This window comes from Apodemus sylvaticus, chromosome 16 (genome assembly GCF_947179515.1).
Source record: "Apodemus sylvaticus chromosome 16, mApoSyl1.1, whole genome shotgun sequence".
Taxonomy (NCBI): domain Eukaryota; kingdom Metazoa; phylum Chordata; class Mammalia; order Rodentia; family Muridae; genus Apodemus; species Apodemus sylvaticus.
The window spans coordinates 62,795,067-62,866,612 of record NC_067487.1 but is presented as its reverse complement, the minus strand read 5'-3'; the positions used below and the strand labels follow the sequence as shown (position 1 = coordinate 62,866,612).

General features: G+C 43.6%; 2 protein-coding genes across 7 annotated transcripts; one reads left to right on the top strand and one right to left on the bottom strand.

Moving 5' to 3' along the window:
- Window positions 1-29,949: 29,949 nt before the first annotated feature.
- On the bottom strand, window positions 29,950-46,436 carry Utp15 (UTP15 small subunit processome component). 2 transcript variants are annotated; one of them, XM_052159730.1, is made up of 13 exons: window positions 46,284-46,436; window positions 44,704-44,874; window positions 43,129-43,221; window positions 42,860-43,044; window positions 41,575-41,753; window positions 40,850-40,975; window positions 39,105-39,240; window positions 37,420-37,504; window positions 36,478-36,627; window positions 35,664-35,765; window positions 34,604-34,737; window positions 34,383-34,441; window positions 29,950-33,138 (listed from the first exon to the last, which is right to left on the bottom strand). In XM_052159730.1, the coding sequence occupies exons 2-13, from the start codon at window positions 44,791-44,793 to the stop codon at window positions 32,891-32,893; spliced, it is 1,587 nt and encodes a 528-aa protein (XP_052015690.1). In that variant the 5' UTR covers window positions 44,794-44,874; window positions 46,284-46,436; the 3' UTR covers window positions 29,950-32,890. The 2 variants fall into 2 exon arrangements, with proteins under 2 accessions (XP_052015690.1, XP_052015691.1); XM_052159731.1 differs by lacking the exon at window positions 46,284-46,436 and adding an exon at window positions 45,945-46,276.
- Window positions 46,437-46,505: 69 nt separating this feature from the next.
- On the top strand, window positions 46,506-57,203 carry Ankra2 (ankyrin repeat family A member 2). 5 transcript variants are annotated; one of them, XM_052159722.1, is made up of 10 exons: window positions 46,506-46,862; window positions 47,901-48,108; window positions 49,349-49,731; window positions 50,450-50,608; window positions 52,524-52,589; window positions 54,392-54,489; window positions 54,957-55,082; window positions 55,513-55,579; window positions 56,088-56,168; window positions 56,673-57,203. In XM_052159722.1, exons 3-10 carry the CDS (start codon window positions 49,443-49,445, stop codon window positions 56,726-56,728), a joined length of 942 nt encoding a protein of 313 aa, XP_052015682.1. In that variant the 5' UTR covers window positions 46,506-46,862; window positions 47,901-48,108; window positions 49,349-49,442; the 3' UTR covers window positions 56,729-57,203. The 5 variants fall into 5 exon arrangements, with proteins under 5 accessions (XP_052015682.1, XP_052015684.1, XP_052015683.1 ...); XM_052159724.1 differs by lacking the exon at window positions 47,901-48,108 and having other exon boundaries at window positions 46,506-46,597; XM_052159723.1 differs by lacking the exon at window positions 47,901-48,108 and having other exon boundaries at window positions 49,372-49,731.
- The last annotated feature ends 14,343 nt before the right edge of the window (window positions 57,204-71,546 follow it).

The window sequence follows — 71,546 nt, the reverse complement described above, 5'->3', positions numbered from 1 at the left end:
CTTAGAAGCCATACAGATCTTCAGAGCTCACAGCTTAGTCCAGCATCGCTCTCTAACATGAAGAAAACTGTTTGGCTCTAGGGATGAAGTAGGAAAAATGCAAATTGGGCCAGGAGCACTGTGTGATACCAGCAGGAGAAGAAATGCGCAGAGAGAGGGGGGAGGGGAGAAAGGAAAGAAGGAAGGAAGGGAGGGAGGAAGAGAGGAAGGGAGAGAAGGAGGGAGGGAGGGAGGGAGGAAGAGAGGAAGGGAGAGAAGGAGAAAGGGAGGGAGGGAGGAAGGGACGGAGGGAGGGAGGGAGGAAGGGAGGAAAAGAGGATAAGAAAAGAAAAATGGATGGACAACATTATGGGGACACAGACTGTAACCTTAGGATAAACAAAGGATCTTTAACTCCAAGCTCAAGAGTGAGCAGAGCAAAGACAATGTCTCCCTAGAAAGAGCAATAATGAAGAAACGGAAACTTTAATTTGAACTCCACTATATGCATTGGTGCTGGCAAGCTCAGCAGGTGCTAAAAGTTGTGGGTGGAAATATAGTCATCGACAGGCTGTTCCTGCCAAAGACACATAACCGGAATCTAATGGAGAGGAAACATCAGACAAACCCAAACTGACAGACATTCTGCAAAATAATTGACCAGTATTCATCTCGTCACAAGCTCCTGAACACTGGGAACTAGGAAGCCACACATTTCAGAGGCACTAAGAAGACATCACAGCTACATGTAATGAAGGATGCTGGACTGGATCCTAGAACTGAGAAAGGATGCGGCAGAACAGACTAGAAAAACCAGTACTCTGACTGAACAGCCGCAGACCAAGGTTGATCCAGTTCTGAGCACCTTGGCGCCTTAACAGAAGTTGCTAACATCAGGGCGAGCTTCCTGAAACCTCACTCTTCTTGGTGTTTCTCCACCAGACAGAAATGGCATCGAAATAAAAATTAAAAATGAGTTGAAGGCGCTAAAGCCATCTGTCCTTGAAGTTTCCACTTTAATCTAGTTCTTCAGAGAGCAAAGCTGTCTCTTTGTCAGTCTGGACAGAGCAAGTGCTACCCCTCTACCATCGCTGCTAACCCCAAGTCAGATGCTTGCCCCTCAGAGTTCAACTTTGTGAATTCTAATTCCGAATTCCTACTTCTGTCCATTGTTAGAGCCATAGGGTAATTCATGATGCAGGAGCACACATTCATTTTGCCTGGTGCTGCACCCTGCCTGTGAGACTCCTCACACCCTCTTCCGTGCAACCCATGTCTACTATTGGTTAAATAAGTCCCAGCTCCCTTTCCCCTTAATCCAACTCTTCGTGGATAGATCCAAAACACCTACACCATCTCCTGCAGTATTCATAAAGAAATCCAGAGATAAGTACTCCATGTTACTATAATAAAATGGACATTGGTGACGCTGAACATTTAGTTATTGTCCCTCTATCAAGTGGATTTCACATTGCTAAGAGAAATTTGAAAGGATAATGTGGCGTACTCATGCAGCAGGGGAACAGTGTTTTAGCTATGAGCTCAGCCAGCCATCTGGGATCCTGTGGAAGACTTTAGATGTCCCTGAGACAACTTGGAAATCGTCCGTCAGCATGATTTAAAGGGGGAATGAGTGAGCCATCAGACAGTTCAGTGGGAAACATGTTTCCTGTGCAAGCCTGAGGAACTGGGTTCGAATCCCCAGTGCTCCTGTAAAAAGCCACTTGTTCATGCCTGTAATCCCAGCTCTGAGAGGTGGAGACTCTGAGAAGTGGAGGAGAGAGTTTCCTGGCCAGCAATTCTAGCCAATCAAGTGAGCTCCCAGGTTCAGAGAGAAACTGTGTCTCAAAATATAAGATGGAAATCAACAGAGGGGAGCCACCAACATCGATATCATATCTTCAAGCACACACAATACACACATACACACACATGCATACACTAAACACGCACAAACAATTAAGTGTTGTCACTAAGAACCCTGGGCAGCAGTAACAAAATGAGAAACCATTATGAAGCAGAACTGCATGTGAGTGTGGTGACTGAGATGTAAATCAGAGTTTGCCTGCTAAGCACCTGACTCCTACCTGTTGTGTTTAAGATATTAAATGCTCCCTGAAGACATTGTGCACAGAAGGCATCGTCCCCAGCTGGTGTGTCCAGTGACCACACCATGAGAGCTCTAACGTGACCAATGCAGTGACCTAATGACATAAGTGAAAGGTGTTAGAAACTTCTGGATGTACGAGGAGTCTAGTTGCAGCAAGCAGATCTGTTGACTGTATCTTGGGAGGATATTTTGTCCAGTGGCCCCACTCCGCTTCTTCTCTCTCCTTCTTGTCCACCAGGATGTGAGCTACTTTGCCCCAATACGTGTTTCCTACCAATGATGTTTTGCCCTCCTTCCACAGGCCCTGAAGCCATGAAACTCAGTGACCTTGCACTGAAACCTCTGAAGCCAAGAGCCACGTTAAACTTTTCCTCCTTTAAAGTGGAAGGAAGTTGGACCACGAGAAGTCCAACTGAGGCTTTCTCCTTGAAAAAAAAATCAAAAAGGAGAGTGTGATACCCATTTCTTTTGCCTCCAATGGGAAGCGTTATAATATCAAATTTTCTAACCAGTTTTTGTTTACCAGTTCTTTCCACGTCTCAGCACTGAGACCTGCTATTCCAGATGTGGCTACCTTTGATGGTAGAACGCCGTTAAATCCTTAGCTCATTTTTCTTAGGTAAGTTTTTGTTTCATTTTGAGATTTTTCTAAGTAGCCTGGGCTATTCTTAAACTTATGATCCTCCTGCCTCAACCTGCTGAGCTTAATTCCATTTTTACATATTGACACAGTGGATGGAAGGAAAGATCAGCATTACATAATTCACAAACTAGTGTATGTCACCTTCAGAGAGGAACAGAACAATTACGGTGGGGCTGGTGGCACATGAAGTCACTGTGCTCACTTGGGGCTTAGACGGGAACCCTAATGTCCTGTTTAGCAGAATTGAATCTTTCATAAAAATCTATATGGAAATGAGACAGTTGAAAAGGACTAAAGATTAAGGAACTGTGCAGACTGGATTCCTGGTACCTTGGGATGGCTTCCGTCTACTCGTAGCCTTAAGAAAAGGTTGCTAAGCACACAAAATAAGACCAGGAAGCTTCAGAAATTAATCTCCCTCCTGAAACTGACCAGAGAGAAATGATCCTGCTAAGAGAACCTCATGCCATAAACTAATTTCTGCATAGCACAATGAAGTCTGGGGACACTGAAGAAATGACCAATAACCGATTCATAGAGATGTGCTCTCCAGTTCGTTCAGCGTGTTCCAGACATCAAAGGCCACAAGAGGCATCACAAGAATGTCATTCCATCTTACTTATGACTGTAGATGTGTGTCTTAGTCAGGGTTTCTATTCCTGCACAAACATCATGACCAAGAAGCAAGTTGGGAAGGAAAGGGTTTATTCAGCTTACACTTCTGCATTGCTGTTCGTCACGAAAAGAAGTCAGGACTGGAACTCCAGCAGGTCAGGAAGCAGGAGCTGATGCAGAGGCCATGGAGAGATGTTCCTTACTGGCTTGCTTCCTCTGCCTTGCTCAGCCTGCTCTCTTATAGAACCCAAGAGCACCAGCCCAGAGATGGTACCACCCACAAGGGACCCTCCCACCTTGATCACTAATTGAGAAAATGCCCCACAGCTGGATCTCATGGAGGCACTTCCCCAACTGAAGCTCCTTTCTCTGTGATAACTCCAGCCTGTGTCAAGTTGACACACAAAACCAGCGAGTACAATGTGAAAATTCTCAGTTAAATTTCAGCAAAAAAAAAAAAAAAAAAAAAAAAAAGCCAGCAACATATACAAACCATGATATACTGTGGCCAAGAGGAGTTTATCCTGGGAATGCAGGGGCTGTCCACCATGAAATACTGACCAACCCTACATTACTAGAATAAGGAGAAACCTTACACAGCTGTCTCAACTGAAGGAGAAAAAGCATCTGACAGAAGCTAATGTCCTTTATATTACTAGGAAGAGAGGGAACATCTGTGAAAACCTCAAAGCCAATGTCACATTTAATGATAAAAGACTAAAGTCTTCTTTCCTTGATGTCAGGAACAAAATGAAATGTCTGTTCCTCCATTTCTATTTAATCCTGCATGGTTCTGGCCAGAGTTAGGCCAGGAAAGAAAATCAAAGATGCCTGTATTATAAAGGAGAAGGAAGGTCCCTCTAATTCCAACAATGCACTTTTGTACATAGAAAATCCTAAGCACTCAACTAAAAAACTATTCAAATCAGCAAGCAAATTTAACAGAATTGCAGGTTATAAATTCAATATAAAAGTCAGTTACATTTCCCTATACTAGAAAGCTTATAATCCTGGGATAAATCCCATTTTGTCACAGCCTTTTCCACATAAGACCAGTAAGAAAGGGATCAATAGGACAACCCAGCTGGTAACGGTGTTTGCTGCCAAACCTGGTGACCTGAGTTCAATCCCTGAAACCCACCTGATGGAAGGGAACTGACTCCTATAAGCTGCGCTCTGTCCTACACACACACACATGATCACACACTTGAGTGCACACACACAATAGAGACAAACAGACAGACAGATAGATAGACAGATGACAGAGATAGAAAATAGATTGATAGGTAGATGGATAGAAGATGATAGATAATAGAAGATAAGTAGATAGATGATAGATACATAGAGAGAAGAGAGATAATAGGTCATAGAGTTATACAGTAGATAGATATAGATGTATAGACAGATGTAAGGATAGATAGATAGATAGATAGATAGATAGAGATGGATAGATAGAGATGTATAGCTAGATGGATAGATAGACAGAGATGGATAGATAGATGATAGGTATAGGTAGATGGATAGATAGATAGATAGATAGATATGTATAGATAGATGTATAGACATATGTATAGACAGTCAGACAGACAGTCAGACAGACAGACAGACAGACAGAGATGAAAAGGTCCAGAAGGCTAAAATATTCTCTCTCACTGATCTTGCTCAGCATCTTATTAGAAGCTCTTGCATTAAGAAAAAGAAAACAAAAAGCATAAAGATTGGGAAAGAAAAAATAAAAAGATCTGTGCTTTCAGATCAGTCAAAATTCTGAGATTCCAGAGAAACACACACACACACATACACACACACACTCAGACACACCTACATGCACACACTTATACACACATACATTCACACCCACTCACACACTCAGACACACACAAACTCAGACACAACACACACACACACACACACACACACACCAGCTCCTAATTAGAGCAAGATTTCTGTGTACACACTTAGCTCAGCAAAGAGCAACTGGAATTTAAAACTTACACATTGCCTTTTACATTATCACAAAAATAAAATGTTTATGCATAAACGTACTTAATATCTTTAAGATCTTTATGAAGAAAGATACAAAACTTGGTGAAAGAAACCAAATAAATAAATGAGAATGTTCCATGCATGTAGGCAAAGTCAGTATTGTCAAGGGATCAATTTGTCCCAGCTTCAGCTACAGAGTCAATGAATACTAGTTAAAATAGCATGTTATGGGAACTGGAAAGGTTACTCAGTGTTTAAGAGCATGTTCTGTGCAGACAGAGGACCCAAGTTCAGTTCCCAGTAGCTCACAACTGCCTGTCACAGAGGACCCAACACCCTCTCCCAGACTCCACGAGCTCTGACACTCACACATGCACATACAAACGAAAACACACATGTATTCTCATTTAAAAAAAAAAACATCTTGTGTATAGTGATAAGCTTACTTCAAATTTCATCTGTAAGAAAGGAAAGGACCAGAAACAACCTACACAATAGTGAAGAAGAAAAAACCAGAGGACTGTCTGTGCTCCTCTGAGCTCACTGTGATGGAGCAGAATGGAAAACCCAGGAATAAACCCAACTGGACACAAGAATCTCAGCTTTGGCTGAGAGACAAAGGCAACGCAACAGAAACAAACTAGTGACAAAGTTATTTCAACAGATGGCCATGCTGAGGTGAATGGAATGTGCATTCGAGCATTTTAAAATGTAGACACAGACCTGACGCTGTTCAGAAAATGTAAAAGATGACTCATAGACCCAACGCTATAAATCAAAAATAGAAAGCAGTGGGAGGAATTCTAGGTGTCTGTGGTCACTGCTTAGATGTAATGTCATAAAGAATCCATGAAAGAAAGAAGAATTAGTGTGGGTTAGGACCTCATTAAATTTAAAAATCTGTATTCTTTGAAAGTAAATAAAAAGAAAAGCCACAGACATGAAGAACATCTTTCCAAAACACATATCCAGTGAAGGAACTGGTACCCAAGGCAAACAAAGAACACTTAAGAATTTAACCATGGGGCTGGAGAAAGGGTTCCATGCTCAAGAAAGAGCACTGGCCGCTTTTCCAGAGGACCTGGGTCAGCTTCGCAGCCAGCGCGTGGCAGCTCACAACCATCCTTAACTCCAGTTCTAAGGGATCCGATGCCCTCTTCTGGCCTCTGCACACACTGCACCCACGTGGTGCAAAGACATAAATGTGCACAGACAAAACACCCATACACATAAAATAAGAAAAAAAAATCAATTATTAAAAGCTCCCGGTTACTGTTGTAGGGCGGCGGTGATCTGACTACTTTGAATGACAGCTTAGCCCTTCTCTCATGGCGTTATTCAAATAAGTTGAAAACTTACACTCATAAAGAAACCTGTGCCAGATGCTGGAAAGAACCCAGGTATCCCTCAACAGAAGAGTGGATGCAAAAAATGTGGTATATCTACACAATGGAGTACTATTCAGCCATTAGAAACAATGAATTCATGAAATTCTTAGACAAATGGATGGAGCTAGAGAACATCATACTAAGTGAGGTAACCCAGACTCAAAAGGTGAATCATGGTATGCACTCACTAATAAGTGGTTATTAACCTAGAAAACTGGAATACCCAAAACATAATCCACACATCAAATGAGATACAAGAAGAAAGGAGGAGTCGCCCCTGGTTCTGGAAAGACTCAGTGAAACAGTATTTGGCAAAACCAGAACGGGGAAGTGGGAAGGGGTGGGAGGGAGGACAGGGGAAGAGAAGGGGGCTTACGGGACTTTCGGGGAGTGGGGGGGGGGGCTAGAAAAGGGGAAATCATTTGAAATGTAAATAAATTATATCGAATAAAAAAAATTTAAAAAAAAAAAGAAACCTGTACATAAGTCGCTAAAACGTGCAAGCCAGCAGAATGTCCTTCAAAGGGTGAATGAATAAACTGGCTTCAAGTAACATTTATGGTTTAAAATATGTTTGATGTTTTTTATGTTTTCTGGATTTCTGAGTGTTGCTATAATTTTGCTTTGAGTATTTTTAAAGCAACTTCCCAGCCAACACAAGGGGCACAACTTTGCTATACCATGTACCCAGAGACAAAAGGACCAAGCAGTGTGGACTGAAAAGATCTGAAATCATGAGACATTAATTTTGTATTACTCTTTTCTTATAATAAATTGATTTATCTTGGGAATTTGATATAGCCACAGGAAGCTTACCAGCACAAATTCTCAACATTTTAATAACTTAAAGCATCAAAGTTTTAATTCTTGCTCATATTATATATTCACCATGAATTTAATGTCTCTCCCTGTTCCCTGACACCTCCCCTCTGAGATGAGGTGATTATTTTATTTATTTATTTATTTATTTATTTATTTATTTATTTATTTTGGTTTTTTATTTGTTTGTTTGTGTTTTGTTTTGTTTTGTTTTGGATTTGGTTTTTTTGAGACAGGGTTTCTCTGTATAGCCCTGGCTGTCCTGGAACTCACTCTGTAGACCAGGCTGGCCTCAAACTCAGAAATCACCTGCCTCTGCCTCCCAAGTGCTGGGATTAGAGGTGTGCGCCACTACTGCTCCACCCGAGGGGGTTATTTTTTAAAAAGCAGTTTATCTAGCAAATGGCTTTGCTCACAGCAGAGATGAAATAACTTGGTTTAACACTTTTGGGGCGGTATGGGTGGCTTGCCCACATATATGACTGTGTACGGTGAACATGCCTAGCACTAGAGGGGGCCAAAGGGAGCTTAGATGCCACGGGACTGGAGCTACAAATGGCTGCGAGCCACCATGGAGCTGCTAGGAGGATCATCTGGAAGAGCAAGTGCTCTTAACCTCTGAGCCACTCTCCAACTCCAAGAACCTTTAACATCTGTTTATAAATCGCACTGCGTCATTCCTGCCCTCATTCCATGAAATAACTCAACTTGCATACCTCCTACTGACCTCAGACAAGTGGAAGATATGTTACCCTACCAGAAGGGAGAGACCCAAGGCCTGCCACCAATTCAGATCCAGTAAGGTGGAGATCTGGAATACAGACACGGACGGGGTTTGCAAATGCATGGGGGGAGGAGTAAGACCTGTGAACAAAGGTGTTTGCCAGGCTTGTCTTTATTTGGCTGACTTCATTTCTTCTTTAAGTTCTGACAGACATTTTCCCCTTTAAGTTCTAGAGCTGTCCAAATGGCATGAGACTTGAAAGGGTGAAATAATTCATTAGCACAATACTCGAATCTAGGACAGGTAAAATGGCCACGAAGCAAGATAACCTGAGCTTAATCCTGAGATTCCACATGGTAGAAAGGAGGGAACCAACTTCCAGAGTTGTCCTCTAACCTCCACACACATGCTGTAGCACTTGTGTGTGTGCATGCATATGTGCACATGTATGTGTGTGTGCATGCATATATGTGCATGCATATGTGTGTATGCATGGGTTTGCATGCACAGACATAGCATACCTTAAAGAAATAGATGTAATTATTTTAAAATTTTTCAACTTAAAACCAGTTACATTGTTGAAGATGTATCCCCTGAGACTGGTTATAGCGCAACACAGTTCCTGTACCCAAGGCTCAGGAAGCAACAAGGTGGAGGCAAGAACACTGTAAGAGCCCGGGGACAAGAAAGCCAACACCTTAAACTCATGAATAAAGATAATAATTCCAGGCAATGCCAGAGTCCTCACTGCTAATGTGAGAATTTTTGAGCAGGTAAATGTTGGCTGTTAAGGTGACCACCTACTTTACAGGACGCCTGGGTGAGGCGTATCTGCATGACCCCTTATTTTTTAAAAAAAAAAATGCTGGACAGGGAGAATGGACATTTAATCCCAGTGCTCGGGAGGCAGAGGCAGAGGCAGGTGAGATTGTGTCTCCTGGAAATGACAGAAAAGCTTCACCCATTGTCCTAGTTACTTTTTTATCGCTATAATAAAACACCTGATCAAGACAACTTGTAGAAAGAAATCATCTAATGAGCTCACAGCTCCAGAAGTTAGAGTTGATGTGGCGGAGCCATAGCAGAGACATGACAGCAGGAACAGCTGAGAGCGCACAGTTACAGGCAAGAAGGCAGAGAGTACTAACTGGGAAAGGTGTGCACTTCTGAAACCTCAAGCCCACCTCCAGTGACACACCTCCTCCAACAAGGCCACACCTCCTAATCCTCTGAGAACAGTGCAGCCCACTGGGGATCAAGCATTCAAATATGGGAGCCTATGGTAGCTATTCTCACTTAAACCACAGTACCTCTGATGACGATATTGCTGCTAACCAAGTCCACAACAATAGACATGTAATATGGAAGTGGGAAACCTCGCAGGGCACACCTTTAGACAAAATGTACAGGCAACTAAGTACCGCTGAGAGTAGGAGGATTCATTTTTCCCAGGGATGAGCTCCCTATCTATTTATCCAATACCAAGTGGTCGGCCCTGAAATCATGCCCATACAAGTAACGTAAGGAATGAGCAGGTTGTATTTATATACTTATATAAGAAAAAGAGGCTATGAAATTGAAGAGTGGACGGAGACGTAGGAGAGATTAGCAGAAGAAGACAGGAAAAAGGTTAGAGAGGGAAAAGGGGAAAGGGTAAATTATATAATTACATTTTAATTTTAAAAAACGTAATGACTCCTTCACCAGAAAATAAAAATCACTAATACTTATAGTTTCTCATATCACCTTCCAGAAACCTGCCCAGTCTATGATCTATTCTAATTTCCTATTTCTTTGACTCTAGTGGTTCAAATATATATGTATATGAAAACAATGAATAACTAGAATAATTTGTGTCTTCTAGACTACTCCTATATGTACTGTACTCCTAGACTACATATATGGATATATGGAGTCATATAGTAAATGTATATTATAAAAATATACATTAATATGTAGTGTTAAGATATATATTAAAATACTTGCCACACAGACAAGAAACTGAAGTTCCAGTTCCCAGAACAACATGAATACCAGATGGGCGTGTCAGCCCACCTATAATTCCATGCTGAGACAGGGAATGGGATTCCCCAGTGCAAGTTAACCAATGAAACTTGCCTTGCTCTGGGCAAGCTCTGGCTTTAATTGATAGACCATGCCTCAAAAGCTAAAGTAGAAGGGCTACGGAAGAAAATTCACTGTAGCAGCCTCCAGCATCTCCACGAATACACATACAAGTGCACTTGTACCCCCACACACATACACATGAGAAACATCCACGCTGTCTAGCCTCCTAGATAGATCTGCATAAAGTTTTTCCAAATATTCTTATAAATTGTTTAATTTTCCTGTGCACACAGTTATGACTTATCGTGTTTAATTTTTATTAGCCTATAAAGTATAGAATGCTGGTTGGCACAAACTGGGCTGTTTGTGAGCTGGGTCACACAGCCTTCCTGTGTTGCCTCTGTGATGATCAAACAGCTAACGTGTGCACTGCAGAGAGCAGGTCTTTCTGGCTCAGCTCAGGCAGAGTTTGATGCTCTTGTCATACTGTCTATAATTTTTCAGATTTGTTCCGCTGTTGTTGTTGTTGTTGTTGTTGTTGTTGTTGTTGTTGTTGTTGTTGAGAAAGGGTTTTGCTGTGTGCCCCTAGCTGTCCTGGAACTCGCTCTGTACACCAGGCTGACCTTGAACTCAGAGATCTGCCTGCCTCTGCCTCAGAGTGCTGGGATTAAAGGTGTATGCTATTAATCACCAGGCTCAGATCATCTCAGGTTTACACTTCATCTTATAGCAGAAGTATACACATTCTTCTCTTTGAGTTGGCCACAGAGTTTGTCATCGCTAATGATGACTGACTTATATTATGTAAATAACCTCATAATACATTCAGTATTTAAGTAAATTTACCACTGGACTCTGTTCAATAGTGACAACCTTACAATAACAAAGCACGTATATAACCTTAGAGTCTTTGTATACAATTAATAAGGAAATTAGCATGTGCTATTACATTCTACCACACGGTATCTATTTTATTCTTTCCTGATTCTTTGTCGGAGCTTACACCTACTTCCACCAAAATGGAAGACGCAGAGGAGCAGTTAGGTCTCTTAACTGGGCCTCAGTAAGAGGGGGAAAAAATCTGGCCCCTGTGTCTCCTTTGTTTCCTATGAGGAAATTGCTTTTAGCTAATGAACTTCTGATTTTTGTATTACGTCATCAAGATAATATCTCTTATTGTATAGGTCACAAAACTAGGAATGGGGCCTTGAAAGGGAAGGAAGAGTTCCTAAGTAACGTAGGAAGTAAAGAAAGAAATGGAATCGTATGAGATAGTTGATCACACTGTTAACCCTGAGATTGTGTTATTTACTGGAGAAAACCTGTTCTTAGTTGTGGTGTGGTTCAGCCTTAGTACACGCCCTTAATCCAAGAGCCTTCTGCCTGAACCTTGTAAAGAGGATTAAGTAAAGTCATCCATTGGTCAGGTGACAGGAACATAGGATTATTAAGAAAAAAAAAAAACCATAGAGAGTAAGAGGGAGGCAGGAAGATGGCTAGACAGACACAGGAAGTAGAAGGGAAGGACATGCAGTTTGAAGGCTTTCTGAGATGGTGTGAGGGAGGGCATTCCTTCTGAGACATCAGCCAAGGAGGAAGGTCATCTGGGGATTTCTCTGTCTCCTTGAGCTGGCAGGTTTTCACCCCAGCATCTGGATCTAGGGTTTTCATTGGTAAAATTGAACAATTTTGAGATTTTTTATTTATTTTTTTTTTTGGTTTTTTGGATTTTGTTTTTTTAAGACAGGGTTTCTCTATATAGCCCTGGCTGTCCTGGAACTCACTCTGTAGACCAGGCTGGCCTCGAATTCAGAAATCCACCTGCCTGTGCCACCCAGAGTGCTGGGATTACAGGCGTGTGCCACCACCGCCCGGCGAGATTTTATTTTAAAAACAATGAAATATAAGCAAATAGAAGAAGCAAGAATTAACTCAGGAAAGCAGACAGAGGCAGGGAAGGGAACAAAGGAGAGTGAAGGAGATCAGTATGTGCTTGAAGATGCCATGATAAACCCATTGCTGTGTGTGTGATAATCCAGAACATTGGTCTAGAAAAGACAGTGCCAAAGTCATTAAATTAGCATAGCTTATGCTTTTAACCTTTGGGACAATAAAGTTATCATATGTACCAAGCTAATATAATCGATTTGAATGGGGAAAATCTGAATTAATAAATGTTTGAAGATGACAACAGCATCTCTATGGTTTGAACCTGAAGCATCTCCCAGAGGCTCGTGAGTTTTGACACCTGGTCCCCAGTTACTAGCATGGCTGTGTAAGTATTATGGTGGCTGTTAAGGTAGAAAGAACCAATTGCTTTTAAAACCCACTCTTGCTAAGCTGTCACAGAAACTTCACCTTGACTGGGTGCAACTCCTACCTCTGGCTCTTTTCAGACGCCAAGCGCTCCCCCAGCGACCTCTCCTCCTCTCTCCCTTTGAACTCATGTATGGACGTCCGTTCCTAACTCCTGGTCTGTCACCTAAATTCTCTCCCCTCCCAGACCACCTACTCACCCCACTACTTTTCCCTCCGCTCTCTCCTATGGAACTTTGCTGACCACCATCTACCATGGCCACAGACTGTCTCCTGTCCACTGCCTGTCAACACTGGAGACCAAGTCCTTCTATCCACCCTCACCCGTATCATCGGTCCTCACCCCTCTGTCCCAAATGGCAGGGCCCTTTTAAGGTAATCCTTGTGACCCGTACAGATGCTAAACTCAAAGGACTCTCTCATTGGGTCCACCCATCTCACCTCAAACCTTTCATCACTCCACCTAAAAATGACTCTTCTTCATACATGTCGACCCTAACAGGACCGTGCTCTGCTAAACTCCAAAGGACATCGAGACCACCCACCTTGTCCCCAATCCCAGAACATGAGACTCTCCTTAGGCAGCTACCCTCAACCTCACTGGATTAGACATGGGTTTCTCTTCCCCCTGCTGTTCATTTCCATCCACAGCAGCCCTTTACATCTGGAGAGTTGAGGTTCGAGGAACCCCCACAGATAACAAACAGTCTTTCCAAATAGGGTCAGGAAACTGCTCCACAGCCGGATGCCAGAAACTGATCCAAATCGCTTTCATCCCTGTATCTGTTATCCCATCTAAATATTATGATCTCTATACTTGCCTTCTCTTTGATCAGACAATAGATTATTGTAGAAAATGGTCTGAGGGGGCTGGAGAGATGGCTCAGGGAGTTCAAATCCCAACAAACACATGGTTCACAACCATCTGTAATGAGATCTGATGCTCCTCTTCTGGAGTGTCTGAAGACAGCTGCAGTATATTTACATAAAATAAATAAATAAATAAATACATCTTAAAAAAGAAAAAAGCGCTGGGTGGTGGTGGCGCACGCCTGTAATCCCAGCACTCTGAGAGGCAGAGGCAGGTGGATTTCTGAGTTCGAAGCCAGCCTGGTCTACAGAGTGAGTTCCAGGACAGCCAGGGCTATACAAAGAAACCCTGTCTGGGAAGAAAAAAAGAAAGAAAATGGCCAGATGAATATGGGGGCTGCCCATATTGGTCTTGTCAGATACATATGCTAGGATCACAGACCAATCATTTCTTCTATCAACACTGCAGGACACTCTTTCTCTACATCCAAGAGCCATGGAATCCCAGGTGGGAGACAGGAGTTGTTGGTAAGCTCAACCCGGGTCCCCAGTGCGTACTATCTGCATCCAGAGAAAATATGTCTCAATTGTCCAACCTCTAGATATTAGAAAAGTAGGAGAAGAACCAGACACTCCTCCATGGTCCTTACCTCTCTGACGTCACCCCTCATCAATGGCACCAGCTTGTCATTTCGCCTCTAGCTTCAGACCTTGATCTCTATGACAACTCCTTAATGTCACCAGTCCTGGCCACTTTAAAGATTGCTGGCTATGCGTACCCCCTGGAACTGACTCACAGCTGTCACTTACAGCCTCTCTGATGATACTGCCAAGTAACCGTACCTCACCTTTTGTCAGCTGCCCTAACTCCAACGTTGCCATGACTCCGTACCTTAGCTCTAGCCCTCTCTTTGGCATGGCAAACTGTTTTAAGATCTCCAGGACATGTTCTATAGGAATGATAAGCTCCCTAGACTGTAACAGAACCATACCCCTTCATACATCCTCTCTGCCACAGTGCCCTGCAGTCCACAACACATCAGTTCTTTGTGGTGCTCAGGTATATCATCGCCTACCAGCCAGCCGGTCAGGAGTTTGCATGTTGGTCCTCCTTTTCCCTGAACTGGGAGTAATCCAGGGAAATGAGGCCCTGCCAATCCCAGTTGTAGATATGATAGCTGTCCAACATAAGGGTCAGGTTGTGCAACTCTTGGCTGCTGCGGGAACAACCGTAGGTGTTGGTACTGGAGTTGCAGGGATAACAACTTCCATGACCCAATATAATACATTCACTTGCCAGTTTAAAAGCGATCTTCAAGAAATGACTGAAACTGTGCTTACTATCCAGAAACAGATCAATTCTTTGGCAGCTGTGGTGCTTCGGAACAGATGGGGCCTAGATGTCCTGACAGCAAAAGAAGGTGGTCTTTGCCTGTTCCTTTAAGAAGAATGCTGTCTCTACGTCAACCAATCCGGGACAGTGAGAAATAAAATTCAGGAGCTACAATCAAACGTACAGAATTTCTGGGAACATGCGTGAGGCCTCTAGTTCTGGGATTGTCAAAAACCCTATATGGAAGTGGACACTCCCTTTTGTAACGCCTTTCCTAGCCATTCACTCCATGGCTCATTAATCTTGCATCTACATTCCTTCAACGACAAATACAAAAAAATTTCTAACCAAACTAGTAATCAGTTCCTGTTACAGGATTATCAGCTGCTGTCCACAAGGACCCTGATGTGAACCAAGTGGACCTCGATGGTGAAAATCAGATACACCCCAAAACTGACAATGCCGCCAGACAGCAGGAAGCAGTCCGAGAGACATGACCCCCTAATCTCTTTTCATCATTGGCTCCCACCTCCCCCTTTTTCCTTCTCTTTATGATAAAAAAAAGGGGGGAGGAATGTTGTCATCAAAAGACCAGGTCTACAGATGGCTCCAGTCTCAGGATGTCACATAGGTGACACCTGTCGCTATGACTACCACATACCTTCCCAGAGCCCACTTCCCACACTCACCTGTGCACAGGTTGTGTCACAGCATATATAAAGGACAGACCTCTCCATGCTTCCCCCCCCCTTCCCCCTGCCCCGTTTGTCTTTATCTCTTTCCCCTCTTTGTCCCCAGGAAACCTCTTACATGTGGAACTGCTTTGGCCTGGTGTGCTATGTCCAGACGCAAGCCACTATTCTAACGCATCATTTAGATATCATGATGACCCTATTCCTGCTTCGCCATCACCTTATTCTAATTTTTTTTCTTTTGTAAGTAAATCAAAATGGGGGAATGTTAGCATTTTGTCTAAACGCCAGCCGACAATTACCTGGCAATGGCCAGGTATGCCTGGCCCACTATAAAAGGGAATGCTTGCCCCTCCTGTCTCTGTCTGTCTCTCTCTCTCTTTCTCTCTTTCTTTCTCTCTCTCTCTCTCTCTCTCTCTCTCTCTCTCTCTCTCTCTCTCTCTCGCCTTCTTGCCTCTTGCTCCCTCTTACTCCCCTTCTCTCCCCATTCCCTTCCCCCCTTCTCTTCATGTGGTGATTGCTGGCCCCTACTTCTCTCTCTCTCTCCCTCTCTCTCTCTCTCCCTTTCTCTGCTTCTACTACCCCTCTTAACTCCCCTCCCCATGCCCTAAATAAACTCTATTGTATCCGATACCTTCCTGTGGCTGGTCCCTCGGGGGAAGGGATGCCTCGTCATGGGCCCGCTGAGGCACCCCTTCCCCCACACCTCACCACACCCCCATAGAACAGACTCCTAAATCTCTTTATCTTTTTATAAACACATCAGTGGGGCGGGGGATGGTAAAGGGATAGGTACCTGACAGGCCCATGCCAAAGTGTCCCCTGAGAAATCACACCTGGTATGAGAGGTTTATTACAGGGGAAAGGAAAGGAGTGGGGGTCTGGAGAAGAAGCAGAAGCAGACAGAGCCGTGAAGGCAAAGAAGTGTGGATAGAGAAGGACAGAAAGGTCAAAAAGAGAGAAAGAGAGGCTGGCCGGGAACATGTGGGGAACAGAGAGAGAAAAAGAGGGAGAGTGAGAAGGGAGGTGAGGAAGGGAGGGAAGGGGAGGGGAGGAGAGCAGAGGAGAGAAGAGAGGGGAGGAAGGGAGGGGAGGGGTGGGGCTGGGATAGCAAACAGTCCTCTTACACCTGACAGGCCGCCTGCACCTGTCAGCCGCACGGGTAGTAATGGCAGGTGGTGACATAACTGTTGCTAGGTCTGGGGCGGAGGGTAGGGGGTGGGGGGGTGGGGTGGGGGGGAGTCTAGCAGAAGTCTGTAAGCCAACAGTGAAGTTATGAGACAGAATAAGTTCTTCCTGCCTCCCGTACACTCCATCACCCAGATCAGAGTGCTGAGAAAAGGAACGGAGAAAACGCCATCAAATCTCCTACCATAGCTCTCTAGTGAGAACCACGCCCCTGCTTTCTTCTCATTTGAATAGACTGCGAACCGTAGCAGGCACTCGGTCCTTCAGTCAATCTCAAGTCAGTTATACACCTGGTTCGCCATTTTGTATACCTCATTTATTCAGGAATTATCCATAAGATCTGGGTAAACAGCTCGGTGTTAGAGTCCTTGCCTAGCATGTGTGATGCTCTGATTCAATACACATACAGTGTGCACGCATGCACACACACACACACACACACATGCCAGTATTATATAAGATATATAAAAGAAAACTTGAACTTAATTCTTACCTAAATGAACCAAATAATCTTAGTAATTAAATAAGCTCAAACAAAACAAACAAGCAAGCCAAATGAAAAAATAGTGCGGGCTTCTGTGTCACCACACCCTTTTTCCCAGAAAGCCTTCAGGGGAGGCCATGTTTGCCTCTTTAGGCCGATAGGGGAGCCGATCCTGTACGTTCCCAAGGTTAGCCGGCTCATGTTCTTCCCATTATTCTACGTAGTTGAGCAGCTTAATTTTTTAAATGGTGCCTTGGTTAGATTTGTTTCCATAACATGGTTATAATCTACTAATCGCTACATCTATTCTTTAAATCTACTTGGGCAGCATAGCAATAAGCAAAAGGCTTGCATTCCTTCTGATTCGGTCAGAGCAGGCGCTGAGCCCTTTCCTCACGCTTTTCTAAGTAACGCCGCCCTCTTGTGGAACAATGGTGGATTGCGGCACCATTTCAATGTCTCCTGATTAGCAGGCAGATTCCATAAAAACAAAAAAACATAAAAACAGATTCCATAAAGGTTTTCTATTTAAGTCAGATCTCAGAGAAATGAAAGCTATCTCATGTTACATTGTAAGCTCCAAATATAATGTTTCTCTTCAAAGCAGCACCAAGGGACCATTCACTCAGCACATGGCTATTAAGCACCAGAGATGTATTGGGCAAGAAATAAAGAATACAAATTATGCAAGGATATTCTCCCTCCGTGTTTGTAGAATTTAAGACATTACTCCTGCACTATTTGGAAACGTGCACCTTTAAAGCTGGAGACTTGAGTGCAAGTCCAAATTTGCCACTAATTGTATGACTTTGGACACATCACCTAAACTATCACCCAAGTGTCATTGTGTACAGAACTAGATACCAGTATTACCTGCTCTATCTAGATACCCACTGCTCTGTGAGTGTGTGTGTGTGTGTGTTTCAGGAAAACTGATATTTCCTCAGATGAAGGAGCTTCAGGGATGAGGGGCAACCAGGCACTGTAAGGGGAAACCTTACAGTGGGGATGTATCCATGTTGATCATATTTACTCTTCAAAATGCACCAAAGCTTAGGAAAAGCATTACTAGGTGTACAATTGCTTGTATATACTGAAATCCAGGTTAAAGTTGCTCGTAAATATAGAACTCTGAAAGACGTCAGAAGCCCATCTACAGGGGACTGGTTGCAGGGATTGTGGTACCTCGTACAAGGATGTGAGACACAGCCTGGGAAAGAATGAGGTAGAGCTATAGGCACTGAGGTGTCCCCAGTCCCAGTGCAGCACAAATGGAAAACCAGAATGCACAACTGCATGCCGTGTGTTCCCATTTGTTTATAAGCAAGCTAGCGCATACAGCTGTGTTTAAAGATGTGCCAACTACAGGGGGAAGAATACTGTACATACCGGATTCTGAACCCTCCATCTGGGTGCTAGAATGTCTTCAGAATTGCAGGGCTGGGAATAAAAACCACAGTTCCCAGAAACCTTTGCAAATAGTGTCCCGGATCAAAACTGGGCTCCTAGATGAGATGGATGTGATGGTTGACCACGGATACGGACTTGGAATCACCTGGGAGAGAGGCCTCTGGATGCGCCTCTGTGTTTAATGAGGTTTAACAGAGGAGAGAAGACCCACCCTGAATATGGCGGCACCATCCCTTGGGCTGGAGTCCAGGACTAATTTGCAAAGGGGGCTGGGCATTTGAGCACCAGTCTGCATCTCTGTGATTCCTGACTGGACCTATGTGAGCATCTTCCTCACACTCCTGCTGTCATGACTAGAGACCCTCTTGCCATCCTTTCACCCTTGCCCTGATGGACTGTTCCCTTACACCACTGACTAAAATAAACCCTTCCTTAAGTTGCCTTTGTGAGGTAATTTGTCATGAGAAAATTAATACAGCGTGCTGACACTTGACTAGGAGGTCAGGAAAAGCCAGCTCTCTGCTTGTTATTGTCCAGAAGTCAGGAGATGGAAACTGAGAGGTGACAGTGACTAAGACACCCAGGGTCTATTCTCTAGCTTAGTGGCGTAAGTCAGGACCTTTTGCTTTCTGGGGCTGTGCTCTTGAGCGGTGACTCCATTCCAGCAAGACCTAGTCCCCTGTATTAAACTCTCCCATGAATTAGCTTCCTAGCTCCGTGACAGTTAGATATGTAGGAAACAGGTACTTACTGTGTTGTGGTTAATATGAGATGCCAACCTGCCTGCTCTATAGGAAACCCAGATAACTGGTATAACATTAGCATGGGTGTGTCTGCAGGGTTCTCTGAAGACATTAACATTTCAATCAGTTGACCTAGTTAGGAAAATCTACCTCTTGAGAGCCTAGAAAGAAAAGGCAAAGGAAAGGCAATTTCTCTTTCCTTTCCCTGGGCATATAGAGCTCCTGGTTCTCCAGTCCCGCTCCCTGATTTAGAGAGTGTACTGGTTGGTTTTGTGTGTCAAAGTGACACAGGCTGGAGTTATCACAGAGAAAGGAGCTTCAGTTGGGGAAGTGCCTCCATGAGATCCAGCTGTGGGGCATTTTCTCAATTAGTGATCAAGGTGGGAGGGCCCCTTGTGGGTGGTACCATCTCTGGGCTGGTAGTCTTGGGTTCTATAAGAGAGCAGACTGAGCAAGCCAGGGGAAGCAAGCCAGTAAGAAACATCCCTCCATGGCCTCTGCATCAGCTCCTGCTTCCTGACCTGCTTGAATTCCAGTCCTGACCTTCTTTAGTGATAAACAGCAATTTGGAACTGTAAGTTGAATAAACCCTTTCCTTCCCAACTTGCTTCTTGGTCATGATGTTTGTGCAGGAATAGAAACCCTGACTAAGACAAATTGGTACCAGCGTAGTGAGGTATTCCTATGACAACCTGACCATGTTTGAGGGAAGATTGTGGAAGGACTTTGGAACTTTGAGCTAGAAGAGCCATTAGGATATTAAGAGCTCTGTGGAAAGTTCTACAGGAGCTTGGAAGATAATGTTGAGAACAGTGCAGAAAATGGAGGCCTGGCTTGTAAAATTTCAGAGGGAAGATTAAAGACTCTTATCAAGGCCTGTTTTGATTGTGAAGATTCTATGGTTTTGGTTAGCTGGGGCTCAAGAATCAGCTGTGATTAACAAGATACCAGAACCACTAAAGCAAACCTTTGTGTTACTGGGACTATGGATGCTAGTTAGCTGGAGCTAAAAAATTAGTGGTGATTAAGAAGAGACCAGCATCACTGAGGTGAAATCTTCTGAGAACTGTTTTCTGAAAGCACAGAGGCTGTGTTCCAGAGATAGCCATGGTTGTACTTTGTGCTGTAGCTGGACTTGGTACTGTGTAAGAGTCACCCAGATAGTACTGGTTTTGAAGGAATAACGGGGTCATGAAGAGCAGCTGAGGCTCAGCACTGTGAGAGGCCATTGATGATGGTGCAACCTCAGTTGCAATTGATGTCCTAGGGCTGAAGGGGTCATGCATAGGAGTTGAGGTTTGGCACCATGAAGAGAGCCTATGAGAGGCTATTGGCAAAGCCTAGTTACAGCAGAAGACAACAGTGTTTTGGAGATGTCAGTGCCATGAGATGGCCACCAAGAACAACAGCAGCAGTGGAGTACAGGCAGCTGGAGCCTAGAAGACTACAAAGGGCAGAGCTGGAAAAGTGACGCAAGCCCTTGGAGGAGACCGGAAAATCATGAGTTGGATCCCAGACATTGAACCACTGGAGTTTGAGTTTTGCTTTTGATTGTGACTGTGCCCAGATATTTTTCCCTCTTGAAGGAAGAAAGTGTTTTAGTGGAGCCCACGGTTAAGAGACTTTGAATTTTTAAAAGACTTTGAATTTTAAAAGATATTGGACATTTTAAAGGAAAAGAACTTTTAATATGTAAAGACTGTGAGACTTTTAAAGTTATTTAGATCTTGGGTATGAATAAGAAAGTCAGGGTTGAGGCTTAACAGTGATGTGTTTATGTGTCAAGTTGATAAGGGGTCAATTGTACTAGCTGGTTTTGTGTGTCAACTTGACACAGACTGGAGTTATCACAGCGAAAGGAGCTTTAGTTGGGGGAAGTGTCTCCATGAGATCCAGCTGTGGGGCATTTTCTCAATTAGTGATCAAGGGGGAAGGGCCCCTTGTGGGTGGTGCCTTCCCTGGGCTGGTAGTCTTGGGTTCTATAAGAGAGCAGGCTGAGCAAGCCAGGGGAAGCAGGCCAGTAAGAAACATCCCTCCATGGCTTCTGCATCAGCTCCTTCTCTTTGACATGCTTGAGTTCCAGTCCTGACCTTCTTTGGTGATAAACAGCAATTTGGAACTATAAGCTGAATAAACCCTTTTCTCCCAAACTTGCTTCTTGGTCATGATGTTTGTGCAGGAATAGAAACCCTGACTAAGACAGAGACATAGACTGGAGTCCCCTCTACCACATACTCTCTTCCAGATTCAGTCCAGAGTCCACACCAGCCTTTCTGGTTCTCCACAATGCAGGAGACAGCAGGTCATGGTGCTTCTGAGGCTCAGCAGTCTCAGACAATATATGAATCTCGAGTTCTGTGTCTCTTTAGAAACATAAGACAAGTCTCTACCTGGAAGGGAGATTTTTCTTTTCAGTATGTACTCTTATATTATCGGGAAATGTTTGCTATGGGCATATTTTATAAAAATATGCTTTTATAAAAAGGCAGCTCTATGAGGACTGATCTAAAAGCACATCTGTGTCATTACATTTTAAACAATGAAAGACTTCATGATATATTGCATTTCTCAGACCCATTGGGATAAATCCATGTAGAGACTCTATATATGGCTTAAACATCTCCAGACTTGCAGAAATGTACACATACAAATACTTGTTTATGGGGCTCTGGAGAGGTGGCTCAGAGGGTAAGAGCACTGATTGCTCTTCCAGAGGTCTGGAGTTCAATTCCCAGCCATCACATGATGGCTCACAACCATCTGTAATGGGATCCGATGCCCTCTTCTGGTGTATCTGAAGACACCTACAGTGTACTCATATACATAAAATAAATAAAACCTTAAATACTTGTTTGTAAATGCCCCCAGACAGTTAGGGGAAGGGATGACAGGGTCATCACTGGCCACCACAAATCTCAGGAACTTGTGCCTTATACATGAGTTGCCTGTTCAAAATTATCTTGTTAATGAAAAAAGAAAACTCTAGTAAGTTTGAGAATGAATAATTAACTTTGGCCAGGGCACAGATATCATGTACCTGGGAGGTAAAACCAAAATTAAAATATGGGCTTGGGCTTAGGCACTGCAGACAAGCTGAGAGAACTTGGCAGGCCCAGATTTTTGAACCAACAGGAAGCTTGACCAAGATTCCTACTTCATTTGATTTTAATTATTTGCTCTGAGTTGACTTTAGAAATCATTCATTTTCAGGGCTGGAGAGATGGTTCAGTGGTTAGGAGCACTGGCTGCTCTCCCGGAGCACCTGGGTTCTAGTCCCAGCAGCCACACGGCAGTAACCCCAGTTCCAGGGAAGTCAAAGCCTTCTGGCCTCCTCAGTCAGCGCACACGTGTGAGATACATACAGGCAAAACCACCATACATTTGAAACTTTAAAAATAATGAAAATATTTTTAAAAGAACATCATTTTCAAGGCCACAGAGCCAAGCAATATAGCACTTTCCCATTAGCTTGACATTAAATAACACCACCTCTAGCCAGGTATACTGGCACACACCTTTGATCCCAGCACTTACAAAGCAGAGGCAGGAGGATCTCTGGGAGTGCCAAGGCCAGTCTGGCATACATAACAAATTCAAGGACAGCCAGAGATATTTAACAGAAAGATCCCATATCTCAAAAACAAAAACAAAAACAAACAAACAACAAAAAAAAAAACACTTCCAATGTGTTGGCATGATGATAACAGTTGCCTAGTTACAGAGGCCATTTTTGCAAGAACCATCAGCTCCTCACTTGGGCCTGCACAGGTATCACCTTTCGATATCAGAAGGCCGAACAGCAAGCCTCAAATCACAGCCATGCGGCCATTTCGTGAACACGCGCCTTATGAAAAGGCAAGCGCCACCTTTGATCCCAACATGGAGGAAGCTCAGGCAGGGGGATCTCTGTGAGTTTGAAGCTAGCCTGATCTAAAGAGCACGTTCCTTGGTAGGCCTTACTAGGGCTACATAATAATACCCTGTACAGAAGAAAAACAAATCGAATCAAACCCCTCTGCTCTCCAGGCAGGGAGGCAGAAGCAGGGAGGTTAACTGTAGACTTTCACCCCGTCTCCTCCCCTGCAGATCCCATGCCCCAGGCTCACCCTGCTCCCCACTCGTGCACGGCAGGCCGCCTGCTGAGGCCTTTCCCAGGGGACTATGCAGATCCCAATGGCACACCCTACCTTCCTATCTCCTGTGAGGACCCCCCACCACCGCTTTCTAGCCCACCCCCATTCCTAAGGGTCAGCTCCCAATACCTGGAAACACATCTGTATCTTAGGAAACAGCTGCTCCTGAGGGTAGGCCACGCGCCCGCCAGACAGTAGATGGCTAACGGAGGACACTCTCAGTGGCATTTTGGGGGTTACTTTTCTCATGCTGTTGCCTCGGGCTTTAACTTCATTTTCTAATTTTAATTTTTGAAATGTTAGTTCTCTCTCTTTCTCCCTCTCCCTCCCCCCCCCCTACAACTTCTTTGCTTATGTTCTGGCTTCCAGTTTCATTTCCAGTTCACAATGTGTGAAGCAGTGGGTCTCTGTATCTGTGTCTGTTTCCTGTGCCTTTTCTTGGGCTCTTTTTCTTGTTTGTTTTTTTCCTCCCCTATTCCAGTGTGTTTGTTTTTGGTTTAACTTGTTATATTATCTTATCTTTTTTTAATCTGCTGTTTCCTAAGGAGAGACAGAAAGGTGTTGGATCCTGATAGGAGGGGGAGGGGGAAGGGACGGTGAAGTGGAAACGTAAGGGTTCCGGAAAGGCGGTTGGATGGTGTTTGCTGGGGCAAGCATGTGAAGGAGCGTTTTCCTGAAGTGGACACAGGTGAAAGGCTAAGGCAGACTCGTGAAGGAGCATTTCACTGAAGCAGACACAGGAGAGAGGATGTTCTGCTAAAACAAGCACGTTAAAGGATACGTGATAAAAGATGTTTGTTAATGAGATGCACGTATTGATGCATCTGCATTGCATAGTCAAGTTGCATTTGTCGGGACTTCATAAAGAGAAACAGGCCAAAACTGGAGTGCTGTAGTTTCTTCTTGCTTTCGAGGACTCATGCTGATTGACAGTGATGTCAGCTGAGACAGACTCACATGCTGAGGTAAGACATGAGCTAAGGCAAGACACGTTCTGGGACAAGACCCGTGGAGGACACGTGATGTCGGGGGAGAATATAAAAAGTCTCGACTGACAGTGGCAGAGACTGAGCCAGGCTTGCTGATACAGCTAGCTGTGCACTGCTTGGGGGTCTCACGCCTTTGCTGATCTTCACTTCAGAGAGAGGCCCAGCTGAGAATTCCTGGCCTGCCATCCCTCTGGGTCTCTCCGGCTGAGGCTGAGGCTGAGGCCTGGCTGTCTCTGTAGGTAGCGCCACCGCTGCTAGCTCGTGTTTGCCATCCCGACACTGCTGAACTGGACTGCTGGTGTATCCATGACGTGTTTTCCAGTGGATCAAGCTGCTGTGAACTGAACTGCCAATTCCAGACCAACACAGATGGAAGTTGCTCCAAAAAACCTTTCTAGGCAGGTCTGCTTCCCCCATATCCTTTCTTTCCCACTGCCTTTGGTGGGTGGGAGGCTTTAAGGGAGGTTAAAACATTTAAAAAAACCATCATTAAAAATAAGGTTTAAAAAGAATTAAAGTTACAGGAGCAGGAGCAGCAGAGGGAGGAGAAGCGATGATCTGGGCGATTACATGAGAAAGAAATCTATTTTTAGTGAAAGAGCGAGGCATGGGATTCATCGTGCGTGCATAGCCACAGATTACATCACCCCAGTCACTCCTGCCTGTACCGTAGACAATCCTGTTTCTTTACCCCTTAATCCTGTCTACAGAGAGGCGCATCTCAGAGCTGGTCTCCCATCTCCAAATGTTTGACTGCTCCATGAACAAACTATTTATCTTGTAAAATTCACCTTTTCATCAATTAGTCGTGGGCAAAATAGGCCTGATTTTGTAACCATTTGGTTCCTTTCATCCTGGAAGTTACTGAAAACCAGTCTCTTACTCCTGACTACACTGGTCCTTAAGCAACCAACCTTCCTCAGGGAAGCTTTCTTAGGGAAAGCTTCAAGTTTCACCCCAATTCCTTTTCCAAGCACGATTCCCATGAAACCAAAAGAAATGATCCCATCAGGTCTAGGTTCAGGAAGGGATTTTTCAGCGGTGGTGGCACTCGCCTTTAATCCCAGCACTTGGGAGGCAGAGGCAGTGGATTTCTGAGGTTGAGGCCAGCCTGGTCCACAGAGTGAGTTCCAGGACAGCCAGGGCTACACACAGAAGCCCTGTCTCGAAAAACCAAAAGAAAAGGGGGGTGGGGGATTTCTCACTAAACATTGTAACTTCTGGCTGGAGAGATGGCTCAGTGGTTAAGAGCACCTCTTCCCGAGTTCCCAGCAACCACATGGTGGCTCACAACCATCTGTAACAGGATCTGGTGCCCTCTTCTGATATGTCTGGAGAGAGCAGCAACAGTGTACTCACATAAAATAAATAAATCTTTTTTTAAAAAAATTGTAACTTCAAAAGTAAAAACTGTCTTCACTACTTTCTAAATTCACCTTTATCTGTTCATGTCAAAAATAAAGTCTTTGGAGCTCAGAAAGATGACTCAGCTGGTAAAAGGGGGATTGTCTGAGTTTGATCATTGGGACATGGATGACAGAATCAGTTACCTCAGGTTGTCCTCTGATCTTCATATGCACACACTCTCTCTCTCTCACACACACACACACACACACTCACACACACGGAGTGGGGGCATAAGGAGAGAAGGAGGGAGAGAGAGGAGAGGGCATTTTTAATAATTTTTAATTTTTTAACAAAAAATAAGGTTCATGATTAACTATGGCCATTGCATTTCAAACATGCAAACGTGAAAGGTGAGATGATTTCTTCTTTCAATTAGTGAAAAGAGCAGGAGGGAGAGGGGGCCTTTGTTGTGGTCTGAGAGTCGCTCCACAAACCCCACGAACACCGATCTCAGTAGACAGGGATGGTTTATCGAACACACACCCTAATGCTGATCAGACCGGGACCATAAAAAGGAATAGCCTAACTGTGGTACCAGTCTGCCCTCCAGGACAGGCCTTTTATAGGAAGAACCAGGTCCAAAGGTTTAAAGGGCAGGGAGGGGAGCAGGACTACGTTTTGGCTCACTAGGCAAATCGTTTTCAGCTAACCTTTAGGCTGACGATTGGTCCTGAGTGGGATAAGTGGGGTAGTGGCCGGGGGTGAACAGGAGAACCTCAGAACACTGAGATAAAAGAGCGTATCAGTCATCATCATAACATTTTGGCTTACTAGTAACATTTTTCAGTGTCAGCCACAAAAACCACAAGGAACTCAAATGCCGGTGCAGGTGGTCAGCTCTGACTCAAGCCGTAACCGTTCATAATTGACCTTTAACTTGATTGGGTCCTACATAAAGCTTTGTGGAATTCTTAAGATTAACAAAGCTCATCCAAAACATAGCAGAACAGGATATGTGATCAGCATGACCCTGCTCTGAGTCAAATCATTTTTCTCTGTCAGTGACCAGAAGGCATGTTCTAGCAACAATATGAAATAGCTGGCAGGCGTAGAACAAAATGGCTGCAACTGTGCTGGGGAGCTGGGGTAGGGGGTGTCAGACCATAACAGGCCTTGACAATGCCCAGTGCACTGGGTATTCCTCCGAAGGAGAAGAGGGTAGCCAGTGGGGGCAGAGACGCTTCAGGAAGATGCTTGAGGAAATGGAAATGGACCTAGGCCAAGTTTACTGTGGGTTGCATCCTGTTGAAAGATCTTGTACTGCGCCTCAGTTACCTGATTTCCATTGAGCCTGCAAATTAAGCCAGCATTTCTAGTGTGGAGGTTTGAATAACAGTGTAAGGGTTTGTATACACTTGGCACAGGGAGTGGGGCTTTTAGGAGGTATGAGCTTGTTGGAGTGGGTGTGTCACTGTGAATGTGGGCCTAAGACCCTCACCCTAGCTTCCTGGAAGTCAGTCTTCCACTAGCAGCCTTCAGATGAAGATGTAGGACTCTCAGCTCTGCCTGTCTCCTGCCTGCTTAGATGCTGCCATACTCCCCTTGACCATGATGGACTGAACCTCTGAACCTGTAAGCCAGCCCCAATTAAATGCTGTCCTTCATAAGACTTGTCTTGGCCATGGCGCCTGTATGAAACAGCTCCCATATGTCGTATAGTTAAATGCTTAGACGTCTCAGGGAGTGGCACTGTTTGATGAGGATCAGGAGGTGTGGCTTTGTTGGAAGAAGTGTGTCACTGAGGGTGAGCTTTGACGTTTCAAAATCCCACACCAGGCTAAGTGGTACTCACTCCGCCCAGGGATCAAGACGTAGCTCTCAGCTGCTGCTCCTGCACCTGCCTGCCTGCGTGTCTATTACCAAGCCATGATAATTAATAGATGAGACCTCTGAAACTGCAAGCCCCCGATTAAATGCTTTCTTTTATTAGAGTTGCCTGGGTCATGGTGTCTCTTCACAGCAATAGGACAGTTTCTGCAATACCTTGTAAAGGGGTTTCGGGTTTGGCTCAGGGTGAAAGCCAAGGAAACTCACTTTGGAGACGGAAGCTTAAAAATGAAAGCTTTATTTTCTGAGAGCTCAGGGAGGTGGCCAGTTTGGGATCTGAACTGAGTCCCTGAAGCAACAACAATTTTAAGGATGGGAACACAAAGTGGGGAGGTAGGGGGAGGTAGGAGGAGCTGCAATGTCGTCCAGTTGTATTTTAACACTGTGGGTTAAGCAAGGAAGTGCCCATTGGAGACTGGGCCGTAGTCAGCAAACCTGGCTTCAAGGTCCTTTATTCGTTCTCCTAGATGTTAGGTCCAGAGCTCAGCGTGATAAGGGGACAAAAGAGCAGGCCAGCTGCATGCAGCCAATGAGGGCAGAACAGGCGATTGGTTACATTTTTATGACATATGCACCTTGGTTTAGATAACAATTCCTATATTCTCTCCCCGTTAACAGACTATTAAGAAAACATTTGGAGAAGTGAGATAGGTGTTCATTCCTAGTCCTGGAAACACAAACTTGTTTGACCCTGCCAGGAAGATGGAAAAGTCCTTGAGATGGATGGCCTCAGACCACTGCTTACAATAGAAGCTGCTTAGCTCCAGGGAAGTCCCCAGCTCCCCTAGGGCCTGGGGAATTTAGTTTCTCCCTAGGATTAAATGGAGTCTGAAATCGAAATGGTATTACTTAGAATAAGTTTCTTTTGCTTGTTCCCAACAGGGTTCTTAGACTGTGTTCAACATAAGAAACCTCTAGGAACAGAGGCTGCCTTGTGTTCTAGTGCCTACCGTGGTACCAATGTTATCATAACCCCGGAGCCTCGGGGGGCCTCAGGTTGCAGTAAATAAACAGAATGCTGATGTGTACACATGAGCTGCCTGGGGACTAACAGCTAGACCGATGGGAAGACATCAGCTCTAACTGGTCAGCACCAGGCAGGTCAGTTCCAGAAGAAACTAGAATCTGAATCCATGTAAGAACTCGTCAGTGGGGACAGGTGTCATCCAATTGGCCCAAGAACAGGGAAGAACAGTAGGATGGACAAGAGTCCCCACCCCATCGGCTGACACTCTTACCTTTGGATGTCAGAAAGGACCTGTCACCCTCAACCTGAAAATTTTATTGCTGACTTTGGACTTCTTTCCAAATATTTTTTACTTGGACTGAGTCCTACTGCCAAATGTCCTTGTTATTTGGCTTGTTAGACAAGCCTGTGTCAGACTTAGCCTCCATAACTGCATGTGCCAATCTCCTTAAAAAAACAAAAAATCCCCTACACCTTCAATGTTTCTAGCACAATCTCTGTAGAATGTAAACCAAAATTCAACGGCCCTCATTCACTTAGGTCCCTCAGTCTACCCTCAGCCATGCCTTTGGATGAATCTCACCATGTTCTTTAATTATTTTGGTCCACCAGGCAGCCATCAATGCCAGCTGCCCTGGTCTGCTCTCTCTTGCTGTGATAAGACATTGACCAAAACCAATTTCAGGAGGAAAGAGTTTATTTGGCTCATGGGTTACAGTCCATCGTCAAGGGAAAACAGAAACTGAAGCTGAGGTGGAGGGACACAGCTTACTGGCTTGCTCCCAGGTTCAAAGCTACCTACCTTATACCCTAGGCCCATCTGCCCAGTAATGACACCACCCACAGTGGGTTGGGCCCTCTGACATCAATTAATAATCAAGAAAATGCCCTGTAGATACACCCAAGGCCCAACCCAATGGAGACAATTCCTCAAAGGAGGTTCTTTCTACGTGTGTCCAGTTGAGAACAGAAGCTAGTATACCAGTTGAAAACATTTCAGTCCACCCCACATCTGAGTGTCCTCCGCATCACCTAGCACCATTGGCCCGCTATATACTTTACCAAGGTTTTCCTTCAACCACGTTGGCTGGAAGAGTAAGGACTGTTGACCATTTTGTTCTATAACCTCTGAATTTGCATGTCTCAGGATCAGGAAGTCTTTGGTCAAATCCACTCACATCTACATGTGTGTGTGTGTGTGTGTGTGTGTGTGTGTGTGTAAAATAAGAGTTCCATAAGAACTTCATACTTCATGGAAGAGTACAGACAAGATACTGTAGAAAGAAACTCAGCAGGAACTAAGACAATTGTTCTATTGGTAAGGCATGACCATCATTGGCTTTATTTTCTGTATGTTAAGGTGTGTTCTGGAAACCAGCTCTGTCTGCTGAAGACCTCAACATAGCATCCCCAGGCTCCCTAGAGCAGTGGTCCTCAGTCTTCCAAACACTTCAGTCCTTTAACACAGCTCCTCCTGTTGTGGTGACCCTTGACCATAAAATTATTTTCATTGCTACTTCATAATTGCAGTTTTGCTACTGTTATGAATTATAATGTAAATGTTTTTGGAGATAGAGGTTTGCTAAAGGGGTCAGACCAACAAGCTGAGAACGTTGCCCTCCATGAACAGTTTCATTGTACATTCAGATTTGTAGACCATAGCCCAAGCCATAGGTATACATAGCTGTACCAGCCCTAACCCAGGCAACTGTGGCCTGAGAACAGATACGCATTTATTGTAACACCACGTGCCAGCATGTTTTCCAGCTTCTTGGAGGTACTTCAAAGATAAAAACTATTCATGTAGTTAACTATTCATTAACTTGTTAAAGTTAAACATATTCATACTTTAAAATTTTTTTTTTACCTTGGAAGTATCCCACTGAGAAACTACCTCATTTAAATAATCACATTCAAGGGAGACTTTAATTAACATTTGGCAGAATTCATTTAAGTTCAATCAACAGAGTTTCTAATGGTTCCACTTGACATCAGATGCTTCAGCAATTTAATAGCACAGACATTTAAAAAATTTTGACTGGAAACAAGCAGTCCTTTCCATATGTTGAAATCTGAATTAACATAATAAATTAAACATAAATGACTAGTTCTCAGCAACAATTCATTATTTTTGCATAAAATACAAAATACTTCCCAACTAAAAAAAAAAATCACAAGTCTAAAAATCGATTAGGCATTTGACTCTTAAGGCCAATGTTACATATTGAAACATGTCATTATGTTAAAACCCTTCACATAGCAAGTAATAGTTTCAGGGACTATAAAAACAACTCCTGAGCAGTGGTGGTGCATACCTTTAGTTCCCAGTGCTTGGAAGGCTGGGAGGCATGTGGATCTCTGTGAGTTGGAGGCCAGCCAGCCTGGTCTACATAGTGAGTTCCAGAACAGTCAGGGTTACCTGAGGAAGCCTGTCTTTAAAAAACAAAACCCAACTCCTGAACGTCCTTGTACTGAGGACTCTGGGCTATGCTCCCTGGCCCTTTGAAGGGGCTGTAATTGCTATACATGTTTTACAGGAGCCACAGCACTCTCAAGTTTGTCAGAGGGAATGAATGAGTAGTTAGGGCCCTCACGGGCCGCCCAGTGCAGGAATGATAAGGACACCAGCTTGGGGGAGTTGAGTAATTTTAATTAATTCAATGTTCTAAGAGAACGATTCAGCCCTTGGATAGTTATGAAGAGAATTAAGGGCAAGAGGGGCAAGAAACTGCAGAGGTGCAGAGGAGACGGCAGCTACAGCTTCCAGCACACTCACAACTGCTAGCGTAAACTCTGTGCACACCTACCAAGTTACTGAAATGGTTTTAAGTAAATCAACCTTCTCAACTGAAAGCAAACTCTCATTTTGACTAATGTTGTAACTACTCAGAGAAGCAAACCCGGGCTTCTTAGGAGCCACTGTCCTGAAGAACTGCTCACGAAAGGACACTGTACCCTAGTTGAGCATGTGCCCACACCAGGACATTCTAAATGTATATTCTTGTGCTTTAAGAAAACTTAAATTTAGTCGGGTGGTGGTGCACACCTTTAATTCCTGCACTTGCAAAGGCAGGCGGATCTCTGAGTTCATAGCCCATCTGGTCACAGTGACTTCCAAGACAGGCAAAGCTACACAGAGAAACCCTGTCTTGGGCAAAAAAAGAAGAGGAAGAAGAAGAAGAAAAACCCTAAATTTATAAAACTGAGATTATGAGGCAAAATCATTACAAATCTTTCCTCAAGGATCTCTTCAGCTCAAGATGCCTCACCAGATACTTGTTAACCTAAGTGGGGTCACTGAAGTTAGGCAGGGAAGTAACAGCTATGCGGTCAGCATGCTGGGCAAAGCCACTGACTGTCCATCAGGAATTGATACACCTCGGAAAGCCAAGAAGAAAAAAAATCTCTTTATAAAAAAATATAATTTACAATGAACTTTCAGAAACATAAATTTTCAAAGCAAACTGCTGATGTTTTGAGTGTGCCCCACAAAATGAAGAGCAGAGAAAAAGAAGTGTTAAGTACAGATAAGAGACTCGTTATAGAGGGTTACACATACAGGATACACTCCCCTGTACGACAGGACAGCTGAAGCAATGAGGAAGGCAGGAAGGCAGCAGGCTGAGGAGCTGGAGTCAGTGCAGTCCGATCTCTCTGGACAGGAAAGGCTAAAGAAAACACTGGTGGCGGGCACAATTTGTAGGTGACAAAACAGACTCATCACATCCTAAACACTTCCATGGGCAATATTCAGTGATATGGCACACTTGGAAGACAGTCCCACAAGCAGCTGATGAAAGCACATGACTCAAGACGTCGAAGATACCAGCAAGAGGGACAGGAAGCTCCCGGCACTGAGGACAGAGAAGGGTGTTTTGTTGTTGCTGTATGTTCTTGATATTTCCCAGGCTAGAAGCAGAAAACGACAAAGCCAAGGTTCCGTTCACTTGGTGGGACTCCATCCGTTTGGAAACCTCCAGAGGGCCGCGAGGCCCCACAGCAACTGAGATTTTGGTTCCATTAAAGGTCAGTATCAACTCATCTGAGGTCGGCAGACACTGTGACCAAGACAACTAAGATCTAGCTGAAGGTGATACAAAATAAATCAAGTCAATACATGGAAAACCACATCTTGAAACAGGTACTTATGTCCCAACTTTAATTAATCCAGTCTCTTCCATAAAACTTCTGTCAATTATCTTTTTGAGGATATTGAAGCTGCTTTCTTCTCCATAATTAATAGAGTCAAGCAATGCCTGGTTAGGAGTTCTTGTCCGTGTCACTGGGCTGCGTTGGTGACTCTGTCTTCTCCTCTGGGAGTTCAGCAGGCACATGCTCCGACACAGGTGCGCTGCCATCCTGTGTCATGGTAGCAAACAGCATGTCCATCATCCCCAAGGTCTCTAGGAGTTCTCTTTGGTAATCAATTTCTTTTTCTACAAGTCCTTGAAGTACTATAAACTTTTTATCAACTACTGATGACTGGCCAATCACGGGTAAATATATATCTAAAGGGGGACAGAAAATACATTAACTAGAAACATTTTCTGTAAGTGAAATAAAAAAAAAAGTCTATTAAGTCTATTAAAAAAAAAGAAAGTCTATTAAGACACTAAATACCACCACCAGTAGTTTTATTAATTTGTGATTTACAGGGAGCATAACAATACATCTGATTAAATGCATGTTGAAAAGAAAATTACACAAAATAAAGGGCAGGGAATCTTATTTTCATGTTAAGAATTAGATGACTGGGGGCTGAGATGCTGTGGGCAAGGTGCTTGCTTTGCAAGCAGTTGTATCTGCATTTGATTCTCAGCACCCACAAAAAAAAGAAAAGAAAAATAAACACCTGGCAGACAGCTGTACCCCAGCCCCAAGACCACCAGCTGGGCTCAATGGTGAACTTCAGGTTCAAGGAGAGGATGGGTCTCCACAACACAGATGGAGAGTGGCTGAGGAGCACACGGTGCTGACCTCTGGCAAGCCAGAGACAAAGTATCAGGTGCGGGCTGCAGGAAGAGGCGCAGCACAGGAGAAGGCAGCAGGCAGGGCCAAGGGCACCACACGCACTGACCCTTAGATCTGTGAGTGAGATGAAGGACCCTATCCTCCGCCCGTCCTTGTGGCTTTAAGGAAGAGAAAAATGGATGGCCTCAGTGAGCTTCAGTTCCGTAACCCAGCACTCTAGACAAAGAGAGGCTGAGGCTCAGCCGGCAAGCAAAGGCTGGAGGCGGACCCTGCATGCATGCCTTAGCTTGTTCTAGCTTGTCATGGTGAGGAACCATCTTAGGTTGCTAATCTCTTCCGGTCAGGGAGGCTGCTTTCTATCCTGTGGGGAGCAGGCACAGGCAGCCTCCTACCCTAACCTACATACAAACTCAGCAGAGATGCCCATTCCGAGGGTGGCCACAGAGAACTAGGGAAAGCAGAGCCGCCACCGTCGTTAGAGATGTTTACGGAAGACTTTCTCCAAGTGTAATTACCCTAGTCTGCTCAGCTCAGACCTGACACCCTGACGGTTTACCACACCACAACTGCACTGACAGCACCCGCCAGGCTTTCTGTTTCAGGTCCTGTTTTTAAATTAATTAACTAATTTATTTATTTATTTGTTTGTTTCTTTCTTTCTTTATTGGTGCTGAGACTCAAACACAAGGGCCTAGACATACTAGACAAATGTTCTACCCCTGAGCTTTCCAGTCCCAATTCCTCATGTTGGAAGGCCTACGGTTGGTTCACAGCCACTTACCAATGATGATTTCAGCAGCATTAATCAAAACAGGGGCAAACCTCGGCTGAGACAGATTCCTACAGAGAAAAACTTCTTTTTAATAAATCTTGTAAGCCTCAAGAAAAGAGAAAACAAATCCCTCCAACAAAAACGAACCACTCCACCAGAAGCACAAACTAAGACAGGTGTGTCTCCCGGGGCAGCGGCGGAGGGCCTAAGCCATGTCCAATGAAACATACCTGATCAAAAAGTTAAGGACCCGGGTAATCTCCTTCTCGTCCCGACCTGCCAGAGCGTTGGCAAGGACGCCTCTCCGATTCAGTTCCTTTATGATGGAAACTGTAACCTCGGGGGTCTTTATCACACAGTTAGGCTAGGAGAACGTTCACAGTTAGTACATCTGGAAGGACAGGCAGAAACCATCACTACCTGCAGTAAACGCCAGGCCCATCTTCACTCTCCCAAGTCGCGGTCAATCATACGCCATCACTAATGGCCGCCCGCCCACGTGCCCTGTCCCTTTGTTTCTGACAGTCTCACTGCAGCCTTAGCTGACCTTGAATTCACTTTGTGCCCAGCCTGTGATCTGCCTGCTAGGAGAGGACGCAAGAGCTGACCCCAGAGGCTAAACTGATTAGTTAAGGCTCCTCAGTAGTGGAGCACAGCAACACACACGTATAATCCCAGTGCTAGGGGACAAGGGGGTCCTGGGGACTCTGGCCAGCCAGTCCAGCTACCTGGAAAGCTTCCAGTTCACTAACAGACCCTTCCTTGGGTAATTTTTTTCATTTTTTCATAAGCAGAGTTCATTTGCAAAGAGGGAACTTCAGTTGAGGACTACCCCCATTATGCTGGCCTACGGACGAGTCTACCGGGCAGTTCTTTGATGTAGGGCCAGCCCACTGGGGTGGGGCCACCCCGGGAGGTGGTTCTGGGTTGTACAAGCAAGAAGCTGAGCAAGCCACTGGGAGGAGGCAGGAGGCAGCTTTCTGCCATGGCTTCTACCCCAGTTCCTGCTCCAGGCTTCTGCTTTGAGCTCCCGCCCTGACTTCCAACTTCATGACGGATCAAAAACCATAATACATAAATTATAATATTTACAACATAGGTATTATGTATTTATATAGAATATGGACAATTAGGTATAAATTATATATGACTATATAAGTATAGATAACCCCTTTCATCCCCAGTTGCTCTGGTCATGGTCTTCACACAGCAACAGAAAGCAAGCTAAGACAGCATGCGTGCCCACTGCAAACACAATTAAAAATCAAGTGGAAATTATCTCTCACTCACCTCAAGGACTCTGTCGAGGGCCTTTGAGATCCGAAAACTTTTCAGATCCCTGTCATACCATTCCAGGTGCTTCTTTACTGGCCTATTGACCATGATGTCATCCTGAATGAAAGAGGAAATGTACAGAGGAAGGTTAGCATCTACACCGCACCATTCAAAACAAATGTTTTCACGATAAAATGATACACTTTGAAGTCAGGATGCTTTTACACTGCACCACAAATAATGTGCCTATGCTCATAAGCTAAGTGATATGCTTTGCCATGTTAATACGGTTATACTCAGGATTTTTAGCTTATACATAGCCAAGTGGCTCTATTCTGAGCAAAATTACTGAAAGAAATAAGTAGAAAGACAGGCAGACAGACAGACAGATAAATTTTGAATAAGGCAAGCAGTATAACTGCATATTAAGAGAAGTGAAAACAAGCCAGGGAGACCAAGATCTAATCCTCCTCCTCTGATGAACTCCTGGGTCAGGGAGACTTCACAGCTCAGCCTCTGAAGCACCAGGAGACATTACAGCTTCGTGCCATTTACAGGACTAAATCAGATAGTGGGTAACAGGCACTATTTTGAAGATTAAAAAGCACCTTATTATTGCATGATTCAAGGTATTAAGTAAGTCGTCCTGGTTCCCCATTAATCTTCAATAATGTCGAGCCATCTGGAACCAACTTTGATGGGGCAAGAAGCCAAGTAAATGTACGTATTAGGTGAATCATGCTTTATAGTAAATTTCAGGAACAGGTGGAACTGACCCTTCTAAGAAATGTCACATTTTAAAAAATGACTTAAAAAAACACATACTCACCCTTTGCTTCATGTAAATTTTTCCCTTGATAAAGGTTCGATATGCAGGCCTCCTTCTCCTCGGGAGAGACTCCTTCTTTGCTTCAGACTTCCGGTGTTTAACACTCAGTATTCCATTGGTCATTCCTACAACTATCGTTTCATCTTGATGCTGATGGTAACCGGAAAAAATCAATCTACTTTAACCAACATTTTATAGTACCTTAACTCAAAACAGCATTTACATCATGTCTACTTCTTACCTTATTACCCACAGTTCCACTCAACGAAAACACACTCCTAACAATGACCTATCAAACTGTTATAACAAAATCACTTTTTCCTCCAGGGCACACTTTTATGGAGAGACCTTATCCTCACACAGCACTAGAGTGTGTCAGGAAAACCTTGATGCTGGGTCAGTGTACTAATGAGATGCTAATGGCTTCTTGACAAGTTTCAAAGTAATTTTCTATATTCTCTGAATACAAAAAGGACCCTATAATGGCATGACTTTCGTCAGCTGGCTTCCACAATATCTTCTCTTTACTTTTCCTCTCTGGGTTGAGATTTATAACATATTCAGTTATCCTCTTGCCCCAATGTATCTCCGGGTGAAACCTGACAGCGACTCCTCCAGGAAGCACAGCGCTCGCTCTGCAGCTCCTCCCTCCCCTCCATTTCTGAAGCCTGCCTGTCCTCCTCAGGTGCTACAGTACCTTGTATTTGTTGAAGAAAGAGCTACAGCCTCCTAGCCCAGCCAAGGTGCAACCATTCAAACAGTCAGCACCACCACATACGAACCCACTCGGTTACCAAGAAATGACATGCTGTAGCAACTGTCTTGACTCAAACGCGCTAACGTGCCTTACTTAAGTCCAAAGGTAAGAGCCCAGAGATTCCATTTTACTTTTACTTCATAGGCAAGGTCTGTAACAACTTGAAAAGGGCTGAAGTCACTTACCGAAAGTGCAAGGCTCAAGATTGAAGCTGCGTAGTCAAAGCTGTGCACGACTTTGTAGGAAGTGGTGCTGTAGACTTTAACTTTCCTGTGAGGAAAAAAGCTTGAAGTCACCTCAGAAATGTGTGTGTGTAAAATACAAAGTCTCTGTTTTTAGCAAACTATATGAAAATTAAAGTCTACACTGTCCATAAAAAACAATGACATGATATTAATTACAAAGTACTTCATCACCAAGCTCCCTGAAAAACTGTTCTGAGCACTAACCAGGTCTGAATAAAGACTGACTGCACATTTATAACTAAGAGACAGCGACCCCGTGTCATCTGGAGATGAGCAGACACAGCGAGCCCCAGAGCAGAGCCCGGCACAGGCCTCTCTGGGGTGCAGCAGCTACAGCCCTGGCCACACCCCTGCATGGCCAGAGCACTGCAAGTCTTTTCTTAAAACAGGGAAGAAATGGCATCCTGGAGACAAAATAACTAATAAAAAAAAGTAAGTCCTGCAATCCTGTGGAGACCAACTACATGGGTCTGCCCAACCCTGACATGAGGCTAAAGAAAACGGGGTACATCTAAAAACTATAGAAACTTTTATAAAATATTGTATTACAGCATACATTTTAGAAACAATATTCACATCTACTATCTTATTAAGTAGTCAGATTACATGTTGAACTAACAAGCCATGTGCTACACATTTTACTTTTATGTTAGATAATGGAGTACATGAAGTATGGTACTAAAAGCAATTTTTAGGTTTTTAATCTGTTTTAACGTGGCTACTAAATCATTTAAAATTACACATGCAGACTGTGCTATGGGCTCATTTGACAACACAGTTTTAGAACATCATAAGTAGAATCCTTAACTTGTCTATTTCGATGTTGGAGATGGCGCTCGGGGCCTTGAACACATAGGTAAGCACTCTAGCCGGTGAGCTGTGCCTCTGGGCTCCAAACATCCACTGAAAACCATAGGACTTGTACCGCTTAATGCAAAAAATATTTCTATGCGCTTTTAGTATTTTTAGTTTGCTTTTTTTTTGGGGGGGGGTTGGTTTTTTTAGATTTGGTTTTTTCGAGACAGGGTTTCTCTGTATAGCCCTGGCTGTCCTGGAACTCACTCTGTAGACCAGGCTGGTGGCAAACTCAGAAATCCGCCTGCCTCTGCCTCCCAGAGTGCTGGGATTATAGTTGTGCGCCACCACCGCCCAGCTGTTTGCTTTGTTTTTGACACAGGGTCTTCCTATAGCCCTAGCTGCTGGAACTCACAATGGAGACCAAGCTGGCCTTGAACTCACAGTGTTCCACCTGCCTCTATCTCCCAAGTGCTGGATTAAATGTATGAGCCAGTACTCCTGGCTGAGGTTTTAAATTTTAAAGAATGTAACCTAGAATGAAATATATCTTCAGAATAAAAGACATTTAAGAGAAATTATAGGAAAACAGACTATTTCAAAAGACCAGTGGAGTTCAAGTATAGAAGCTAAAGTAATAGATAAAATTATTTCTGGGGAAAAATAAGTAGTTATATGTAAACTATTTTCAAAGCAATAGATTGTTATCATCTATGAAAACTATTAGAGCATCTTTTATCACAAATATTGCTAAAATAGCTCAATTCCTCAAGCTTACTGCTAACAATGATGCTAACAATGATGAACAGGAAAACTAAAGTGCAACCTACCTATCCAGTGAGCCGGAGAGTAACCGCTGTCCAGAGCTGCTCAGACACAAACATGTCACAGTCTTGTGATGATTTTTCAAAGACACAAGCAGCTGTCCTCCTTTTAACATGTCCCAGACCTTAACATAGCGGCCTCCTGTGGAGAGAGACAACCGTGGGTCGATATTCTGCCTGTACTCTCAGAATGATGAGGCTCTAAGAAGCACTTCTCTCTGGAGCTCTCTAGGGGGCGCTAGGCAGCAGCCAGCACTGCCTGTGGTGCTGAGGAGCCCCCAAATGTTGCCATGACTAAGTTACTGCTTATTTTAAGCAGAACAATACAAATAGGAAACGGAAAATATATTTTTTAAAGAACATAACAAATTCACTGACTGAAACGCTGAGCCTGCACATTGGTTCTGCGGGTAAAGGCCCCCCCCCCCAGCCTGGAGACCTGAGTTTGATCGCTGGGATCCACATGGTAGGAGACAGCTGCTGCCTAAAGCTGCCCTCTGCACTCCACCCATGTACACATTAGTAAAACAGATGACCAGAAACAAACTTAAGGACTACTGTACAGCTATGGAAATAATGCAGATACTGTTTCCTAAACATTTTATGAACCCCCACAAAGCAAAAAGGCTTCCCAGTAATTTGACTCTAAGAATCAGAAAGATCCTTAATCCTATGATTCAAAGAATATGTTTTTAGGAGCTGGAGAAACGGCTCAGCAGTGAAGAGCACTTGCTGATCTTGCACAGGACCTGAGTTCAGTTCCTAGCACCCAGATGGTAACTCACAGCCACCCATATATCCAGGTCCAGTGACTCTGACGCCCTCTTCTGACCTATGAGTGCACAGCATGCGGTGCACAGACACGCAGGCAGACCACCTATACACATAAAATTATAAATGTTTTCACACCAAGTGCAAGAGGACTAGGAAGTGTGTGAGGGGAGGGCTCTCATCTGCCCAGGCTGAGGCCCTGGGCCATCCATGCTCAGCTCACAGCGCCCACCCTCCAGTTCACATGGGGCGCTTTGAGAAGGATCGGGCTGCAGCAACTTATCTAATACAAGTCCCCCGTCTCAAGGCACAGGGGTGTTAAGGGGCTGCCCAAGGCCACACAAATGGCTGGTGACAGAGGAGAGCAGCATACAGAGGACATCTTCCCCACTCAACTTGGTTTCATTTCCACTTCTTAAAATATTAAGAAAAAGAGTTATGTCTGACAATGACATAAAAAAGAATTTTAAGTTAAATAGGTACCAGAAAATGTATAAAAAGATTTTTTAAAAAAGAAGAAATATAAAACTACATAGTGCCCGGTGAATACATTTTCTGATATCAACAGTTTTGCTTTAGTGACAAATGAAAAATTATGATTATAAAATTCATTTTAGTAAACACAGCCAAACCCCTCTTGAGTCCAGTTTGATGGAAGTGGATGGAGGCCTACTTAATTCTACACTACATCCTCTCCAGAACATATGCTGTTTACTGGACAGGAAGACTTGTGGGGTCACATGAGACACATCCCTAATCTATCAAGGTCTCATGCTCCAGGGCTCCAGGCCTACCACTCACAGTGCTGCCTTGGACAAGCTAGGTAATGACTCATTTACTGACTTTAGGGTAAAACAACGCTAACCACCTGGGAGGACTGTCTAAGGCATTATAGTTGACAAGCGAACAACAGCACAGCGTCAGTGTGAGCCAGATACAGTAAGTGACAACTACAGGCCTGACTATTTTGAAAAGAATACCTGCGGACACCAGAAGCCCTCCGGAAGGGAAAAGGAGGACGCTCTCCACAGGCTGCCCGTGCTCCACACAGAGAACATTTTTATTTGTCCGGGCATCAAACATCTTCACAGTATGATCATATGATCCTGAAATGCCAAGGTTTATATTAGGTAAATTTTGTTCTTTAAAAAAAAAAAAAAACTTGTCTATCCATACATTAAGATTAAAAGGAGTAAAACACTGCATGAGATTTTTTTGAAAACACACACTTCCAAACCTGCTACTACTGTTTCTGCAGCTACTACTGTTTCTGTGTACAACCCCACACAGCATCTAACTGCCTCTGCCCTCAGACTCCTGACACCACGACACCACCTGAATCTATGCAGGCACCTACACAAACTGAGCCGTGGCATCTATACAGCTGTGGCTGCTCCCACCGGCTCTGATAACCTGGTGCCATATGAGCCCACTACAACCTGGCATCTGTGCTACTTTCGAGACACCCTGAAGCTATTCCCAAACTCAGAGGACAACACAGCCCACTATCAAGAGACGAAAAAGAAAATAAAACAATGGCAGACTTTAGTCAAAACCCTATTATTTTATTATTTATGAGGCTGAGAATACATACATTCTAGGCTAGTGCTCTACCACTAATGTACACCCCAGCTCTATTAACAAACATTCAAGCCCCTCCACCCCAAGAGAATCTACAGCAATGGAGTAGAAGTAGATCACCAACCTGTTACAAAAAGGTCTGGGTTCAGTTTGCTAGCACAGCCACACCTCACGTAATCAGAATGTTCTTTGAATGTCAGAATTTCTTTGGAGTTTGGAATATCCCATAACTTAACTGTATAGTCATCAGCTCCAGAGACCACATGATATTTGTCAGCTGTAAAGTCTACAGTATGAACTGCTCTGAAAGATCAAAAGTCAACAAACCAAGGGGAAAACTCCTGTTAGCATCTTCCAACATAAAATGATCCTTCATAGATTTTAAAATCTCTGAGGTTCAGGCAGGCTGAGGCCTCCCTGGGGAAAGTGAATTTCAGCTCTGGGACCTCAATGGTGAGAGGAGAGAACCAACTCCTGAACACTGTGCTCTGACCTCGGCCTGCATTCCAGGGCACGCACACACCCAATACACACAGACAAGAAGTACATAAATATTCAACTTCAGAAAACACAAAGTGTCTATGCAAGAAAAAGTAAGAGAAAAGGAAAAACCTCCAAAATAGGTGTTCATCCTTAAGGAAAACTCTAAAATGTAATACTATGTTACTATTAGGTTACCAAGAACATTAAGTAACTGCCTTACATTATATTTTCTAGAATGCTAGTAACTGATAAAAAATTAAGTTCTAAATGTTGTAACAAAGGTAATTTCGGAGTTTTCATTTACTTATTTCATGCGCATGTGTGTCACACAGAGCACAACACGCAGGCCTGGTACCCTCATGCCTGGGCTTATAGATGGTTATGAGCATCGTATGAGTGCTGGGAACTGCACCTTTTGCACTTAACCACTGAGCCATCTCTCCAGCTCTCCAAAGGTAATTAAAAAAAAAAAAAACATAAAAGAGCTCTTTCAAAAGACTTGAGAAAGACTTGCCACAGAGTAGACTCTCATTAAAAGAGTTTCTGTTTTGAATGTTTCAATGATATGTACAAACATCCTGATATTTTTGCAAGAAAGAAACAAAAACAAACAAAAAACCCACTTCAATATTTTAAATCAGTAGCAGTTTCAGCAATGACTTTAGTAACCCTGAAACTAAAGTTAGAACACTGAATTTATCCCAGAGAAAATGCCGCAAATCCAAACACACTATTTTATAGAAGTCACAAGCTCTATGAACTGGATGGTAGAATCTGGGCTAAGTTCTTTGAGAACAACAAAAAATAAAAAGTACATCCAGACAGAATCTTTGCACAACTAATACGTGTTTATAAAGAGCATGCAGACAGAGCCCGCAACAGAAAAACAACACATTAAAACAGAAACACATCACACGGGCTCTTACTTTGTGTGGCCTTCAAACTGCCTGAGGGGAGCCCGCCCACTTATATCAAAAAGTTGAACTACACCATCTTCACTGCCAGCCACAAGCAACTGACCATCCTGTCGAAAAGTAGCACAGTACGCTGTGTCCTTAAAACGGGAAAAGGTTTTTACAGGTTCTTGAGAGTACCTGCCATAAATGTGGATCTGTAAGATAAAAACCAGTATTTCAGTAGATGGCTCAGCACAAAGTCCTAGAACAAAACCCAAGACTTTAACCTTTGTACTTACTCTTGAAGAAGCTGTGACCGCATAGTTATATGGAGGCTGAGGAGAAAAGTCTACTTTGGACACTGCACCGAACTCCTTAATCTGAACAGGGGTCTTAATGAAAAACAAGAAAGTATTGGCAGAGTTAGAAAGCATTATGCCACTTCCTACAAAGTAGTTCCTTTAGTCTTTAGTAATAGATAGAACGCTGTAATTACAGACATGAGAAGAAAGAGAACGAGTGAACAAAAGCAGTCCGATGCCCGTCCCCTAGACTATCCCTGGTGACAACACAGAAAATAAGCAGTTAGAAATCCAATGATTCGTCAGCTGCTGACTTTACTCTGAATCCCAACAAGAAAAGGAGCTAAGCCTACACCAGCAACATTTACCTATGATTCTAAGTTAATAAAAGATGATCAGACCATATAAATAGGTCTGCATCACTTTTATAGCAACTAACCCACTTTATCGCTGCATATAAGCAACACATTTACCATCCTTTTTTATAAAGATACATTATAACTTAACTGAGCCAATTCACATCTAATGAACATATCCTTCAAAACTTCCAGTATTATATTGAATAAACAATAAACACTTCTATATATATGTCTTAGCAAATTCTTGAAAGTATGTTTTAAGCTATGAATTCAAAGCCAGAAGCAATATGCTTTTTAAAAAACCATTGCCAGTTACTGTCATTTCACTCCCTCAATTTATTTTTCATTTATGCCACTATGACAGAAAAAAAAAAAAAACAGCATCTAAACCATTATCTTATTTGGTTTTATGCTATGTTCTTTGTTAAAATCTTATATGTGTATCTGCTTGTTTAAACGTGCATGGGTGTGAAATGCCGCTGAGGCCAAAAAGAGGCACTGGGTCCTCAGGAACTGGAGTTAAAGGCAATTATAACCTGCCCAATGTGGGTGCTGCAAACTGCAAAAGCATCAAGCGTCTTAATTTCATGTGGTTGAGAATACCTTCAAACTCCCTGAGTAACCAAAGATGACCCTAAAATTACCATGCTGCCTCACCTCCAGAGTGTGGGGATTCCAGGCATACACCACCAGAAAGGTTTGTGCAAGGCTGGAGACTGAACTCAGGGCCTCATGCGCACCTGAGAAGCACTCAACCAACTTAGCTACATCTGTTTAATCAGTGAGTAAAGCTCAGTTGCTTATGGTTTTATTGTCTGATTAAATATTATTTTCCCCAAACTTCCTAATCCCAAATTTTTTCTATTTTCTAGGTTTTCAATATATATTTAAAAAGTCATTGTAAGCATTATTAGAAGGTGCAGAGAAGCTAATTTCAGTGTAGAGAGGACAAGAAAGACCCCTTGCATATAAGATTCGAGTTTTACAGTTTCATTTGGCATTACACACGTTCTGTGTTTAAGCATCTTCATGGTCAAAATAATTAAGTGGTATGGACTTTGACGTGAAACTCTAAGAAAAATTAAAATAACAAACTACCCACCCACACTATTAGTTTTAGTTAGCGATTCTGCCAGCATGAACTAGAGACCTTGGCATTCGTGGATAAGAATGGTCCAAATGCCCTCCTCCCTCATTTCCTCTCACACTCTACCTTATAGTTGTTCCAGTACAGAGTGTCTTGGGTGATTTTCTCACCAAGTACAGGATATGTTTGAATCGCTACAGGTTTATAACCAGCCATGGTTTCATACAAGTGCACTGTTATCCAAGGGTCAGTAGTCTGGAAAACTTTCAGAATAACTTCAGTCTCTCTGCCTCAGGCCTGAAAAAAAGGAACAAATTTTAAAGCATATATTGTTTATAAACTTTCCTATGCAATTATGATTTTCATTCTATTTTCTTTCAAAAGGCTGTGTGGAACTTTATAGACTAAATGACCAATAAACCATTTCACTGAAATCATGGAAGAGACATCTGGAGCACAGAGATCTGGGATACCATATTGCCCCATCTATATACACAGGCTGTATATATATATATATATATCCTTAAAACCTCCCAGTTCAGGCTTGAGAATATGACTCAGCCACCCAGTAGTTGTACCAGAAAAACACCCAGGACTAGAACATTCACTTTCTTTTCAAAGGAATACAGAACTAGAAATACAACAGACTTAACTTCCTAAAAGACAAAAGATGCCAAGAAGAAAGGAAAACAAAGTTAATGTTTTAGTGTAAAAGCTTAAGATGAAATTAGAGATAATGTGCTGGTACAAGACATAAAATTAAACATGAAAGGTTCCAAATGTAGGAAAGAAAACCAAAATAGAGGAAACTTAAAATGACAGAATAAGGGGGGGGGGAGGGTGTGGAAGAATCTAAGTCCTTAACATGAGAAGCATTCAACTGAAGATAGTTAAGAGTATCAGGTGGGTCACTGATTCCAGGGACCGTACTCTCCATCTATTCTGAAAAGCCTGCAAAGACGACATCAGCAGCACTGTACATAAGGCAGTATGTTTACCCGCAAAAACCATTCTTAAATCACTAGATACACAAAACAGGCTCCGGAATAGATCTGTCACGAAGAGTACCTCCTAAGTCTATTTTTCAAGAAATGAAAGCTTTTCAAGGAAAGAAGTGCGAAGTAGCAGTGGCTTGCTAAGTTACACAAATGAAGAACAGCATTGGGGGGGGGGGGGATGCGCGAGGGAAAACAGTGCGAACAGCGAGATGCTATGAAAACGAATAGAAGAAAAATCATTGGACCAAGTCAGGACCTAGGAAACTGGAATTCACGGAGTAACAAACATTAAGACAACAGAAGGTGTGATCAAATAAACCCTGTATTTGGAGTACTGAGAACATGGAAGAGGAAGATGTTTAATTCTACCTGGAAATAATGTCATTTCAGCGGGGTCTCTAAGCACAACGTGACACGATGCGCACAAAAGGAGTAGAGCGTAGCACGGAGTGGCGAATACCCGGCCATTCTCAAATCACTAAAACAGAATTCTGTTCTTGGCCTTGGAGAAAAGCAGATTGCTCCAGGGACTGACAGCGGTGGCTAGGAGAGCGTCTACAGAGGAGCAAAGCCTGGGTCAAACTTAAATCGCGGAGGCAGGTAAGTTCAGTGATCTCCTGAGAAGCCTGGGAAGCCCCAGAGCAGATTGTTCAGCACTTCAGAGATCACAGTGAGGCCTGAGCAGGGCCGGGAGCCGCCATCGCCTACCTCCGCGGGGGCACCGAGGGTCCTCCGAGGCACCCCTATCCCCAGGTCGACTCCCCAGACTTCGCCAGCTCCCTACAGCAGACCGCTTGGAAGCCCTTGCTCAAAATCACGCGGACACTCCGGGAGCCGGAAACGCAGAAGCGCAGCCGCGCGTCGCGGGAAGATGACGCGCGGCGCACGCGCAGGAGCCGTACGGCCCAAAGAAGAAGAACACGCCCCGGTAGGCGGAGCAGCGAGGCGGGGCTCCGAGCCGTTCCCTAGTGACCCGGAACTGAGACCACCCGTAGTTCTCCCAGAGGATGGGCGGCGGAGCGGTAGGGATACAAGAAGCGATCCCTAGAAGTAGTCTGGTCTTCACTGAACGTTCTGGGCTTTTTCCAGAGGGGATAAAAAATAGGAAGTGACGTCTGGGCCCGAAGCAGGCCTGGTTCGGGACCGATCCGCAGCTAGGCCTGGCCCGAGCCGCTCTCCCGCTGCGCTCTGGGTAACTGTACACCGGTCTGACCGGCCCCTGTCCCGGGATCCGCTTGCCGCGCGGGAGCGGGAGCGGGTGTCACCCCGCCCGGACACCTGCCGCCTGTGAGACGCCTTTCTTTTTTTATAGCTCCCTTTCCCCTTGTAGGACAATTTCAAGAGTTAGAAGAACCAGGAGCCTCTGCGATTAGCTTCCACTGGAGACTGTGGCTACTGCATGATTATTCTCTCCCTTCCTGCGAGTCTGCCTGGCGAGCCTACCCACCCTTTCTCTCTTAACTCTTTCTCATCGTCGCTGGCATTTTGTTTTTCCCTCCCCTGTGCTTCAAGTCTTGGAGTATCAACAGTCTTTGCTTATCTTTGTAATCGAATCTAGAATCTAGATAACCGTTTCCTCTTCATTTCCTGTTCTCCCGTCTAAGTCTGCTAATTCCATCAATTGAAACCTATTGTTCTATAGGGGCCCGCAAAGAATATTAGAGGTGACTATTTTAACCCATTTTAGAAATGATTGAGTCTCGGGAAACTCACAGTTTGCGTGTCTAGCACAACTAATTAGTTGATGCTGAGAATAAATTACCAGACTCAATTAGAAAATATGAGGAAGGAAATGTAAAAAAAAAAAAATGTTCAAATTAAGATCAGAAAATACTTATGGGGCACTAGGTCGGTTTTGTGTGCAGTAGCTCCTAAGAGCGATTTTAAACCAGGAAAGGGAGGTGGTACACACCTCTAATACCCGCACTCCAGAGGCAGAGGCGAAGCTACAAAATAAAACCTTGTCTCAAAAGAAAAAAGTTCTCCATCTGGCAATGTTTTCCCCTTTAATGGAAGCTTGAAAGGAAGTTTTCAAGAGCATAGTGGTGTTAAAAGAGACACCCGACATTCCCCAGGGGTGGGGGTGGGGGGGAAAGAGCAGCGCTCAACCCACAGGTGCTTAGAAGAAACTGTTCTTTCCTTAGAAACAGTTCCCATGGAGCACTGAACTAACTTTCTGTTCCAGTTGCCTTCTGACAAAAATGTAACGACTTAGTTGTGCGATACTTTGTGTGACTCTAGTGTCTTCATGTCTCCCCTGGAAGTTTTGTATTCTTATATTGCTGCTTCTTTACTGACCTCGGTGATGCAACATATGTTTCTCAGGATTCAGGAGCTTTCTTTCTCCACTGAGATGAATACTATCCACCCATTCTACTCAGAAGATCGTGATAAAGGAGCAACCTTTTTTTTTTTTTTAAGGAAATTTTTGAGATAAGGTCTCTCTATTAAGTAGCTCTAACTGTTCTAGAATTTACTCTGTAGACCAGGTTGGCCTCACATTCACAGAGATTTGCCTGCCTAGAGATTAAAGGTGTGTGCCACCACTCCTGGCTTGTATAATGTTACTTATGTGTATGTTTTTAGGATATTACTATGTAGTATTGCATAACCAGTGGTGTGCTCCTTTCTGAGGAAAACTATGTGTCCTGCTCTCTAGTACTCCACCTCACTCAGCAGAATCAGTCTTTTGAAATTGTTTTAAAATGCTGAACAGTGGTCATATAGTGCCGATTAATTTCTCTCTTAGTTCCAAGTAATTCTGATCATCACACACTCAGTTCCCTTTCAAAATGTCCAAGGATCAATATTGCTGTCACATGACAAAAACTGGGTCTTCAGATCTTCCTGTATCAAGTGACTCTTTATTTGGAATTGCCAGATATCCTGTGACACCAATCCATAATCTACATATTTCTCATTAAAACTTACATCAAGCTGTTTATAATTACTCTGAACAAAAGCTGATAAATATACTTTTAATTCTTAAAAAATAAAATTTGTAGGGCCAGAGAGGTAGCTTAGTGGGTAAAGTCACTTGCTGCCAAGCCTGATGACTTGAGTTCAGTTCCTGAGAGACATAAGAGATGGGAAAACCCAGTTCCTGACATTTGTCCTCTTGACTTCTACGGGTGTGCTGTGGCCCATCCGTTCCCACATGCATGCAAACAAAATAGTCAGTGTAATTGCTAAATAAAATAAAATAAATTGCTAAATAAAATAAAATAAGTCTGTAAAGTACCTCACTGTCTAAATCATGAATATTATAGAAAGCAGTGCTAGTCAACCTGGCTGTAAGTCAATTTTATCTCGCTTAAATTGGGAACACTTACAAAATGGCATTTTTAAAAATGAATCTCAAATAATGGCTTTCTGTCTTAGCATAAAAGTTTATTTTCTTTGGCAGCCTGCTCTTTAAACATTTGGTACTCTTTGGCTATGGCAGGGGAGAAGCGAATTGAAATGCTTGCGAGCGTGCTGGAGGTGTCCATATTCCCTGCATCCTTTCCCAGGACCCTACACAGTAATGGCGGCATCTCTTTTTACAACCGAGACGTTGTCAGGCTCGTAATTTGTACACATCATACAGCTAATAAACAAATGGCAAAGCCTTGGTTCATAGGCGGATTTCTTACCTCTGAATAGCGTGTGCTTTCTATTATGTAAGGAGGCTTACAAGAGCACTGTGTGGGTGTGTAGTTAAAATGATTGTGTATGTACATTTATATAAGTTAATATACTACCTTAGATTTTCTAATTATTTTTCCTTTTAGATATCTTAATATTCCAATTCCAGGAAAATACTGGATAATACCCTTAAAGAAAAACAAGAAGAAATCATGAAGAAATGTTTTAATTTTTAAAACCATGGCTACATCTGCAAATCTGGACATTGGGGCCCAGCTGATTGTGGAAGAGTGTCCCGGCAGCTGTGGTCTCTCTGGGATGCCAGACATCAAACTAGAACACCAGCTGGGTCCAGACGCAGAGGAAGGGTCAGCGCAGGGTGTCGCCATGGGAATGAAATTCATATTGCCGAACCGATTTGATATGAACGTGTGCTCTCGGTTTGTGAAGTCCTTAAATGAAGAGGATAGTAAAAATATTCAAGATCAAGTGAACTCTGACCTGGAGGTGGCGTCTGTCTTATTTAAAGGTTGAAAGTTATGGTACAACTCCCCACATTCGCTTTCATTTGGTTGATTCCATTCTGTTTTCTTTGAATCATGAGATTAAAAGTTGGGGAAAAGCTTGAAAGCTTTTAAAAGGATTTTTTAGAATCTCACAGAAACCCACATTAAATTTCTGTTGGTTTTTTAAAAATATTCCTTGTGTAAGTTGGGTGTAGTGGTTTAGTTAGTCCCAGCACTTGACAGGCAGAGGCAGGTGAGTTCAAGGCTAGCCTGGTCTGCATAGTGAGTACCAGGCCATCCAGGGCTACATAGTGAAACCCTGGCTAAATAAATAGATAAATGAAATCCTCATCTGATCTTTAGTTACAGTGTCCCTAATTGGGTCTTTCTTAGTTGTATCTTTTTAAGCGATAGAAAAACATTCCTTTTCTTTTTCAAAATTAGTCTAATATGTCTTGTTTCATCACTAATTTACATCAGTTTCTAATACTGTAATTCAGTAATTTCTCAGCATGCTATAGTTACTTTGTAATGATCTATTGAATATTAAAACTAATAGCAGATCAAGATTAATAATTTTCTTTGTAGTACTTACATTGTAGTAGTATAGACTAATATAATTAATAGATTAATATCACCTGATAAACACTTGTGAATGGAAGCTGTTAAACCTCATGCATTTTTTCATGTGAACATTAGAACATTTATGTCATTATTTTAACTTTAATTTGTTTTATTTAGCTGAGTGCAATATCCATACATCTCCTTCTCCTGGAATTCAAGTAAGACATGTCTACACACCCTCTACAACAAAACATTTCTCACCCATAAAACAGTCAACTACTTTAACCAACAAGCACAGGGGAAACGAGGTCTCTACCACACCTCTGTTAGCGAATTGTAAGTATGCGCTTAGAATGTAGACGTATAGTGTAAATAACTAGTGCCTGTACAGATCAGGAGTTTGAGATATTCCACTAAATAAATATTCTAGATTTGAAAGTTTAAGTGATACATTAATCATTTTAATAAGTTGAAACTTTTTCATGTGTTTTTTTAAAGTTGCTTGTTATATCTCTATGAGAACAAATACAGTTTAAAATATTTTTTTAATTTTTTTATTTGATATATTATTTATTTATAAAATATTATTAAAACCTTTATAGTTTACCAAAAAAGAAGTGTTACTGTAAATTTTCATTTTTACAAGTTAAGGTATCAGTGCTTTTGTGTTCTTATAGTTTAATGTTTTACTTATATAGGAGCATAATTGTAAATATAGATTTACGTATTAGTTCACTGATTAAGAAATGATTTTGTAATAAAAGATAAATAATTCCTACTGAAACATATCATTAGCATAAAATATAAACATGAAACCACACTTTAAAAAACTTTGAATGTAAAGTCATTTATAGGATATAACGTTTCCCTGCCTAAGTTAACAAATATTCAATGAAGCATGAGTATTTGAATGAGAGCTAACCAGCTAACAATTAGATGACAGTAACTGCATTTGAAACTATAATGTGTCTGTATTCTAAATCCTGGTAAAATCTCAGTCTCTACTTTAGAGATCTTAAATCCCTCCACATTTCAAATTGCATACAGTAGCGGAGGAGCCAGGAAGCATTCTAATTCCACCTATGGGCCATTTCTAGTTTTCTTAAATGTGTGTGCCTCCACATAGCACTGAAGTGTTTTAACCCAGTCACAACACTAAAGGCAGTATTAGTTAACATTGCAGCTCACAGAGATTGCTTTATAGGATTCCAGCTGTAGACCTCTGCTGAAAAATAAATACAAAGCTGGAGACTGTTCCCCCATGCTACGAATAAAATGCTTAGTCGGCCACAGTGTTAACATGCTAACTAGCCTCAGCTGACCTGCTCATAAATGCACTCTCACAACAAGACTATGTTTAAAAGTAAACTTCCCCCCTTAAAAAAGCCCAGTTTTCTATTTCTGAACTCATTCCTAATGTTATGAAAACCTATCCAATCTCAAAATAAAAATACTTAGGGGATGAGAGAGATAGCTCAGTGGTTAAGAGTGGCTGCTCTTGTGGAAGACAGGAAGGACTTGGATTCTCAGCACCTACATCAGCACCACCCCGCTTTTGGCCTCTATGGGCACTGCAGGAAAAATACCCACTTGGCATAAATTGTAAAAATATGTGTATTTAGAGTTTAAAAGGCTGGGAATTTCGGTATATCCGCATAGCTTCAGCTACTCAGAAAGTTGAGGAGGGAGGGTTACTTGAGCCTGTGTGTTCAGCTTTGGCTGGGCAGCATGGTGAGACCCCCTCAGGAAGAACAAGTCACTAAGAAAGCCAAAAGGAATGCTGTTGTGTCGTTTTGGACTGCCTTCATAAGTTTGGAATAAGGGGTAGCATTTTTAAAATTAAGTACCTAAATCACTCTTTAAGATAAATTTTGCCCCAAAATAATAATTTGCAGGAGTCATATTATCATATGAGTCAGTTCTCAGAGAATACGACCTGTGATATTAGGAGACTGTGTTAGACTTACATGATAAGATGGTAGGGTTTGGACGGCGATGGTGGCGCACGCCTGTAATCCCAGCACTTGGGAGGCAGAGGCAGGCGGATTTCTGAGTTGGAGGCCAGCCTGGTCTACAGAGTAAGTTCCAGGACAGCCAGGGCTACACAGAGAAACCCTGTCTCGGAAAAACAAAACAAAAACAAACAAACAAAAAGATGGTAGGGTTTGTTTTGGAAAAGAAACTGGCTTCAGCGTGGGGTGATAGCTGTGTGACCCACAAGATGCACTTGAATTTCGTCCTGTCGTTTCAGCTCTGTCTGTTCACCAGTTGGCAGCTCAGGGAGAAATGCTCTACCTGGCTACTCGGATTGAACAAGGTAATACCCTAGTTTTAAGTACTGTATTTTGAATATTTATTTGAATGTATTAGAATTGTTATTGTTTGTTTTGTTTTCATATAGGAAACTATAAAGACAAAAGGAGTTGTATAGTCTCACCAAACACATAACCCAATGGATAGCATAAAAAGAAATTTTTAAGTAATATAAGGTATAACATTTGGGGCTTTAGGATGGCTCTGAGATTAAGAACACCGGGTGGTGGTACACGCCTTTAATCCCAGTACTTGGGAGGCAGAGGCAGGCAGATTTCTGAGTTCAAGGCCAGCCTGGTCTACAGAGTGAGTTCCAGGACAGCCAGGGCTATACAGAGAAACCCTGTCTGGGGGAGGGGGGGGGGAGAAAGAAAGAAAACAAAACAAAACAAAACAAAACAAAAAAGAACCCTGGCTAATCTTCCAAAGGACCCAAGTCTAGTTTCCAGCACCCTCAGGACAACTCAAGATTGTCTATAACTCCACAGCTAAGAGATTTGATGCCCTCTTTCTAGCCTCCAAGGGTCCCAGGTGCGCATCTAGTATGCATATGTACACACAGGTAGGACACCCATACAAACATTTTTTTGTAACTACGTGCACATGTTTTGCCTGTCTCATTGTGTTGTCCAAGTTGGCCTCAAACGCAGTCCTCCTGCCTCAACCTTCTGAATGATGACAAGCGTATATTCCTACAACCCAGCCAGATTACACTTTTTCACTAAAATGCATACTATAACTACGATTTCTATTTTTTTAACTATGTATCTTGTTGATTACAAATGTTTGCTGAACATCTTAGCATTTTTTATAAATATATTTACTGAGTACATATTCACCGGTAAGTATCCGGGTCACAAACGAGATGACTTTTGTCGTGCTGAGGGAGCCTCTGATCAGCTCTTCACCTACGCTGGGCCAGTGCACAGAGCTATGCCTGTGCCTCAGACTTCTTGTTTTTACTTATTAACCAGATGACTGGCCTCAAGTTAACATTAGAGTTGCAGTTTCCCCAGTAGACAGAAAGAGCCTTAAATTCTTACTCCAGGGTATCTGATGCCTCTCGTTTTGACAGCTCCTGCACTCACATGCACCCATACCCACAACAGGAACATAATTTAGAAATATAAATAATTTTTTAAAAAGTGGAAATGTTCTGTTCAGCCTACCACAGAAGTGTGGAAGGGAAGCCGTACAGTGTGTAACTGCCAGGCTACATTTAGGGAATAAAATGAAGCTGGAGGTGGAATTGCGTGGCACCAGTGTTTCAGATTATCCAGTGTTCATATTAAATGAGGGGCTGTGTGGATGAGGGAAACTCACAGGCAGCAGTGCCAGCCAGAGCGGAGGGTGGCCTCTGAAACACTGAGGTCCTTCCATTGGCATCCGGGTGATGCTAAGGGCTGTCACAGCTTTTGTTGTGATCTTCCCATCTGTTGTGTTGAGATAACATTACTACTAATTGTGTTTAGCAGAAACTGAGTCACTTGCCCAGCACCAAACCACTAGAAAATGAAAGAGACAGGATTCTCTGTTGGGTCTCCTGTCCCTGAGACTAAAGCTGACTTCACATGATGCTGTGTGTGTAGCATTTATAGAAGAATGTGCTCCATGAACCCCGCCTTGTTGTGAGGCCCATCTTAACGTGTCCAGACTGAAGGTCGCAACAGTGCATCCAGACTTCAGCAGACAACATCCCGCCTCTTGAACTTCATTGAGTCATAAGTTTTTAGAACAACTATTTTCAAAGTGATATTAATACGTGGTTGTTAACTTAGATCACAAAAATGCTTTTCTTTTCAATAGAAAATGTTATCAACCACACGGATGAAGAAGGCTTTACCCCCCTGATGTGGGCTGCGGCACATGGGCAAATAGCTGTGGTAGAGTTCCTACTTCAGAATGTAAGGAAAATGCTCAGCAGATGTGCATGTGTAGTCTCCTGGGCTCCGTTCAGTCTTTAGTGCGGTGTTTTACCTGCAGCCAACTAGACATAAGGATGGAGGGCTCGGGAGAAATACTGTCTAGGATTCCCCTAGGAAAGCCATGGAATCCCACGTGAAACAGTGAGAAGCCGCTGCTGTCCCGCCCCTCTAAGTGGGGCAGGAACAGAAGGATGTCACCAGGTCCTGGAGAAAGGGCTTCTTAGGGGGAGCTGGGACTTTCCAGAGTGAAGGAGAATTCAGACCGAGGCAGGTGGAGGGAGGGAGGGAGGGAGTCGGCGCCAGGCTTTGGTGATAAGCACAAGCATCATGCATGTGTTGCGTCCTTATTAACCCTAGAACATGGCCTGACCTCAGTGCCAAACTGCAGCCGCAGTGTTCCGTTTAAATCAACGGCTGAAAGTCCTTTCTGTCGCCTTCCACGGCAGGGTGCAGATCCCCAGCTTCTAGGAAAGGGTCGAGAAAGCGCGCTGTCGTTGGCCTGTAGCAAGGGCTACACAGACATTGTCACGATGCTGCTGGACTGTGGGGTTGACGTCAATGAGTACGACTGGGTGAGTGCACACTGAACTGACTGGCTGGCTGCGACGGGCTGCACCTCAGGTGCACAGCACACGGTGGGGCACCAGTCTCATGAGGCGGACACAAGACTGAGTTCACACTCATCTTCGGCTTCTTAGCTGTTCCAAGGCCACAGGACTACTTAAAACTCTGCCTCAAAAAAATTAAACAAACAAATAAATACAATTATTGTAATATTTTAGGATTTAACTTATTTCAGGGAAATATAACCTTTATTAAGGCAAAAGAAAAAATGTACTTATTTAGGATGAGCAAGTTAGTCATCCAGTTATTTCTTGTGATTTAGAAAGTTTTCCACAAAATATTAATGTTGTTTTAAATTAGTTTTACATGCCCAGTGGCAGCATTTGATTGACTATTGCTCACTGAAACATGCTGACAGCTGGCGATTCCCTCCTACAGAATGGAGGGACACCTTTGCTTTACGCAGTCCACGGGAACCACGTGAAGTGCGTGAAGATGCTCTTAGGTAAGCAAGTGGACGCGGTCCTCGTTGGGAAGAAGTCTGGTGAGCATTTCAAGCTGTCCTGTTGGAGGAGGATACATGTTGTTGGGTCGCCTACCATTTGCCCGTGGGTTCCCGTGACCACAGGGCTGCCGGGAGAGGCGGCCGTGAGAGGTTCTGGTGACAACAGGGCTGCCGGGAGAGGCGGCTCCTTCGCTTCCATCCAGTCCGCACATGAAGCTCCTGCCCTTCCTGCTCACTTCTGGGGTCACCCTTGACTGCACCCCCTGTGTTCTCTGTTCGCGGTGTCTGCACGTGTAAGCTGTGTCTGGTTGTTTATGGCGTTCAGCTACTCTAGGGAAATTGGGATGTCTCCCCTTGAGCCCGTGGACGTGACCTCTGCATCCGTGCACTCAGTGCTTTGTAAGAGAGTATTGGCTGAAGCTCTGTTCAACCTTTCCAACACGAGCCAGGGATAGTCGGACATTCACATTTTCATTTTATTTATATAGGTTTTGGTGTTTTGTTACAGAAAATGGAGCTGACCCAACAATTGAAACAGACTCTGGCTATAATTCTATGGACCTAGCTGTAGCTTTGGGCTACAGAGGTGGTGAGTATTTTAGAACCCTCGGGTCAGTTTAGGAAAGCTTCAGCTATAATAATGTCAGTGCTCAAACGTCTTCGTTGCTTTCATGCACAAAACACTATAGTATCCTAACTCCAGACATGCTTTAATGAGGTGCAGAGTAAACAGGGCCCTGTAGAGCTAAGGACTGAGTCGTTGATTGTACTTTTTCATACGCTCACATAGTGACTGGAAGAAAAGTGGGCAGTATTTGTGGGATTTTCAAAAGTGTTTTCATAAAAAAATTATTTAACAGCATTGTACTGTGTAATAAAACATCAGTACAGAAAACCCAGAGGCTTGGGCAGCTGCTGAGTTAGGAGCAGCCTTACTGTTCCGACTGACTGCTGCACACTGCCCTCAGACGGCACTCAGTCCTAATAGAAATAACTTCATTGGACAAAATCCCAGGGCTCAGGTGAGGTTATGGGCTGGCTTGTTTGCCTGTTTTTGTGTCTCCATGTTGTGTCTAATGACTTATCCTTGTAGTTCAACAGGTCATTGAGTCACATCTGCTGAAGCTACTTCAAAACATCAAGGAGTGAGGGACCCTCAGAAAATGCCATCTGCCCTTCTCACTCCTTGGTCCTTAAATGATAGTTTTGTTTACATGTACATTTTTATAGTTTTGTTTGAGTGAAAATTTTTATCTCAGTTGCAATATTTGCTGGTTTTTAGTGAGTTTTAATAAATATTCCTCTGGATAATTTACTTGTTTATAATAAAATTAATCCTGATGGTTTTTTAAATAAATGTGTTTTACTATATATTAAAATTATTAATTAATATTTTATGGCATATAACCTTTTATGGTACAGGTGGTTCTGTGACTTTGTATCAAGTACCACAATTTGACACTTTAAGGAGATGCCACCTGTTCGTCTTAACTCTTGTATTAATGCTTTGAGTTTGCACAGGACTTACTGTAAGTCTGTGGGGAAAATAATGTTCTTGTTGAATTAAAAAGTACAGTGTGATGGTTTACAAAATCATGTTTAAATAAAATACCTTGTCTGTTTACATTCTAGCTTTTTGATTATACACTTGTTACACATGTCTTCAGGATTTTCAGTTTAACCTTTCTGATCTGCAAATAGATCAACAAATATTTGTTGATGGTCATCTCTAGAAGTATACTTAGAACATTTTTCTCTTACAAGTAGGCTTGAGAAGGAAAGTCACCAAAGAGAAGTGAGATGCTCTTTGCCCTACTAGAGGAATGCCGATAACGTGCCTCTTACTAAAATCCAGAAGAGGGAACCATGGACTAGAAAGCAATTGGACAGGTTGTAAGGCTTGGTTGAGGTAAATCCATCTGGAAAATGGGTATCATGTCAGTTGTACACTGTATAAACTGGGTAGTGCGAGAGAAAGAGAACTAAGGGGAGCAGGAAAGATGCTGGGTGCTTAAGCACTGGCTGCCTTTGCAGGACTGGGGTTCAGTTCCCAGCATCACGTGGCAGCTCACTAATCTGTAACTCCAGTTTTAGGGGATCCAGCAATCTTCTGCATGCATGTGGTGCCCATGCAAACATGCAGACAAATACTCATAACATTTTAAAAAGCAGTATTACAGGTAATGTTAGGTGAAATTGCTGAGTTATATGCAAATAGATTTTGTCCTACAAGGCCACACACTACAGGGTGGGGTGGGGTCTCTGCATTTGATGGAGCCACACACTGCAGGGTAGGGTGGGGTCTCTGCAGTCACCTTGACCAGCGAGCAACAATCCTTAGGAGGCAAGAAGGTAGTTTAGTTCAACATGACTAAGTAGCCAATGTTGGTTCAAACTTTGAGAGTCTGACTCCAAGTAGTTTGTTTTAGGCATATTTAAGCATAGCACAATTTGTTGAAAACTTTCCTGGTGATAATTCAATCCATGTGCACAATGAAGCTTAAGGTATGACTTCAAACTCTTTGTAAAGTCCATGTGAGCCAGGCCGTGGTGGCGCTCGCCTTTAATCCCAGCACTTGGGAGGCAGAGGCAGGCAGATTTCTGAGTTCGAGGCCAACCTGGTCTCAGAGTGAGTTCCAGGACAGCCAGGGCTTCACAGAGAAACCCTGTCTCGAAAACCAAAAAATAAAAAATAAAAAAAAAAATAAAAATAAAAAAAAATGTCCATGTGACATCTTCCATAAAGATGGGTTCTATAGATGGGTTACATGTGACACCTTTTGTAGGTTCTGTAGATGAACAAGCTCACATTCAAGTCTGGAAAAGGAGAAAGATGGCGGCTGCTTGGCACATCCACAGAGTTTCTCATTCAAGCGCAAAGGCCGCTAGCCGGGAGATCTCACTGTGTGTGTCTCTGGATGGCCTCTTCCCTTCTGAGCACTGAAAGAACTTGCCTCCTTTGTTATATTCTTCACCACAAGACTGGTTTTGTTAGATTTGTGTGGGCAAGCACGTATTGGAATGTGTGGAGCTCAGAGCCACACACGAGCCTCTCCTCCCATCAAGTAGGTTCTAAGGACTGAACTCAGGCCCACAGGCTTGGCAATAAACACCCTCATTTGCTGAGCCACTTCACTGGCCCTGGCCCTGACTGTCTGCATTCATACAGCAATTTAACTCTAGGAATGGCCCAAACCAGCAGGGATGAGGGCCCCAAACCAGCAGGGATGAGGGCAAGCTGGTGTAGAAAGGAGGGCCAGGAGGTTTCACACGGACTGATGACTGACGCCAAGCAGGGTTATTAAGTACAGTGTCATATATACTATTTTCAGGGATGAAAGTAGCCCTAACCCCCAGAAATTCTTCTTACATTTTACCACCATATCAGACAATCGGCCTAAATTCATTCTTTCTTTGAGGTCTGTATAGGGTGCTAAAAGATACTTTCCTTCTTTTCTTTTAATTTTACACGTATTTACTTGGAGAGATGTATGCACGTGCTCACAGACAAATGCACATGCACCAGAGCGCACATTTGAAGGTCAGGGGACAACCACAGGAGTTGACTCCATCACTATGTGGGTTCCGAGACGGAACTCAGGTGGTCAGCCTTGGCGCAAGCGCCTTTACCTGCTATGGGGTCTGACAGCTGTTCAAGGAACGGTGCCCAGGGGTCTATCACTGACGTCACGGGTGGCAGTGGTATCTGGGACACCTTCTACAAGGCACCCTTCCATTAGGTTGACATTCAGAGGCTGCGAGCCTCAGACAGAACCTCAGCTGAACTCCCAACAAAGGCGGGAACAGCACTGAGCACTGTGTGGTTTGCCAGTGCCTCTGCTGAGGGAAGAACTTGTTTCAGATGACAAGGCTGTTAGTGACTCTTAGACACCTTTCCACAGAAATGCATCCCCTCTTTATGCTGACAGCGGTTCACTATCGGGGCGGCTGAGCATCATTTCTAACCTGTTAAGTCCTGCCATTTCTTTACAAGCTAGTCAGAATAATCTTCTTTCAATACCAGACACATTATAATCAGGCTTGTAAACATGTTGTAGAGTTAGGGAATACTTCATGCTTCAGTGATAGCCCTATGTCATTATAGACATATATGCACAGAAAGCCATAGGTTATAAAAAAAAAAAGCTAAGAAGTCACTCTACCTTCCTCCCTCTTTGTGATGATGATAATGGAGATGGTGGCGGTGATGATGCTGATGGTGGTGATGCTGGTGATGATGCTGATGGTGATGATGGTGATGATGCTGATGGTGATGATGCTGATGGTGATGCTGATGGTGGTGATGCTGGTGATGGTGACTGTTACAGACCGTGGGTCTGCTGTGGGATAACCAGGGTCCTCTGGTCCAGGAAGGCACAGGTCTGGCTGAGATGACAGACAGAACAAACCACACACACACACACACACACACACACAGGTGGTTTGAACTGAATGTATTTTGGAGCTCTAAGGCAAGGATTTTTATACACGAAGAGTTGGTATTATCATTTTAAAAGATGTAGCCAGTGAGGCAGGCACAAGTATCTTAGGCATTTGGTACAAGGAAATGCAACATCAATCAGGTACAAAGTTTCTCAGGTAACAGATATAGAAGATCAATTTCCAGATGCCAACAAACCTCCTGATTAGAATACAGAGTCACTCATAGTTTACAGCAAACCTTCAAAGAGTTTGAAGTTTCTTATACCACCTGGGTCTTAACAAGTTCTTGTGAGAAATCCTTATCTAACATTTAGCCTTCTATCTTGTGAAACAAAACTTCCTGACTAAACCAATGCTTTCAGTACCGGAGTGTCAGAGCCATCCTCATACACATACGCACAGCCATAAAAACCTGCATGTGGTTGGAAGGTAGTAATTATGTGAACAACTATGAAGCAAGGCATTGCAATTCTGAAAAGGGGGTTTGGCGGTCAGTGAGTCGACTTCAAAGACCGGATTATCAGCCAGGCCATAGGAATGCCGGTGAAGAGAGAAAAGGAGGAAGTCAGGGCAAACTGCTGCTTGAGAACTAAGGGCCCATCTTAAATAGCCAGAAAGTAAGAGAGTACAGTAAATTGCCGGGTGAGATTATCAGCTTCCAAATATACAGACAGTTCCATTATTCCCAGGAGACATTTTTCTTTTTCGCCTCTGTCTGTAAAAGATTTTTACAGATGTCACTGGGCAACCACGGCAGGTGATGGTGGTGATGATGCTGGTGATGGTGATGATGCTGATGGTGATGATGGTGGTGATGGTGATGATGCTGGTGATGATGCTGATGGTGATGGTGATGATGCTGATGGTGGTGATGCTGATGGTGATGATGCTGATGGTGATGATGAATATGGAATATGGGGCCTTGAAGATGCTCTTTGCCCAGCTGTTTGAGCATGACTTTTTTCACATTATTTTTGTTTTAAATAAGATTGTATTTTGTCTCCACAAACATCTGGCCCCAGGCCTGGTTTATGTAAAACTAACCTGATAGTGGAAGAAAGTGTCTTTAGGGAAATGGAATTGGAATCAACCTACAAGAGATAAAAACAATGTTTTGACACAGTGCATGAAAATCTTTTTCTCGCCGGGTGGTGGTGGTGGTGCACGCCTTTAATCCCAGCACTCTGGGAGGCAGAGGCAGGCGGATTTCTGAGTTTGAGGCCAGCCTGGTCTACAGAGTGAGTTCCAGGATAGCCAGGGCTACACAGAGAAACTCTGTCTGGAAAAAAAACCAAAATTGAAAAACAAAACAAAACAAAAAAAAAAAAGAAATTATTTTTCTCCCCCACCCCTCGACCCCACCCCACCCCACCCCGCCCCTTGGGAAAGATTTCTTTATGTATAGTTTCTGCCTGCATGCAGTGTATGCCTACAAGCCAGAAGAGGGCGCCAGATCTGATGAAAGATCGATACGAGCCACCATGTGGTTGCTGGGATTTGAACTCAGGACCTTTGGAAGGGCAGTCAGTGCTCTTAACCCGCTGAGCCATCTCTCCAGCCCTGAACATGAAGTTCTTCATTGACCTGAGGCTACACATAGACAAACAGACCAAGCCAGGCCAAAGCATCAGTGAAGAGGATTCTCTGGCCCCCGCCACCGAGACTGGCTCTCCATTATACATGCAGCAGTGGTTTCCAGCAGTCAGATCACAGAGGCTGGACAGATGGCCCAGGGACTGACAGCGCTGCTATACAAGCGTGAGAACTGGCGGTCAGAGGCCAGATTCCATGGAACCATAACCCCAGCGCCAAAGTGGGAGGAGCCTGGGGGAGGACTGGGACTTACCGGCTTGCGGCCCAGACAACAGGATCCTGCCTCAACTAGAGATGGTGATAAAAGAGGAAACCTGGCTGGGGGGTTGGGGGGTGGCAGTGGTGGCGCACGCCTTCCATCCCAGCACTCGGGAGGCAGAGGCAACGCAGATCTCTGTGAGTTCAAAGCCAGCCTGGTCTATAGATGAGTTTCAGTACAAACAGGACTACACGGAGAAACCCTACCTCAAAAAACAAAACAAAACAAAACAAAAAACAACAAAAAAAGAGGACATCTGACATTCTCTTCATTCTCTCCATAGAATGGACGCTCCCCTCCCCAACCACAAACATGTAAATACACTCACACACACATAAACGCACACATAAAAAAATGCATACATCCTTTTCACTTTACCATTAATAGCAACTTCATGAGCGTGTGCAAGGCTGAAACAAAAACAAATACACAACCCCTGAGGAAGGTAGAAAGAACTGGAACCAGAAAAGCTAAATGCCAGCGGCCCGCGGGGGCCGTCCGCCGAGGTCGAGGGACTCTGTACAGATAAGCAAGGCCAGGAAGCCCGTGCGGTCTCCGCAGGCCAACGTCACCCATCAATCAGCAGGTGACCTTTAAACTGTTCCAGCATCATTTTCAAAAAGCTTCCAAGACACCCTCATACAGCACAGCCTGTGACAAGTACTGCATTCTTTTCCCGATAGAGGACAAAGCCACTAAGAAGTTGCAGCTAGCCTGATGTGGTAGGGTGTGCCTTTAATCCCAGCACTCGGGAAATGTGGATCTTTATGAGTCTGAGGCCAGCCTGGTCTACATAGGGAAGTCCAGAATAGCCAGAGCATCAAGGAGAGATCCTGTCTCAAAAGAAAAAAAAAAAAAATCCAGTCTCTGACTCCGTCCAAGAAGCTGAGGGTTTGGGGTGACATTAAAATGACAGTGCGGAACAGGCTAGGGCTGGTCCACGCCTTCAATGCCCCGGCTCTCGGGAGGCAGAGGCAGGTGGCTCTCTGTGAGTCTGAGGCCAGCCTAGTGTATGGGGAGAGTTCCAGAACAACCAGAAGTAGAAAAACTCTGTCTTCAAACAGAACAAACAAGCAAAGATCGCAGGTCTTCTAGAAACCTAACTTATGTCCAGCGGGGATCTAAACTGCCTTGACCGGTTCATCCCCACGCTATAGACACAGTTTCTTTCTCTGTTTTATCTTATGGATTTTTTTTGCCTGTATGTATATAAACGTACCCCACAGGCGTGTCTGTTGCCGTGGTCTCCCTGCAAGACGGTGTGAGCTGTCATGTAGGTGATGGAAATTGAACCCTAGGTCCTCTAGAAGAGCAGCCAGTGCTTCTAGCTGCGGAACCATTTCTCCGCCTCAGAAACTGTTGCCTTACAGACGAAAAAAACTGAAGTGGGGCCGGAGACATAGATTTTTGATTCTCAGTACCCAGTACCTGAGGATTCAGCACCCTCTTTTGACCTCCAACAGCACTAAGCAGTGTGTGTGTGTGTGTGTGTGTGTGTGTGTGTGTGTGTAGGCAAAACACCATACACATAAATTAAAAAAAATTTTTTCTTAACCTCTGATATAACCTGTAATTTCACCGCTGTCTGTGACCTTTAACAAACACTGACTATTGAATCAGATTCTGTTTTTCCAGCTAATCCTCTGGGGTCCTTTGTTCCATATGACATTAAAAGAACATGTCACCATGACCTGTTAAGACTTTGGCAAAGCATGGTTGAAGTTAAGAAAATCACCCTGGTAATTAATCTCCCTTCTTTCATCAGCTAAGGGATAAACTAATACAGGTGCCTGCAAGTGTTGGTGACAACGTTTGTCTTACGTCACCCTACTTAGGAGGCAGAACAGTGGGTTCAGAGTCACCTCAGGAAAAGAAGTGCCAAACTGGAGGTCAGCAGGGAAAAAAGTTAAGGTTTTAATAGGTTTGATCTTTGTAAAAATAAATTTCTGGGCTCCTAAGGAAAATGTCGTGGGTGGTTTGTACCATGAGGCTGTAAGGATTTTCAAAGTTTGTAACGTGAAATTTTCTTTAGAATGTCAATTAGCCTCCCAGGTGGATAAGATTTTGTTGAAATACTTTTTAACACTTTAAATTCTGTTTTAGCAAAAACTGCTCATGTTCTTAATGTTCTTAAATGTTCTTAAACTGTTGATAGATGGATGAGGAGGTGGGTGGGTAGGTGGATGGGTGGGTGGATGGATGGATGGATAGAAAGATAGATAGATACATATATATACATACATACATATACATACATACATGACAGATACATAAGAGAGATGCTTTAAGATTTGCTGTGGGAAAAATAAAATATTTATAAATCTGATAATTTGAAAAAGTACTTAAAAATTCCTGTACAAACTCCAGCTATTATAAAATCATAAGTATTCTTTTAAATATCTTTTTTTGTGGCAAGTCTTCTCAGATTACCTGCCTAGTGACAGTCTCAAAAGTTCACCTTTTTTTTTCTTTTTTTTATTAGATATTTTCTTTATTTACATTTCAAATGTTATCCCCTTTCCTGGTTTCCCCTCCAAAAACCCCTATCCCATCCCTCCTTCCCCTACTCACCAACCCACCCACTCCTGCTTCCCTGACCTGGCATTCTCCTATGCTGGGTCATAGAGCCTTCTCAGGACTAAGGGCTTCTCCTCCCTTTGATGTCCAACAAGGCCATCCTCTGCTGCATATGAGGCTGGAGCCATGGGTCCCTCCATGTGTACTCTTAGGTTGGTGATTTAGTCCCTGGGAACGCTGGGGGTGCTGGTTGGTTCCTCCTATGGGGCTGACAGCTCCTGCAGCTCCTTGGGTCCTTTCTCTAGTTCCTCCGTCAGGGACCCTGTGCTCAGTCCAATGGTTGGCTGGGAGCATCCATCTCTGTATTTGTCAGGTACTGGCAGAGCCTCTCAAGAGACAGCTATATCAGGCCCCTGTCAGCAAGCTCTTGTTGGCACCCAAAATAGTGTCTGGATTTGGTGACTGTATATAGAATGGATATCCAGGATGGGCTTTCCTGCAGTCTCTGCTCCATGCTTTGTCTATGCATCTCCTTCTGTGGGTATTTTGTTCCCCCTTCCAAGAAGGACCAAAGTATGGACTTCCTTCTTCTTGAGCTTTATATGGTCTGTGAATTGTATCTTGGGTATTCCAAGCTTCTGGGCTAATATCCACTTTTGTGATTGCATTACCTCACTCAGGATGATATTTTCTAGTTCCATTCATTTGCCTAAGAATTTCATGAAATCATCATTTTTAATTGCTGAGTAGTATTCCATTGTGTAAATATACCACATTTTCTGTATCCATCCCTCTGTTAAGGGATATCTGGGTTCTTTCCAGCATCTGGCTATTATAAATAAGGCTGATATGAACATAGTAGACCATGTGTCCTTATTGCATGTTGGATAATCTTCTGGGTATACGCCCAGGAGTGGTACAGCTGGGTCCTCCAGTAGTACTATGTCTGGAGTGTTTGTGCCAGCTTGCTATCCCACCAGCAGTGGAGGAGTGTTCCTCTTTCTCCACATCCTCACCAGCACCTGTTGTCACCTGAGTTTTTGATCTTAGCCATTCTGACTGGTATGAGGTGGAATCTCAGGGTTGTTTTGATTTGCATTTTCCTGATGACTAAGGATGTTGAACATTTCTTTAGGTGCTTCTCAGCCATTTGGTATTCCTCAGTTGAGAATTCTTTGTTTAGCTTTGTATCCATTTTTAATAGGGTTATTTGGTTTTCTGGAGTCTAAACTTCTTGAGTTCTTTGTATATATTGGATATTAGCTTTCTATTGGATGTAAGATTGGTAAAGATCTTTTGCCAATTTGTTGGTTGCAGTTTTATCCTATTGATAGTGTCTTTTGCCTTACAGAAGTTTTGTAATTTTATGAGGTCCCATTTGTCAATTCTTGATCTTAAAGCATAGGCTATTGATGTTCTGTTCAAGAAATTCCCCACCCCCCACCCCCCACCCCACCCCACCCCATGCCCATGTGCTCCAGGCTCTTCCCCACTTTCTTTTCTATTAGTTTCAGTGTATCTGGATCCACTTGAACTTGAGCTTTATACAAGGAGATAAGAATTGATAGATTTGTATTTTTCTGCATGCTAACCACCAGTTGAACCAGCAACATTTGTTGAAGAGGCTATCTTTTTTCCACGGGATGTTTTTAGCTCCTTTGCCAAAGATCAAGTGACCATAGGTGTGTGGGTTCATTTCTGGGTCTTCAGTTCTATTCCATTGATCTACCTGCCTGTCACTCTATCACTACCATGCAGTTTTTATCACGATTGCTCTGTAGTAATGCTTGAGGTCCAGGATGCTGATTCCCCTAGAAGTTCTTTTATTGTTGAGAATAGTTTTCACTATCCTGGGTTTTTTGTTATTCCAGATGAATCTGAGAATTGCTCTTTCTAACTCTATGAAGAATTGAGTTGGAATTTTGATGGGGGATGCATTGAATCTGTATATTGCTTTCAGCAAGATGGCCATTTTTACTATATTAATCCTGCCAAACCGTGAGCCTAGGAGATCTTTCCATTTTCTGAGGTCTTTTTCGATTTCTTTCTTCAGAAACTTGAAGTTCTTGTCATAGAGATCTTTTACTTGTTTGGTTAGAGTCACACCAAGATACTTTATATTGTTTGTGACTATTGGGAAGGGTGTCATTTCCCTAATTTCTTTCTCAGCCTGTTTATACTTCGAGTATAGGAAGGCTACTGATTTATTTAAGTTAATTTAAAAAAGTTCACCTTCTTACTGATAAAAGCCCAAATGCTATTCGTAACTTCTTCCCTTTTTATTGCTTATAAAGCTTTGTAATGTATGTATATTTGTTTTATAACAGAAAGTGGCAGTAGCCAGGCCTAGAGTCCTAGAGCTGTCACCTCAGCTCTGTGGGAGGCTGAGGCAGGAGAATTGTAAGCACAAGGCATCCTGGCTACAGTGTAAGTTCAAGTCTAGGCCAACAGCTTAGTGAGATCCTGTCCTAAAGAAAGAGGGAAAAAATGGCTGAGTTTGTGACTACATAGTGGAATGCCTGCCGGACGTGTGAGGCCCTGAATGTAATCTCTAATCCTGTAAAAAGGACAATGTAACAATAGAGATATAAAGGGGACTGTAACATGAGTTAAGAGCAACCGCTTAAGAATATGACCCAGGCTGGAGAGCTCAGTGGTTAGGAGCACTCGCTGCTCTTGCAGAGGACCGGGTTCAGTTCTCAGCACCCAAATCAGGCGACTCACACCTAACTGTAACTCCAGTTCCAGGGGATCCAGTGCTCCCCTCTGACCTCTACAGGCACTCGCATGTCTGTGGTGCACGTACATACATGCAAGGTACACATATGTAACATATAAGATAAAAATTAAAGAATAACCCTTTTACAAATAGCATAGGAGTTAGAGAGATGACTCGGAGTTGAAGGGCAGTGGTTGCTCTGGCGGAGGACTGGTTCCGTTCCCGGAACCCACAGATTGACTCCCCATGGTCTATAGATCCAGTCCCAAGGGAGTCAGTGCCCTCTTCTGACCTCTGAGAGCTCTAGACACATATGTGAAACACATACATACATGCAGTCAAAACACTGAGATGCATAGAATATTAAAAATAAAGCAAAAAAATCATTCTTAAAGAAGTATGATCCACCTGTCTTTTTCTGCACCCACGACTGGAATCGGAGTGGTTTACTGTCGGTGATCCCATGGCCCTACTGAATTGAAACTGGGATCAGATTAAAATCCAATTATTAATCTGGGACAGACTTTTACAAATTCACTTCCTGCCGAATTCTCTCAGTAAAATGAGTACAGTGGGTCCTCTGTGTGTACAGGTCTGAATTCACAGACTCACTCCTCTACTAGACATAACCAAAATAATCAAAATTGCCTCTGTATTGAATAGGCACAGACTTTTTTTTTCACTCCTTATGATTCCCGGCCCAGTACAGATCAGCAACTACTTAAGCATCCTTCATACTGCATTATCTAGAGATAACACAGTATATGAGAAGATGTGGATAAATTAGTCATAAACACGGGCACCTGTTACACAAAGGACTTGAGCATCTGTCCACTTAGGCATCACATTCAAGGGTTGCTGGTCCTCTGTGAATGCACAGGGGGCGCTATGCGGAAAATACCATGATATGTTTATTCTCCAAAGACACAGATTCACTTGTGTTACTGTGATGGTGTGTTTGTTTTTTGCTTTTTCTTTTTTCTTTTCTTTCTTTCTTTCTTTCTTTCTTTCTTTCTTTTTTTTTTTTTTTTTTTTTTTTTTTGCTTTTAGGATTTGGTTTTTTTCGAGACAGGGTTTCTCTGTGTAGCCCTGGCTGTCCTGGAACTCACTCTGTAGACCAGGCTGGCCTCGAACTCAGAAATCCACCTGCCTCTGCCTCCCAGAGTGCTGGGATTACAGGCGTGCGCCACCACCACCCTGCTCTGTTAGATGTTTTTATATTTTCCCTCGCCTCACCCAGTGGGGACAGTTTTTATTGAGATATGTGACATCTCCCAGAATCCACTTGTTGAAGGCATCTGAAGTACCTTCATGGTGTTCAGTCTGTCTGTCTGTCTCTCATCTTTCCATAAAGTTCTAGGAGATTCCTCTGAAGGTCATTACTTCTTCAGCATGCATTACGTACCTCATTAGCCCATACTAGAGACCAGGCTGGCCCTGAAGAAACTGTGGGGTCAACAGCAGTGGTATGAATCTGCTTGCCAGGTGATCTCCCCTGAACCTATAAAGTAAAACATCGTATGTTAACTGGTGTGGGGCTGGTTTCTCATACCAACATTAGTCCTTCTGCTGTGGGAGTGCCTCACTATCGACCAATAGAAGCCTCCAGCTCTTGAGAGAACCAAACTAAGGACCATGGCGTGGTGGGCGCAAGTTCCACTCCAAAGGGAACTGGTTCCCAGTCTGGGATTCACAGTGAAGTGGTTAGGAGAGGGCTGGAGATGCTGCTGCCCCCCCATCCCCATGTTACCTACAGGTGACCTGATCTAACTACCATGGCCCGCCCCTAGTGAGCCTGATAGAATCACAAGGGAGAACAATTGTAGAGGGAGTACCTCTGACAGATGGGAGTGGTACAGTCCTAAGTACACCTGCTCCTCACATCTCTCCCCAGGTCCCCACGAAACAAAATAAACAACCACCAGTGATTTGTCCTTTGTGTTTGGCCTGCTGGTACCTGGTGTTTTGGTTTTTTATTTGTTTGTTTGTTTTGTTTTTCCGAGACAGGGTTTCTCTGTGTAGCCCTGGCTGTCCTGGAACTCACTCTGTAGACCAGGCTGGCCTCGAACTCAGAAATCCACCTGCCTCTGCCTCCCAAGTACTGGGATCAAAGGCGTGTGCTATCACTGTCCGGCCGGTACCTGTTATAATTATTTTGAAAATACTCCCCTCCCAGTCTAAGTGGCAAACTAAAGAATTTCAAAGCACCAGTTGTGCCTTTTGGAATTAATAATGAATGCATTGTTAGCTATGATTGCACATTCTTTATTAAGAAGTCTATAGGCAGAGCCCGCCTATAGCGCACTCACCTTGTTTACCATCTGAGGGCTCCTGACTGTGGAGCTCACTAGTTTGTACCAACGTGAGCTTGCTTGCTGTTTTCTTCTCTAGGAGTTCCTAGAACAGGGAGGAGCAGGGAGCAGTGCTCACCAGACCCCTGGCCTTCTGGGATTCATGGCTGCTCACAGGATTCATCCACAAGGCCAGGTAACCCTCCAGTGCACATGCCCATATGAACTCCCCTCTTCCTGCAGTGTCCCAATGTTTGTTTGCCACATGGGGAGCGATACTGAGGCTATTTGCTGGTGGCCCTGACTTAATGAGATCCAGCTTCTGAGCCCCTCAGTCGTTTGGGGAATGGTTGTGAAGGGCTGAGTCAGAGTTTAGCATCACAGACTTCTCTGGAGAGTAAGATGCTCTCTTTGACATCCTAGGTCCTAGATCACACACCTTCATTCACGAAAATTCCAAATAGAAACATCCCAGTTTTTAAGGTTGCATTTAGTGTGTGTGTGTGTGTGTGTGTGTGTGTGTGTGTGTGTGTGTGTGTGTCAGAGAGAGGGAGAGAGAGAGAGAAACAGACAGACATGAGGAGAGGAAGGGGAAAGGGAGGGGAGAGGAAGGGAGGGAGGGGGAGGGAGGGGAAGGGGAAGGGAGAGGGCACGTGTGAGTGCTGGTTGCTGAGGAGACCAGAGGAGGGCATTGGGTCCCCTGAAATTAGAGCTATAGGCAGTTGGGTTGTTGGGAGCCAACCACGCGGTTTTGTTGGGAGCCAAACTCCAGTCATCTGTAAATGCAGCAAGTGCTCTTAACCACAAGCATGTCTCCAGCCCTGACAACCCTCCTCTGATTAACTCTATTGGAGGAGTAGGAGTCTGTAAGCCCTTCTAGGTGAGCAGGTAGCAGGCCCTCCACCCCTAAGGATCTCCATGGGCCAGGTTCTGTCCACAGAACACTCACAAGCCAGAACTGCTGGACCTGTCACCCTCAGATACAGGCAACAAGCTCCACCCCACAGAGTAAAAAGCCCAAACGCAGGGCTTGAATTCCCACCAATCCCCATCCAGGAAAGCTCCGCCCCCCAAGAAACCCTGTGTGAAGCCCCGGGCTCCCATTCAGTGCTCTCTCCCAAGCCACGCTCCTGTATTTTCCCCAATGAATCTCTTGTATGAGGTTTGTTGTGCAGTGTGCCTTTGTGGCTGGTATTCCTTGGCTCCCAACTGCCAGGATACGTTTCCCATCAGCGCTCGCTTCCAGGAGTCTGTCTACTGAAAAGGAGTGTGGCGTTGCCCTCTAGGTACTGGAAATATTCCAGATCTTGCCTTGAGTAATGATTACATGGAAACGTGTGCAAAGTCAATCAGTCATACTGTATACATCATACACTTATGCTTTCCTGTAGATATCTAAGATAAAAATCTTAAAGTATACATAGAGAGTCAAGCTAAACCCAGACAGCATACGCACGGTTCTTTCTGGGGTGCTACAGTGGAGTACTAGTGAGACAGTATTAACGTAACAGTTGATGATGTTCCTAGGTCAAAGGCAAGGGATTGAATTAGTGTCCAATGTTGCTCCGAGGAGCCAATAGACTCACACCGTGTGTGTGAACCATGCATAATCTAGTAACTCATCTGCTGATAGAGATTTGGGTTATTTCTTTTAGATGTTATCATTCCTCATATATTGTAAGGATGCAATTATGTTGGTTTTGCTGAGTTCTTTCATTTTGTTTTGTCTTGGTGGAACTCCTTGAGTACCTGCAATGTCACATGTAACATACAGACACACATGTATACACATACAATTTAAAAAAATAATAAATCTTTAACAATATATATGATGCTCCAAGCAGGAAAGTGGTACGTTCTAACAGGTCTTTTGCATTTCCATTTCCCCTTAAAGGAGCCAGAGAATTCTGGGGTTCTTCTGTGGTCTCTCTCTTTGCTAGCCTCTCTTGCAGCTAGACGGATCTAGGCTTAAGTAGTCAGGCATACCAGGCTGAGTTTTTAAACATAAGGTGTTGGTCCAAAGCACTAAGAAGTATGGAATTAATGGCAGTGACTACAACAAACCCAGCCTTGGGAGCAGAAGATGGCACTAGATATGACCCTGACCAGTAGGTTTGGGGCCATGGTTTTATGGAAACTGGTTTC

What these genes read in the sequence shown, in the direction of transcription:
- Ankra2 (XM_052159724.1), top strand. Translation starts at nt 49,443, where the DNA reads ATGGCTACATCTGCAAATCTGGACATTGGGGCCCAGCTGATTGTGGAA. An exon ending in CACACCTCTGTTAGCGAATT is followed by an intron (nt 50,609 to 52,523) that starts GTAAGTATGCGC and finishes CTGTCGTTTCAG; the next exon opens with CTCTGTCTGTTCACCAGTTG. An exon ending in TAGAGTTCCTACTTCAGAAT is followed by an intron (nt 54,490 to 54,956) that starts GTAAGGAAAATG and finishes CTTCCACGGCAG; the next exon opens with GGTGCAGATCCCCAGCTTCT.
- Utp15 (XM_052159730.1), bottom strand. Translation starts at nt 44,793, where the DNA reads ATGGCTGGTTATAAACCTGTAGCGATTCAAACATATCCTGTACTTGGT. An exon ending in CAGTTTGAAGGCCACACAAA is followed by an intron (nt 41,754 to 42,859) that starts GTAAGAGCCCGT and finishes TTGATCTTTCAG; the next exon opens with AGCAGTTCATACTGTAGACT. An exon ending in GTCCTTAACTTTTTGATCAG is followed by an intron (nt 34,442 to 34,603) that starts GTATGTTTCATT and finishes TTTTCTCTGTAG; the next exon opens with GAATCTGTCTCAGCCGAGGT.